We start from the raw sequence: 72,089 nt of genomic DNA, 5'->3' as shown, positions 1-72,089 counted from the left end.
GCTAGTAATCGAAAGGTGGCAAGTTCAAATCCCCAAGCTGACAAGGTACAAATCTGTCGTTCTGGCCCTGAACAAGGCAGGGGTGTGTTCCTAGGCCGTCATTGAAAATAAGAATTTGTTCTTAACTGACTTGCCTAGTTAAATAAAGGTTTTTTAAAAATGTGTGAAATGGGGGAGTTTTTTTGCTTTTTATTATAACATTCCAGTCCTGTTGTCCAAACGTATGGCACACGCTCTCTGTTTTCACAGGAACTGATGAGCCATAGGAAAGCCACTGAAATCTGCCTGAACCCAGCTTTTAATACACCCTTAAACCACCAGAACTGCTTCCAACTCGTACTCTTAGACAGACAGCCCACCTTCTACTAAACACATCACATCAAACTACTTTTCCCATAATCCCACTGTCATCGTACATGAGAAACATGGGGCTGAGGGAGGGCTTATCCTCGAGTGGCGCAGCGGTCTGAGGCACTGCATCTCCGTGCTAAAGGCATCACTACAGACCCTGGTTCGGTTTCAGGCTGTATCACAACCGGCCGTGATTGGGAGTTCTGTAGGGTGGCGCACAATTGGCTCAGCATCGTTCGGGTTAGGGTTAGGCCGTCATTGTAAATAACAATTTGTTCTTAACTGACTTGCCTAGTTAAATAATACACTGTATAGTGCTGAAGGGGTCCACTGTAACCACAACCCCTATAGCAAGCACATGTTGTGTAATAACATGCAAGGCAGGTTCAAGTTCACCTAAACCACACATCATAGTAGCAGTTACTGTAAATGTTAGTCTGGGTCTAGAAATGGGTTGCAGGATCTGGAGCCCATTTGTGATCTTCTTGGGAGCAGGATGTACTGTTTTTACACTTGGCTATTACAAAGTAGTGTTTGCTTCTACAGCCGTCTAGAGTAGGACCAATCAGAGCCGTCTAGAGTAGGACCGATGTGGTTTCTGCATTATGATGCATTTACATTCTTTGGCAGCCATGTTAGCTCTCAATTAACATTACATGAGGAATATGAAAAAATACTATAAAAATTAATAATGCTCATTCACCTAGTTCAAGCGAAAACAATCAAACACATAAAACCCACTGTGAATATCTCCATTGTTAGCAAATGACGGTAATTTATCAGTAAACACTTTCCCCTCATCAGTGAATGAGACACACAGGAGATTAAAACCAACTGCTCTGGATGGTTGACAAAGAGCCCTGATAGAGCCAGAGAAATGGGCTCTTCTTTCTTCTGTGTCATCTCCATTCATGAAAGAGAACATCCATCAAATCCTGCATAGGCTCCTTGTTCTGAGCATCCAAATAAAACTAGGCAGTGAAAACCAAAAATGGAGAGGGTTTAGCCCAGTCTTTGAGCAGGGCTACAGGTAGTGAGGCTGATATTAGCCCAGTCCCCTGTACAGACTGCCTGCAGTGGAGCTTTAACCGTGCCTGTGACCTGGCCTAGGGCTCTGGGTGTCACTCACAATGGAGAAACTCAGACAGCAGTCAGGCAGACAGGACAAATCCTTACCCCAAATGAGCATGATGTATTTGACATTTTAGCAGAGTGACTTACAGTAGTGAGAGCATACATTTTGTGTATTTTTCCCCCCGTATTAGTCCCCCGTGGGAGTCGAACACACAACCCTGGCGTAGCAAGGGCTTTCTCTACCAACTGAGCCACACGTTCTATGGCAGCCATGTACGCTCCCCATTTAACATTACATAGGGAATATTTAAACAATGCTATGTAACTGTAAATCTAGAATTAGTACAATATTCACATTTCTAAAAGTTGGCCTAACTCTCAGTATGGCTTTGGTGTTAGTGTTTCTTGTTCCCCTCTGTGTCTGACTGTGTCGTTGTGTTCAGTCCCAGGAGACTATGCTGGAGCCCTGGAGACAGGCTGGCATCACCTGCATGGCCCTTGTCTCAGACAAGGACGGGAACTACATCAAGGTAATTATAATGAAAATGGATTTATATAGCGCTTTTCCAGATGCTCAAAGCTCTTTGCATAGTAATTGTTCTTTACTGTAACTGTATATGATTCTAAGTCCTGGCTGGAATGCAGCACTTTGATACATTCTCTTGGCCAGCATCTGACTACGTAGTCTGAAATGTAATTTGCCTTTGTTGGCTACTTCTCCTACTTGTACAATAATTGGACTGCACCTGTGCTGTGAGCTTAGTGCATGTAAATGGTCTTGATATGAATTCCAAATGGTTTGATGTATACATTAGTTTGATATGAAAAATGGGAATTTAGAGTGAATGTTTTGTTTTGGAAGCAGGTCTGATTTCCCTTCCCTGTCCCCCGTGTGTCCCCAGGTCAAGTCCTTTGAGAAGGAAAGGCAGTCTGAGAAGAGGATTCCAGAGTCTGACCTTGTGGATCACATTGTTCAGAAATGTCGGACCAAATTCTTTGAGGAGAGAAATATCCGGTGACAACACGGTTTATTAACCCCACGCACAAACTCTGTAATAGACTTTCAGTGTTGTTGGGGAAAGAGACTCATACAGCTGTTTGTCTCCTCCAACAGGGAAACCTCTGAGACTGTCTCTTCAGAACACCAAGGGGTCACTCGTCAATGCCTCAGGTACAGTTGAACAGCCTTCTTCTCCACCCTGTATCCAGGGATGACCCTCCATTACCATTGACTTGGTTCTGGGTTGGATTTCATACGAGCTCCTGCATGGTGTTAGAGCTGTGTTGAATGGATAATTAAAGGGTGATGGTGAATATGTGAGCTGCAAGGTGATTTAATGACTGTGTTACATTTCACACCACCTCTAGCTCACGTGCACAGTATATGTGAACCTTAATGCAGCACAACGGCCGTATTAGTCTGGGTAACAATTATGGCTTCTCAGTCTACTGGTGTCTGGGTGATGGTGTGAGAAGCCTGACAGCTAAGTCAGAGAGGAGCTCAGCTCAGGCATATTCCCATGGTCTCCATTAGTTTGTGTGTGTGTGTGTGTACGTGCTGTGACTTGACAGGATCGTCAGAGCAGCACGGGAGCAGCGCCTCCAGTAACATCAATGTGTTACTTATCTCACCAGAGGTGTCCTCCAGCGCAAGACGGCGCTACGAGACCCAGGTCTGTCAATCAATCACGCCGGTCACTCATACCTGTCCCGAAGTGGACTTTTTAACAGATTGAGCTCAGCCCAGTCACGCAGCCGACCACGAGACAACTCTCCCTGGCTGTGGTTCCCAGCTCTGTCTCACTTTAGCACTGTGGCATCCGTCAAGGTCTGACAACACGACGGCTTTTACGCACGCGGCCAGCCCAGTTTTAAACGGCATTGGCTCACATGGAGCCCAACTGCATGTGAAGATGAAGTGGCTTTTGTTTCCCAGTTTCATTGTATTCATTGGAAAAATGACTTTTTACATTTTTTTCACCCTCTTCTTTTCAGATTCAAACCAGATTGCATTATCTTGCTAGCAATTTACAGAACAAGAGCAATGCCATCGAAGTTCTGGCTGTAAGTCATTTGCTGTTTCCCCCGCTTTACATGTTATCGGTTGAATCCATGTGTATAATAGTGGAATAAGCACAGAAGTTAGCTGATAGCTATAATAGCAAACATCGGCGTGCAGTGGGATTTAGAGTTCCCCTGGAGGTAGATGGCTACAAAGTGATTCCAGTTGCCACAGAACAATAAACAGAAAACAAAAGGAGAGGGCAAGTCATTTGGAGCTAAATTGCTACCATATTTCGTTTATTTGTGGTTTTGGAGTAAATTTGAAAGGAGGTATTCACTGAGTAAATTATACAGCGTAGTATTTACTGATACGACATACTCCAAATACATTTGTCATTCCATATGTTTGTGTCTGGTTCCCATCAGAGTTAGAGGCTAGATGCTGGAGCGTGAGGTATTGAATTTGAAACATTACAGACATAATCGCCTTGATGCCGGTATGTATTTACTCAGAGCTAGAAGTCTGCTTCCAGGTCACGTCATCAGTAATCCTACCTGTCTGTCATAGGTAATACCCCTAACTAAAGAGAAATGCAATTTTCTCAAAATATAAAGGCATAGAACCATCAGCTTATGTTCCATCTATGATTTCCTGCGAGGGACCTTTACAGTAGTGCCCTTAGTGGTGGTGAGAGCACCATGAATGAGGCAATGTTCTGCTCACAGACTAAATTGATGCAGCACAGTGTGCAAATTAACTTCATCACTTTTAGCTGAAGGAACTGAATCTTCTGTTTTTTGTTCCCACTGTGCAATGTGTCTTGATATTTATAGTTTACATTTGGTTGCTGTGGTTACATTTACTTCCTTTAGAAAACAGACAACATGCTATGTACAGTGTGGTCTGGGAGTACATGGTGAGATAACATCCATTGTCTTTGTGGAGTCTTAACGCACCTCCCTCTGTTGTTCCGTCCCAGGTGGACCTGCCGAAGGGAACTCTCATCAACTTCCTATCATTGGAGGTCTGTACCCAGCTCTGCTTATCATGACCTATCTGAAACAGTTAATTAAGGATATCTTGGCAGGATAGAGGAGGGAGGAAGTCCTGTTTCCTTCCTTGTCACCTTCACTCTGTCCTCCGCCAGCAGTCCTGCCAGGACCCTTTAGGTCACCTGCCCTGTCCCCCTCGCACAAACACCACGAGTTACCAGCTGGGACAAGGTGTAAACTAACATTCCAAACTCCTGACCGCAGGGCCTGCCAAACGAAACCAGGAATCCCCGGCTTTCATTTTTATTTTTAAATGAGAATATAAATGATATGGTGTTAAGAAACATGCTCTGAACACAAGCAGTGTTGCATAACTAAGCAGACGCTCGCGCCAAATAAATGGCGGTCCTATACAGTTCCCCTTTCACATCACACATGTGGATTTGTGAGTGTCAGAGAAAACACTTTCGCTATATAAAACAAATTACAATACACAGTGTGTGTGTGCCCAGACTCACAGGAAACCATGCATCACACGGACTAATTACCCCACAGAGCAGTGAGGGCCTGGGACTCGCAGATCTATCTTTTATATTTCCCACCATTTAACTGCAGATGGGGGAGTGAATGTATACACAGTCTCCGACACGGTAACTACAGAATACATAAACAGCCCTGTTTGTTTGATCGCAGCCGCTATGTTGAAAGTCTGATTGCTGGTTTCTCTCTCGCTCTCTCTTTCTGCCACTCTTCTCTCCAGTTTGATGGAGATGAGCAGTTCAACATCCGCGTTAAACGTCTGCTGTCACATCTCCCCAAGCAGCGCTACCTCAAGTCCATCTGTGAAGAGATCCACTGCTTCAAAATCCTAAAATGGTGTGTAGCTTTTTTTTCTTCTTTTCTTTCTTTTTTTCCCCAGGCCCTGTGTGTTCCAGGGCAGGCAAACCCAGGCCAGCCATAGTGTGAGAGCAGGGCAGTAGACCCCATGGCCTCGCCCCTGTGCGCTCCCAGGGTCTGACTCAGGCCTTGACTCACATTTTTTATTTAAAAAATCATGAAACCTGAGGAAAACGGTCGAGAGCATTAAAGGCCCTTTAAAAACCAGACTTCCTTTTATGACCAGCAAACACCAGAAAACCCCAGCCCACACTCCAGGTCCCCAGCCCACACTCCAGAAAACCCCAGCCCACACTCCAGGTCCCCAGCCCACACTCCAGGTACCCAGCCCACACTCCAGAAAACCCCAGCCCACACTCCAGGTCCCCAGCCCACACTCCAGAAAACCCCAGCCCACACTCCAGAAAACCCCAGCCCACACTCCAGAAAACCCCAGCCCACACTCCAGAAAACCCCAGCCCACACTCCAGAAAACCCCAGCCCACACTCCAGAAAACCCCAGCCCACACTCCAGAAAACCCCAGCCCACACTCCAGGTCCCCAGCCCACACTCCAGGTCCCCAGCCCACACTCCAGGTGTGTGGATGTCAGTCAACTCTTCAAACAGAGCAGGTCAGAGATAACTACAGTCTATAAAACACCAACTCCTCAGATGATCAGATTTCCATTTGGGGTAAGAATTTGTCCTGTATGTCTGAGTTTCTCCATTGTGAGTGACACCCAGAGCCCTAGGCCAGGTCTCAGGCACGGTTAAAGCTCCACTGCAGGCAGTCTGTACAGGGGACTGGGCTAATATCAGCCTCACTACCTGTAGCCCTGCTCAAAGACTGGGCTAAACCCTCTCCATTTTTGGTTTTCACTGCCTAGTTTTATTTGGATGCTCAGAACAAGGAGCCTATGCAGGATTTGATGGATGTTCTCTTTCATGAATGGAGATGACACAGAAGAAAGAAGAGCCCATTTCTCTGGCTCTATCAGGGCTCTTTGTCAACCATCCAGAGCAGTTGGTTTTAATCTCCTGTGTGTCTCATTCACTGATGAGGGGAAAGTGTTTACTGATAAATTGCCGTCATTTGCTAACAATGGAGATATTCACAGTGGGTTTTATGTGTTTGATTGTTTTCGCTTGAACTAGGTGACTGAGAGGGCCAGATTCTGTGCCTTGAGAAAGTATTCACACCCCTTGACTTATTCCACATTTTGTTGTTACAGCCTGAATTTAAAATGGATACCATTTAGATTTTTTGTCACTGGCCTACACACAATGTCGCATAATGTCAAAGTGGACTTATGTTTTTCAACATTTTTACAAAATAATAAAAAATGAAAAGCTGAAATGTCTTGAGTCAATAAGTATTCAACCCCTTTGTTATAGATATCCTAAATAAGTTCAGGAGTACAAATTTGCTTAACAAGTCACATAAGTTGCCATGGACTCACTCTGTGTGCAATAATAGTGTTTAACATGATTTTTGAATGACCACCTCATCTCTGTACCCCACAATTAACTTTTTGTCCTGAATACAAAGTGTTATGTTTGGTGCAAATCCAATACAACACATTACTGAGTACCACGACCCATGTTTTCAAGCATAGTGGTGGCTGCATCATGTTATGGGTATGTTTGTAATCGTTAAGGACTGAGCAGTTTTTCAGGATAAAAAATAAATGGAATGGAGTTTGGCACAGACAAAATCCTAGAGGAAAACCTTGTTCAGTCTGTTTTCCACCAGACAGTGGAAGATGAATTCACCTTTCAGCAGGACAATAATTGAAATGTTGCACAATCCAGGTGGGGAAAGCTCTTAGAGACTTACCCAGAAAGACGTACAGCTGTAATCGCTGCCAACAGTGCTTCTACAAAGTATTCACTCAGGGGTGTTTGCAAAAATGTCTAAAACATGTTTTCACTTTGTCATTGTGGGGTATTGTGTGTAGACGGGTGAGGGGGGGGGGAAATGTAATCAATTTTGAATTCAGGCTGTAACACAACAACATGTGGAATAAGTCAACGGGTAGGAATACTTTCTGAAGTCACTGAAAGTGGGCCAAAGGCCACAGTAGTAAACAGTCGCCTGGCTGCACTGTGCCTATATACTACTCTGCCCATATGGCCCCGCAGTCATTGAGCAGCAGCTACAGCCACTCTTTCATTTACTTCAAAACAGACTCCTAACTCGCTGCCCGCCAGATCATCTGAAATACCGTGTGAAAGAATGAAAATAAAGGGCCAATAATGATGGTGACAATGAAATAAGAATAGTCCAATTAGGCTGTTTTTCCACAATGAACCGGCCAGTTAAAACTTACCAAACCAACTTTACCTGGTGTGGTAGGCTTTCACAAGAAAGCAGTTATAGGTTATGTTGTTTGTCGTTGATGTCCATAGCAATTGTTATGCATTCCCTTTACATATGGAAACATATACACAGAGAGTACAAAACATTAAGAACACCTTCCTCAGAACAGCATCAATTCATCAGGGCAAGGACTCTGCAAGGTGTCAAAAGCGTTCCACAGGGATGCTGGCCCATGTTGAACACAATACTTCCCACAGTGGTCAAGTTGGCTGGATGTCCTTTGGGTGGTGGACCATTCTAGATACACACTGTTGAGCGTGAGAAACCCAGCAGTGTTGCAGTTCTTGACACAAACCGGTGCACCTGGCACCTACTATCATACCCCGTTCAAAGTCACTTAAATCTTTTGTCTTGCCCATTCACCTTCTGAATGGTACACATACACAATCCATGTCTCAAGGCTTGAAAATCCTTCTTTAACCTGTCACCTCCCCTTCATCTACACTGATTTGAAGGGGATTTAACAGGTGACATCATTAATAAGGGATCATAGCTTTCACCTGGTCATTCTGTCATGGAAAGAGCAGGTGTTTATAATAGTTTGTATGCTCAGTGTACTTCAACATAGCCTGCTAATGGCCACTTGCGGTTGTTTGGACAAACATTGCGTTATTGAGAAATGGGCTTTGGTATTGGGACTTAATGAGTGTGTTGTCTTTGCAGGGTTGCTGTGGTGGTTTTGTACAGCTACAAGGACGATTACTACAAGATTCTTCTGTAGCAGCTCCAAGCACAACAGGCTTCCTGTGGCGCTTTTCTATATAGAGAAACAGTATCTGTTTAGAAATATGACTTTCCTTTTGAGACTGTGAACCTAAAGGGAAAAGTGAACTTTTAGTGTTAAATTGTGATCCAGTTACAATCAGCTCTGAACCTCACTGCATTTTTTTGCTCCTCCCTACAACTAGGCAAAAAAATGGTTTCTAATCTTCTTACTGTACCTGCTTTAATGTGTAACGGTTAATGTACATTCTGAAGAGGAATGTTTTTTTGATTGCAGATTGTTGCTATATTTCCAAATAAATGGCCAATTCCATATTTTTAAAGTGACATGATGAGTAATGGCATTAAATCTCATATTTTCCCTCAGTTTGTGGTTCTCTTCTGTGAGATTGCAGCAGTCTGCGGGAACAAAGAATATAGTCATAAAACAAAGCAGCTCCCAACCATAGCTGAAGAACTTGATGAATAGCTATGGACTGTGGATATTCTATTACTGAGATATCTATGGGGTTTTTGACTGACTACTACGAATTTCCATTTTCCTGTTGAATGCGAACTCCGATGGTATGGAAAAACCATTATGCTGTAAGAAACTAACCTTTGGAAGAAAGGCACCTCAAATAGGTGATTGAGTTTTCAGAGCAGTCTTCAATTCCTCATGTTGAGGTTTATGAGCAAATGGTGACTGACACGTTGAAACAGAGGCACTGTCCACAGTGTGAATGCTTCAGGTTGTCCGTTCAAGCCTTCCTGGCCCAGTATTTTTCTGTCTGTCGTTTTATGAAGCCCTGACTGAGGTCTGGCCATTGCATTCCTCATCCATAGAGTCCTCTAAACCAGGGATCATCAACTAGATTCAGCCGCGGACTGATTATTCTTTTCTTGAGGATGGTCAGGGGGCCATAACGTAGACTGCAAATTGACAGCAAGAAGCCTAAACCAATATATTTGAGAAAAACATTTCAAACCTTGCTTACAGAGTGATGGAGTGCTGCATCAGATGACCTGGCCTCAACCCAATTGAGATGGTTTGGGATCAGTTGGACCGCAGAGTGAAGGAAAAGCAGCCAACAAGTGCTCAGCATATGTGGAAACTCCTTCAAGACTGTTGGAAAAGCATTCCAGGTGAAGTTGGTTGAGAGAATGCCAACAGTGTGCAAAGCTGTCATCAAGGCAAAGGGTGGCTAGTTTGAAGAATCTCAAATATATTTTGATTTGTTTAACACTTTTTTTTTTTTTTTGGTGACTACATGATTCCATATGTGTTATTTCAGTTTTAATGTCTTCACAATTATTCTACAATGTGGAAAATAGTAAAAATAAAGAAAAACCCTTGAATTAGTGGGTGTGTCCAAACTTTTGGCTGGTACTGTGTGTGTGTGTACACACTACCGTTCAAAGGTTTGAGGTCACTTAGAAATGTCCTTGTTTTTTAAAGAAAAGCAACAACAAAAAAATGTCCATTAACATAAAATTGATCCGAAATACAGTGTAGACATTGTTAATGTTGTAAATGACGATCGTAGCTGGAAACGTCAGATAAAAAAATGTAATATCTACATAGGCGTACATAGGCCCATTATCAGCAGCCATCACTCCTGTGTTCCAATGGCATGTTGTGTTAGCTAATCCAACTTTATCATTTTAAAAGGCTAATTGATCATTAGAAAACACTTCTGCAATTATGTTAGCACAGCTGAAAACTGTTGTGCTGATTTACAGAAGCAATAAAACTGGCCTTCTTTAGACTAGTTGAGTATCTGGAGCATCAGCATTTGTGGGTTCGATTACAGGCTCAAAATGGCCAGTAACAAACTCGTCAATCTATTCTTGTTCTGAGAAATGAAGGCTATTCCATGTGAGAAATTGCCAAGAAACTGAAGATCTCGTACAACGCTGTGTACTACTCCCTTCACAGAACAGCGCAAACTGGCTCTAACCAGAATGGAAAGAGGAGTGGGAGGCCCCGGTACACAACTGAGCAAGAGGACAAGTACATTAGAGGGTCTAGTTTGAGAAACAGACACCTCAAGTCATCAACTGGCAGCTTCTTTAAATAGTACCCGCAGAACACCAGTCTCAACAGTGAAGAGGCACCCCCGGGATGCTGGCCTTCTAAGCAGAGTTCCTCTATCCAGTGTCTGTTCTTTTGCCCATCTTTTATTTTTATTGGCCAGTCTGAGATATGGCTTTTTCTTTACAACTCTGTTGATGTTGAGACTAGTGTTTTGCGGGTACTATTTAATGAAGCTGCCAGTTGAGGATTTGTGAGGTGTCTGTTTTTAAAACTAGACACTAATGTACTTGTCCTCTTGCTCAGTTGTGCACCGGGGCCATCAATTTGATGTTATTTTAATGGACCACAAATTAGCTTTTCTTTCAAAAACAAGGACATTTCTAAGTGACCCCAAACTTTTGAACGGTTGTGTGTGTGTGTATGTGTGTGTGTGTATATACAGTGGGGAGAACAAGTATTTGATACACTGCCGATTTTGCAGGTTTTCCTACTTACAAAGCATGTAGAGGTCTGTCATTTTTATCATAGGTACACTTCAACTGTGAGAGACGGAATCTAAAACAAAAATCCAGAAAATCACATTGTATGATTTTTAAGTAATTCATTTGCATTTTATTGCATGACATAAGTATTTGATCACCTACCAACCAGTAAGAATTCCGGCTCTCACAGACCTGTTAGTTTTTCTTTAAGAAGCCCTCCTGTTCTCCACTCATTACCTGTATTAACTGCACCTGTTTGAACTCGTTACCTGTATAAAAGACACCTGTCCACACACTCAATCAAACAGACTCCAACCTCTCCACAATGGCCAAGACCAGAGAGCTGTGTAAGGACATCAGGGATAAAATTGTAGACCTGCACAAGGCTGGGATGGGCTACAGGACAATAGGCAAGCAGCTTGGTGAGAAGGCAACAACTGTTGGCGCAATTATTAGAAAATAGAAGAAAATAGAAGAAGTTCAAGATGATGGTCAATCACCCTCGGTCTGGGGCTCCATGCAAGATCTCACCTCGTGGGGCATCAATGATCATGAGGAAGGTGAGGGATCAGCCCAGAACTACACGGCAGGACCTGGTCAATGACCTGAAGAGAGCTGGGACCACAGTCTCAAAGAAAACCATTAGTAACACACTACGCCGTCATGGATTAAAATCCTGCAGCGCACACAAGGTCCCCCTGCTCAAGCAGGCTCATGTCCAGGCCCGTCTGAAGTTTGCCAATGACCATCTGGATGATCCAGAGGAGGAATGGGAGAAGGTCATGTGGTCTGATGATTCAAAAATAGAGCTTTTTGGTCTAAACTCCACTCGCCGTGTTTGGAGGAAGAAGAAGGATGAGTACAACCCCAAGAACACCATCCCAACCGTGAAGCATGGAGGTGGAAACATCATTCTTTGGGGATGCTTTTCTGCAAAGGGGACAGGACGACTGCACCGTATTGAGGGGAGGATGGATGGGGCCATGTATTGCGAGATCTTAGCCAACAACCTCCTTCCCTCAGTAAGAGCATTGATGATGGGTCGTGGCTGGGTCTTCCAGCATGACAACGACCCGAAACACACAGCCAGGGCAACTAAGGAGTGGCTCCGTAAGAAGTATCTCAAGGTCCTGGAGTGGCCTAGCCAGTCTCCAGACCTGAACCCAATAGAAAATCTTTGGAGGGAGCTGAAAGTCCGTATTGCCCAGCGACAGCCCCGAAACCTGAAGGATCTGGAGAAGGTCTGTATGGAGGAGTGGGCCAAAATCCCTGCTGCAGTGTGTGCAAACCTGGTCAAGAACTACAGGAAACGTATGATCTCTGTAATTGCAAACAAAGGATTCTGTACCAAATATTAAGTTCTGCTTTTCTGATGTATCAAATACTTATGTCATGCAATAAAATGCTAATTAATTACTTAAAAATCATACAATGCGGCCTCCCGGGTGGCGCAGTGGTCTAGAGCACTGCATCGCAGTGCTATGCTGCGCCACCAGAGTCTGGGTTCGCGCCCAGGCTCTGTCGCAGCCGGCCGCGACCGGGAGGTCCGTGGGGCGACGCACAATTGGCTTAGCGTCGTCCGGGTTAGGGAGGGTTTGGCCGGTAGGGATATCCTTGTCTCATCGCGCTCCAGCGACTCCTGTGGCGGGCCGGGCGCAGTGCGCGCTAACTGAGGGGGGCGGGTGCACGGTGTTTCCTCCGACACATTGGTGCGGCTGGCTTCCGGGTTGGAGGCGCGCTGTGTTAAGAAGCAGTGCGGCTTGGTTGGGTTGTGCTTCGGAGGACGCATGACTTTCGACCTTCGTCTCTCCCGAGCCCGTACGGGAGTTGTAGCGATGAGACAAGATAGTAATTACTAGCGATTGGATACCACGAAAATTGGGGAGAAAAGGGGGATAAAATAATAAAAAAAAAATAAAAAAATCATACAATGTGATTTTTGGGATTTTTGTTTTAGATTCCGTCTCTCACAGTTGAAGTGTACCTATGATAAAAATTACAGACCTCTACATGCTTTGTAAGTAGGAAAATCGGCAAAATCGGCAGTGTATCAAATACTTGTTCTCCCCACTGTATATATATACTATGTGTATATATATACACACACACACACACACACAGTATATATATACTATGTGTGTATATATAAATACACACACAGTATATTTATATATACACACATAGTATATATATACTGTGTGTATGTGTGTATATGTATGTATGTGTATATATATATATATATACATATATACACTGGTGCACTTCACAAAATAGATGGCATCATGAGGGAGGAAAATTATGTGGATATATTGAAGCAACATCTCAAAACATCAGTCAGGATGTTAAAGCTTGGTCGCAAATGGGTCTTCCAAATGGACAATGAAACTAAGCATACTTCCAAAGTTGTCAAAATTGCTTAATTGCAAAGTCAAGGTTTTGGAGTGGACATCACAAAGCCCTGACCTCAATCCTATAGATATTTGTGGGCAGAACTGAAAAAGCATATTTACATTTACATTTTACATTTAAGTCATTTAGCAGACGCTCTTATCCAGAGCGACTTACAAATTGGTGCATTCACCTTATGATATCCAGTGGAACAACCACTTTACAATAGTGCATCTAACTCTTTTAAGGGGGGGGGGGTTAGAAGGATTACTTTATCCTATCCTAGGTATTCCTTAAAGAGGTGGGGTTTCAGGTGTCTCCGGAAGGTGGTGATTGACTCCGCTGACCTGGCGTCGTGAGGGAGTTTGTTCCACCATTGGGGTGCCAGAGCAGCGAACAGTTTTGACTGGGCTGAGCGGGAACTGTACTTCCTCAGAGGTAGGGAGGCGAGCAGGCCAGAGGTGGATGAACGCAGTGCCCTTGTTTGGGTGTAGGGCCTGATCAGAGCCTGAAGGTACGGAGGTGCCGTTCCCCTCACAGCTCCGTAGGCAAGCACCATGGTCTTGTAGCGGATGCGAGCTTCAACTGGAAGCCAGTGGAGAGAGCGGAGGAGCGGGGTGACGTGAGAGAACTTGGGAAAGTTGAACACCAGACGGGCTGCGGCGTTCTGGATGAGTTGTAGGGGTTTAATGGCACAGGCAGGGAGCCCAGCCAACAGCGAGTTGCAGTAATCCAGACGGGAGATGACAAGTGCCTGGATTAGGACCTGCGCCGCTTCCTGCGTGAGGCAGGGTCGTACTCTGCGAATGTTGTAGAGCATGAACCTACAGGAACGGGTCACCGCCTTGATGTTAGTTGAGAACGACAGGGTGTTGTCCAGGATCACGCCAAGGTTCTTAGCACTCTGGGAGGAGGACACAATGGAGTTGTCAACCGTGATGGCGAGATCATGGAACGGGCAGTCCTTCCCCGGGAGGAAGAGCAGCTCCGTCTTGCCGAGGTTCAGCTTGAGGTGGTGATCCGTCATCCACACTGATATGTCTGCCAGACATGCAGAGATGCGATTCACCACCTGGTTATCAGAGGGGGGGAAAGTATGTGAGCAAGGAGGCCTACAAACCTGACTCAGTTACACCAGCTCTGTCAGGAGGAATGGGCATAAATTCACCACACCTTATTGTGGGAATTGTGAAAAACTGAGTTTGTATGTGTATATACACTGCTCAAAAAAATAAAGGGAACACTTAAACAACACAATGTAACTCCAAGTCAATCACACTTCTGTGAAATCAAACTGTCCACTTAGGAAGCAACACTGATTGACAATAAATGTCACATGCTGTTGTGCAAATGGAATAGACAAAAGGTGGAAATTATAGGCAATTAGCAAGACACCCCCAATAAAGGAGTGGTTCTGCAGGTGGTGACCACAGACCACTTCTCAGTTCCTATGCTTCCTGGCTGATGTTTTGGTCACTTTTGAATGCTGGCGGTGCTTTCACTCTAGTGGTAGCATGAGACGGAGTCTACAACCCACACAAGTGGCTCAGGTAGTGCAGCTCATCCAGGATGGCACATCAATGCGAGCTGTGGCAAGAAGGTTTGCTGTGTCTGTCAGCGTAGTGTCCAGAGCATGGAGGCGCTACCAGGAGACAGGCCAGTACATCAGGAGACGTGGAGGAGGCCGTAGGAGGGCAACAACCCAGCAGCAGGACCGCTACCTCCGCTACCTCAACTTATGGAATGTAAACTTCAGACCCACTGGAATTGTGATACAGTGAATAATAAGTGAAATAATCTGTCTGTAAACAATTGTTGGAAAAATTACTTGTGTCATGCACAAAGTAGATGTCCTAACCGACTTGACAAAACTATAGTTTGTTAACAAGAAATTTGTGGAGTGGTTGAAAAACGAGTTTTAATGACACCAACCTAAGTGTATGTAAACTTCCGACTTCAACTGTGTATATATATGATTTTCTTTTACTCTGAAAACTTGGGGTGCCAAATAAAACCTCCCGCGGGCCAGTTGGGGAACCCTGCTCTAGGCTTTAAGAAACACCACACACAGATCTCTGGCCAAATCCTGTAACACAACACAGATAAGCAGAGCAGAGAAAGTATGCTAAAGAGAAAAGGGAACATTAAAACCTTTGGCAAACTAAGGGAGAGGGAAAGCTGATCACCTTCGGCAGCACTGGGAAAGAGTAGTTAAAGGAACAGATGTCATATCTAACCATGTTACCTCTTTTGAACCCAACAAGCACAGCACACTTCCTCATTGCAAACATGATCTCACCATGGAAATGACACAAACACTGAAATGTCTTCCCAAAGTTAAAGGCAAAGTCATTTTTGTTCACACATTTTATTTTTTCAAAATAAGTGTAAATGTTACAGTTCAACATCTAAGAAAAATGTATTTACAGTTGGCAAAAGTAAAATAAATAAGCTTGAATAACAAAGCAGATAGAAATGGTAAATGGTTTACAATATCGAAAATGTACAGCAGCTTTGGCTACCAAGTTCATTTGCCAAAAACACATGTCAAACTATAGATTAGTATTAATAAATAAAACTATGTGAAAAAATAAATAAGGTACTCTTCTGTCCACTACTTTTATCTACCTTTTTTACACATAGGAAAAACAAATAACTGTAAGCTCTTACAAGTCGCATCTTCACTTCATTTAAAACACATGGTTGTGATTCAAACAGACCCAAATCTACAGAATTACTTTTACAACTCTTCAATAGAAATCTACATTTGTCTCCACCCAGTTTTGACATCACAATGGTCTTTGAATCGAGAGAGTGGCAATGTAATTATGAAATCATGCCCAAAGATTTCTTATTAAACCCCAGTCTGTTTTGTAAAGCTCCAAAGCACAGCTCTTTCACTAGATCGATCAGATTGTTAATAAGCCAAGACTGTGCTGCAACAGTATGTTAACTTGAGTGGTTTATCATTACGTGATAAATATGCCTATCAAATCCTTTATGCCTATCAAATCCTTTAAGCCTTTATCCCTCTAGGAATTCTCCCCCACAGCTTTTTAAAACACTGGATCCTTACAAAAGTGCTAATTTTCATGAACATGCTCTGATGTTGTAAAGTACTATTATTTACAGTTCATAGCAGTCTCCTTGAACCCCATGCCCTTGTTCACTGTAATACGTTATAAACTGGTGGAATGGGAAGACCTTCAGTCAGGTTACCTGGGTATGGAATACATAGCACATCAGTTGAACTCTTCAAAATGTACTGAATTGGGCTAGAATATGTTATTATAGGAGAAACAATGAAATATGATAAACATTTAAGGCTACTAATGCACATGTTAACATTCTCTGGAAACAGTAGCTCCTGTTTGCGCACGGCTGTAAATTAACTTATATAAGTGAGGCTTACTGTATATCGACATTACTCATGAGTCACTCCAGAAGGTCTGGCACTGCTTCTGTAGTTTCTTGTAACGAGTCGTCTTATCTGAAAGCTATAAAATAAGTCTGGATTCATGTTAATCCACTTCACCTTGAAGTCCATTGCCATTTCTATATGATGAAGTTCAGTCAATGGGATGATTCCTTCTGAAGGAAACCAGACTAAGAGTTATTGAGTAGAGAAGAATGAAGGACCATACTGTATTACAGACGGACACACTGGCTTCACGGCTGAGGCAGACTACATTCACTTGTACTGTATTTGTTCCCTCTCTCCAGGGTAGCTGGTTGTTTTCTGAATGGAATGACTTGGTCATCATCTTTGAGGCAGACAGGAACCACTACAGTAAGTGGGAAGAGAAGAGCATCCTTCCTCTGCGTTAATGGAGAAAGTTTAGTCTGGTGATTGCAATGTTTTAATCTTGCCACCACGGAGACCATCACAAAACCAAGAAATACACTACTAGTACACATAGAAATAGAAGGGTAAAAAAGAAGCTAAGATGGATACCAAACGTTCTAAAGCAGGAGTATGGGTCTATTTTCCCTGAGTCTGCTGGGTTCTGATGTTGCTCAGTCATTGACTGCGGAGAGGAGAGAGTCATGGATCTAGCCATATATCTGCTAATCCCTCCCATCCAATTTTGATTACAACTGGAAGACCAGTTAAATCTAAAACAATTGTTGATCAATTGAGTGCTGCGCTGCAGCACATGGAAACCAGCAGACTGGAGACCATCTAGTCTAGAACCCAAACTGCTGTCCTAAAGCTTTTATACTCCTATTAGCTTCATGTTCCAGCTCCAGAGGAGGCGAGAAGCAAAAATGATCATGTTCACAGTGCAGAGCTCTCTGGCTGAGTAGTAGCCTCTCTGGCTGTCTTTCTGTCTGGTGAACTGTATGGCAAAGTCCCAGAATGGCCACATCCTCCTGCCTCCCCTGTCTCTCCTCACCGCACCAGCAGCCAGGCCACAGTAAAGCTCCAAACGCAGGATATAGCAGTATGATAAAGCAACAGGAAGTTGCAATGTTTTGTGTTTCGTTGTGGATCATCAGTTTTACTGCCAGAGAGAGAGAGAGAGAGAGAAGGGGGGGAATCCCAGACATGTGTGTGGCTGTACAGTACAATATATAGTTTTGTGGATCGATCACCATGGAAATGTGTGAAAGAGAGAAGAGGAAGTACTGGGTAGCCCTGCGGGCGGTGTAGAGTTTGGGGGTCCGGTTAGGGGGTTGGTGGTCGGGGGCCTGTAGGGATCTAGCGCTGCCCCCTGCCCTGGCCCATACTCAGCTTCGCCCGGGGGATGCTCATTCTCTCCACACACGGTGAGCTCATCTCTGGGGAGAAGTTGATGCTGCAGTCATTCTTCACGCTCTGGAACTTGTTCTCCTTTGAAGGTTCCATGTACACCAACGAGTTCTTATTCACATGCTTCTTCAGGATCACAGTCTAAGAAAGAAGAAGAGAGAGGAAAGATTCCCTGGGTTTCAAATATCAATTCTCTTGCCAGTTATTGATTGGATCCTACTGCTTTGGGTTAGCGTGCACTGTGTCTAGTTCGGACGGGAGAGACTGTTCAGAAAGTATGTGACGATTTTCTGTGCCACTAGTCTTATTTCATGGGGGTGTTGTAAAACTATCACATTTGATGATAACTTGACACAGTTCAAAGTGCTCCTTCAGAATTAAGTCCTGGAAAAAGACATGAATCCCTACTTTATGACACCCTGAACACGGGTTGTAGCAGGAGCTGGAAGATCAAGAAAATCCACGACCCACCCACAGATTAAAACCCAAATCAACCGCCCGCCCCACTATGGTGCTATGATTTAGCACCACAGGGGTCTAAGTTTGGGCAGCAATGCTGGGTTGCAGCAGGTAGTTTAGCTGTTAAAAGTCTGTGCCCTTGAGCAAGGTACTTAACCCTAATTGCTCCTGAAGTCGCTCTGGTCTGCTCAAATGTAAATGTTGCAATTCATTGGTGAAACTGCGTTCAGTACAGTGCCTAATGAGCTGATTTACCCACAATGCCTCTCACCTTCTTGGGGGCACTGTAGCAGGACATCTGCACCCACTTCTTTTTCTTGTTGATGAGGAGCGCCACGATGAGGAAGATGATGATGGCCAGGAGTAGACCGGCCAGTATCCAGGCTGCTGATTGGTAGATGAGAGCCATCTCAGTTTGGCTGGGGAAGTTCTCTCCCAGGCTGTTCCCGTCTGCAAGGAGAATCAAACAGTATTAATATCAGCTCTCCCCCACAGACTAGACTACACACACTGCTGTCACATGGGCCAATATTGCCATTACATTATTCCCCTTCTAATCAATTGAAATTAAAAGCAGCTCGTGTCCTTGTTTAGTGTTTGGCAGTTTTCCCTGGCCAATACCTCAGATACAGTCTTCAGATGAATGGTCTCTGTCCCAGGACTCTTATGGGTTAGTATTGTTTTGGCCACATCGATTCATCATGTGTCACTGCATTTCTCATTTGACAAAGTATCCCTATATAATATATATATATATATTTTTTACCTTTATTTAACTAGGCAAGTCAGTTAAGAACAAATTCTTATTTACAATGATGGACGACGCTGGCCCAATTGCGCGCCGCCATATTGGACTCCCAATCACGGCCGGTTGTGATACAACCTGGATGACATGTCAAGTCACAGGGCTGAGCTGAGGCAGGTGTTACCACCTAGTCCCATATTATTCCTATTATTAGTTAACCATCGCTGTGGGCCATAGGATGAGTGAGTGAGTAAGTGAAAGAGAGGGAAAGACAGACAGACAGGCAGACAGACAGACAGACAGTGTTAGTGTTACCTGTAGCAGCAATGATAGGAGGTACGGTGGCAGTGGTGATCCAGACTGTGTTGTCCACTGTGGTAGTAACCCTGGTCTTGGGGTCCTTGGTCGACACCATCATTGGAACAGACGTTGTTGTCATTTCTGTAAATCAGAATATCACAACCATAACTCACATACCCATTCACTCATGTAATGTCAAACACACTTGAACCAAAAACAAATCCCCACATAAGTGAATGTAACAGAAGGTTATTGTTTGGATGAGTGTCTGTAGATCAGGTGTGTTTACAGCACGTGTTCTCTAAGCTTCCATGACCCTCCTTTGTCAAGTGCTGTTTTCCACCGTGCAAATAACCAAAACAAAGATGAAACGGCTAAAAATCACAGGGAACAATGCAGGCCTGTGCCAAGGTTTTCCTCTATAGGAAAAGCTGATGGAGCTTTGCCTTCTTGTGCCGCCATTGAGAGTGGCGGGCCGGCTCAGCCGGAGACAGGAAACACGTGTGAATGTGCGGATGCTTGGGGAATGTTTTTGGTCAGAGTGGGTTGTGTCACATGGAATGTTGCTGTGAGTAACCGTGTTTGCCCATGCAGCGCCAGCAAGACTGGCACTCAGGACGCGACTCACACATGCTTGCCTTATTCTAGCTAAAGACTTTTCCTCCCTTCCTACAAGTTTCACTTGAATAATAATTTTCTCAATAACAAGCTGTACCTTGTCCCAAAGGAACGACTTGTTTTAATGCATGCTTAATATAGGTTTCTCACAGTTTTCACAAGACAAGACATAAATACTGTATTCTACACACCAGAATTACAGTGGACATCATTAGAGAGGGTAACAAGCAGTGTGCTCTCACCCAGCTAGACTTTCACACACACACACACACACACACACACACACACACACACTTACCCAGACAGTGAGGGCAGCACTGGCCCTTGCGCAGGACGGGCACCCTGCAGTTGGCAGGCGGGCAGCGCTGGGAGAAACACTGAATGGTTCCGTTGTTGCAGGAACAACTGGTGCAGGCGTTGGCCTTCCAGGTGTCCCCAGCCAACAGCACGTCTCCCTCGCTGGAGATACAATACTCCTGCTGACTGGTGCTCACTGGGAGCAGGGGACCCTCTGTGAATGGAGGGATGGATGGAGAGAGAGGCACACCAAGGGTTAACTTTATCACAGATATTCCCCTGGCTCCCAGGCTAACACCGGCAGTATAACATCTCCCAGGCTAACACCGGCAGTATAACATCTCCCAGGCTAACACCGGCAGTATAACATCTCCCAGGCTAACACCGGCAGTATAACATCAATCCAGGCTAACACCGGCAGTATAACATCAACCCAGGCCAACACCGGCAGTATAACATCTCCCAGGCTAACACCGGCAGTATAACATCTCCCAGGCTAACACCGGCAGTATAACATCTCCCAGGCTAACACAGGCAGTATAACATCTCCCAGGCTAACACCGGCAGTATAACATCTCCCAGGCTAACACCGGCAGTATAACATCAACCCAGGCTAACACCGGCAGTATAACATCAACCCAGGCTAACACCGGCAGTATAACATGTTAATCCAGAGCAGTTATTGGAACTGTAGGTCTGTGTTTGCGATGAGATGATTTTAACTGTACAGTAAAAACTAGCAGGAGGCTAGCTAATGACTAGGGAACATATGGCTGCTGTGCTCTCTGTATGTTAAATCTCAGGCTTATCTCTGTGTCTCATTGCCCCCGGGCCCATAGATCAATGGCCTTCCTGTGATCAAAGCCTTAGTTAGATTGTACACATATCGGGAGTACTGTACGCATACTGTACATCATGGGGCCTGTCATTGAAATGTGCGTTATTCCCACATTCCTTAGAGCCAGGCTCATACATAAGGGCAAACTGCTTTTCTGGGGGGAGATGTGGTGATAACGCAGCTAGCCGAGCATTCCCCAGGAGGCTCTGTGGGTTTCAGGAGCAGTCATGCATTTTTTATTTGTGGGGCTCATGCTTGTGGGGCTGAGGGAGGAGTGAGGGGCGGGAGGAGGTGGTGGGGAGGGGTGAGGGTACTGAAATAGTGCAGATGGTCACCAAGTCTGTTCTTCTCAACAGGGGGTGAGGTCACGTGACCTGACCAGGAGAAACTAGTTATATAGGCTATAACTAGGGGCCAGAGTTTTTCCTAGTCATATCACATTGCCAGGAAAAACTCCCGGCCCTACAAATGACCAGTGGAAACAGACAGGGTTGTCCACATGTGTTCCTGTCTGGAGGATATATACCAATGTAAACCCAGCCAGTTTGGTCTGGTTTCTTTATAAGCCTGACATTAAACTGTCCGACAGCGTTTAACATGCACCCAGGAAGACAAGGCAAGGCTCCACAGTCCACAACCACATGCTGCTGATAATGGCTCCAGCTTAGATTTATCCCACTCTGACTGACCACAAACTGACATTTCTTTCTGGAGTTATTCCTGGATGTACTGTAAGGGCTTTTGATATTATCTGAAATTGCTCTTGTCAAGGCTAATATGATGATGGAGTTCTACATTTACAGAGAAGAAAATGGCTTGGCATTAGATGCTTCCTAGTAAAGCAGCCTATGACAGATGCAGGTGATGTAAGGTACTGTACCTGGGCAGACATGGCAACAGGTGTCCTTGTTCCTGGTTGGGGCCTGACACACAGCAGGGGGACACACTTCAGTGTCGCACAAGACGCGGCCCTTCCTGCAGGTGCAGCGTGTACAGTCGTCCAGGTTCCAGGTCTCTCCCTCCACATAGAGTTCCCCCCCAGGGGCCCGGCACACCACCAGGTCCCTGCCCTCCGGCTGACCACTTCCTGATTCATCTGGACAGATGATATATAGGTTAGGAAAGACAGATAACAGCAACACAACAACACACTCAAAGAGTGCAGAGTCTACAAAGAACAAGATTCCCAGCTTACTACAATTAGATGAGTGACATCATTGCTGAAAGACTAAAGCCTGGCAGTTACACAACTATGTGTGGTTGTGTAGGATTGATAGGATAGGATTGACATTTATAAGGAGTTAATGTCTTGTCTACTGACAAACGGGCGACTGAAAGTTGTAGACTTCTTTCACTCCTAAATATTTGAACAGTCCACGGAGTCACTCCCATATAAATATTCTGAGTGACTCTGGGAGAGGTGTGGATGAAGAGGGGTGGGTGTGTAACTGTGTATCAGTGTGTGTTGCTCCTTACAGAAACACAAAGTGTTCATGGAGCCTGAGGACTGGGTTGACTACTGGGGCAGTAAGTGGGCTCTTAGGAGAGTGAGATCCTAGGGGACTGTGATCTGCCAGACCTGTGTGTGTTGATAGACCAGGTGGCTCCAGACAAGACGTACCTTCACAAGTGGGGCAGCACTGGTCAGGCCTGACCACGGGGTTGGGACAACTGGGCACAGGGCAGGATATGAGCACACACATCTCTCTCCCAGTGTGGCAGTAGCAGTCTCGGCATCCGTCGTGCCAGCTCTCGCCCTCCTCATAGCGGTGCCCGTTGGAGGTCAGGCAGTAGCTGGGCATAGGGGTGGAGGCAGTGGTGCTTGGCAGGTGGCCACTCTCTGGAAAATAAACATGAACACAGACAAACAGACGTTAGGCAGGGAGGAAGGCTGGTGACTTGAACCTGTGAGAAACAGTCACCAGGGATGTTTCAGGGCATCAGAAATTCAAAGTGGAAATTTCATTAAGAAGAATTATTTACGGTTTATAGTAAAGGCAGCAAATGTTATTGTCTTGGCTCTGTTACAGTCCCTGGATCCTCTCAGCTCCACCTTCACCAAACACCAATATGTGACCTTCCTTTTAAAGTCCCTTTATTTCCCAATAATCCATTTACAACAGCACCACAAATAAATAAAGTTTATTCATTTCCCTGAGGTTTTTGGCACCGGTCCCAAAGCTGAGGTCCTGTGTTTCTTTTGAGGGATAGGTTTAGTTTATAAAACCCCACAAATGCCAATAACTGGCCTCCAATGTGTTTTAGAATAGACCCAGTGTGGCTGTTAAGTCCTGGGAGAACAGTGTTTTAAAATAGAACGTACTGCAGTAGTTCAGTGAATCGCACCATGTTTTCACATCCAGGGCGGATGTTTGTCTCTCTTCTCTCTTAACACACTGATATAACACACGGTTATACACACGGAAAAAGGTACAGCTCCCCAAAAGTTTCCTATCCATAAATACTTGAACAGTCCACTGAGTACCTGATCCAAGAGTATCAAAATAATGTCAACAACAGGACCGTGGAATAGACAGAAGTGTCTATGTGTGGGGAAATGGACCCACTGCACCGGCGTCTTGCTAAGCAAGAAACCAAAAATATATGCCAAGCTAAAATATTTATAATATTACTGAAAAAAGAAAATAAACACATCAAATAAAACTGGCAGTGTTTAAATAAGCTGTTTGCAAACTTTCTTTGACTTTTGTGGTTGGTGAATCTAATCAGACATGCACACACAGGCCTCAGAGAGAGTTAAATAAAAACAAGAGTCAAAACATCCATTCATAAGACCAGCTAAAGGTCCCAGCAAATCACATCTGCTACATAGTGGGAGAAAGTCAACACTTCAGAGAGACTCGTATCTCTCTAATTCACAGTATATCTCCTACTCCTCACCCTGAATCCATTTTACAGGACACAGACACGATCACTCTCACAATCACACACACATGGTCACACACAAGGTCACACAAAATGTCACAAACACACACGTACTGTATTTATTTATCTGTATATGTTATGTATGCTATGTATGTATGTATGTATGTATGTATGTATGTATGTATGTATGTACAGTTGAAGTCGGAAGTTTACATACACCTTAGCCAAATACATTTAAACTCAGTTTTTCACAACTCCTGACTTTTAATCCAAGTAAAAATTCCCTGTTTTAGGTCAGTTAGGATCACCACTTTATTTTTAGAATGTGAAATGTCAGAATAATAGTAGCGAGAATGATTTATTTCAGCTTTTATTTCTTTCATCACATTCCCAGTGGGTCAGAAGTTTACATACACTCAACTAGTATTTGGTAGCGTTGCCTTTTAAATTGTTTAACTTGGGTCAAACGTTTCGGGTAGCCTTCCACAAGCTTCCCACAATAAGTTGGGTGAATTTATGCCCATTCCTCCTGACAGAGCTGGTGTAACCGAGTCAGGTTTGTAGGCCTCCTTGCTCGCACACGCTTTTTCAGTTCTGCCCACAAATTTTCTATAGGGTTGAGGTCAGGGCTTTGTGATGGCCACTCCAATACCTTGACTTTTTTGTCCTTAAGCCATTTTGACACAACTTTGGAAGTGTGCTTGGGGTCATTGTCCATTTGGAAGACCCATTTGCAACCAAGCTTTAACTTAATGACTGATGTCTTGAGATGTTGCTTCAATATATCCACATAATTTTCCTCCCTCATGATGCCATCTATTTTGTGAAGTGCACCAGTCCCTAATGCAGCAAAGCACCCCCACAACATGATGCTGCCACCTCCGTGCTTCACGGTTGGGATGGTGTTCTTTGGCTTGCAAGCTTCACCCTTTTTCCTCCAAACATAACGATGGTGATTATGGCCAAACAGTTATATTTTTGTTTCATCAGACCAGAGGACATTTCTCCAAAAAGTATGATCTTTGTCCCCATGTGCAGTTGCAAACCGTAGGCTGGCTTTTTTATGGTGGTTTTGGAGTGGTGGCTTCTTCCTTGCTGAGCGGCCTTTCAGGTTGTGTTGATATAGGACTTGTTTTACTGTGGACATAGATACTTTTGTACCATCTTCACAAGGTCCTTTGCTGTTGTTCTGGGATTGATTTGCACTTTTTGCACCAAAGTATGCTCATCTCTAGGAGACAGAACGCGTCTCCTTCCTGAGCGGTATGACGGCTGCGTAGTCCCATGGTGTTTATACTTGCGTACTATTGTTTGTACAGATGAACGTGGTACCTTCAGACATTTGGAAATTGCTCCCAAGGATGAACCAGACTCGTGGAGGTCTACAATTTTTTTCTGAGGTCTTGGCTGATTTCTTTTGATTTCCCATGATGCCAAGCAGAGAGGCACTTCAAGGTAGGCCTTGAAATACATCCACAGGTACACCTCCAATTGACTCAAATGATGTCAATTAGCCTATCAGAAGCTTCTAAAGCCATGACATAATTTTCTGGAATTTTCCAAGCTGTTTAAAGGCACTGTCAACTTAGTGTATGTAAACTTCTGACTCACTGGAATTTGAATACAGTGAATTATAAGTGAAATTATCTGTATGTTAACAATCGTTGGAAAAATTAAGTAGATGTCCTAACCGACTTGCCAAAACTATAGTTTGTTAACAAGAAATTTGTGAAGTGGTTGAAAAACGGGTTTTATTGACTCCAACATAAGTGTATGTAAACTTCTGACTTCAACTGTATGTACAGTATGTGTATATATACTGTGTGTATGTATGTATGTATATTATTGTACTGCTCTAGGGATGTCATTTACTATCATGTATTGATTTGGACCTTTTTCAGATTCTTTTCCACTCTTTATGCGATGCAGAGAACACCGGAAGAAGAGTGATCATTTAATTACCATAGTGAATTATTGTAATATTTGTTTGTGTCAATTAATCCCATAAGGGATGGTTTGCCGATTTGACCCAAAATAAAATGTAATTCACTCACTCACTCTCACACACACACACACACACACACACACACACACACACACACACACACACACACACACACACACACACACACACACACACACACACACACACACACACACACACACACACACACACACACACACACACACACACTTAAACACACACGCTCACTCACACACAGACATGGTCACACACACACACACACACTACTTTTGTTGTTATGGAAGTGTAGTCGTGTGACCGGCTGACCCAGAGGGATGAATATTGATGCGGACCAGATGAGACAGACAGACAGATGAGCACCATACCTTTGCACATGCAGATGGAGCAGCCCTTCCTGTTCTGCCGGTAGCCATCGCTGCAGTGCTTGTCACAGGTGAAGGGGGCACACTTGACACAGCGACACATCTCACAGCCGTGCTTATTCCTCCTGTGGGATAGATAGAACACACAGATGTCTTTATCAGATATGTCATGTGAGAGGGCAAGATAAGAAGGCTGTCTTTACAGCTCAAATGGTGCATGTTTCAGTGAAAGCTCAATAGCCAGTAGTCTTGTGAGCGGTCTGGTGGAATGCTGCCGTGGAGCCAGATGGTCAGGTATGGTATAATAGATACATGGTTCTGTTATCCCCTGGTATATTAGTTGCCTTTGAAGAGGCCAGATAAAAGCAGCACCCTGGAACACGTGAGAGCCCCATGGTGCACAGCGCAAACACCATATCAATGCTAGAGTCTAGGGCACTGGGTTTAAAGCCAATTCGGATGCTTTCCATTTGATTCAACCTATTCAGATAGTTACTGTATTGCTACCAAAGCCTTTGGCTGATATGTGAGGCCCAGAGCAGGGCCAGATGATATTAATGCAGCCAGGTTGATTAAGGGACATAAGTACTGAGAGGCCCTGCTCTCTATTAACTATGAGCTCATCATCATGGTTGATTTGTAAACAGAGCAGGGAGTTAAATGCTGTAGAGAGCAGATACAGACCTAGACACAGGGATGAGTTAGTACCAGAGGAAAAACAAACCCTGAGGAGTTTGAGAGACGATCTACATGGGGACTGAAATGAAACTAAACCCCCACTAAATGTCCTAAAGCTATGGAGGATACAAACAGAGAGAAAACAGCCTGTAATTTAGCTAGGAACAGACGCAGATCATGTGACCTAGTTGGATCCAGCTATGGATGTCATAAAACGCACACTGAGCGTACAAAACATTAAGAACACCTTCCTGGCCTCCCGAGTGGCGCAGCGGTCTAAGGCACTGCATTGCAGGCTTTACTTGGCTCATCGCACTCTAGCGACTCCTTGTGGCCGGGCACCTGCAGGCTGACTTCGGTCGGCAGTTGAACGGTGTTTCCTCCGACACATTGGTGCAGCTGGCTTCCGGGGTTACACGAGCGGGTGTTAAGAAGCTCGGTTAGGCGGGTCATGTTTTAGGGGACGCATGACTCGACCTTCGCCTCTCCTGAGCCCGTTGCGGAGTTGCAGCAATGAGACAAGATCGTAAACATGAAAATTGGGGTGAAGGGGTAAAAAATTACATTTAAAAAAAAAAAATGAAACCTTCCTAATATTGAGTTGCACCCCCCCTTTTGCCCTCAGAACAGCCTCAATTTGTTGGGGCATGGACTCTACAAGGAAAGTGTTCCATAGGGATTCTGGCCCATGTTGACCCCAATGCTTCCCACAGTTGTGTCAAGTTGGCTGCATGTCCTTTGAGTGGTAGACCATTCTTGATACACACGGGAAACTGTTGAGAGTGAAAAACCCAGCAGGGTTGCAGTTCTTAACACAAACCAGGGCACCTGGCACCTACTACCATACCCCGTTCAAAGGCACTTAAATATTTTCTCGCCCATTCACCGTCTGAATGGCACACATACACAATCCATGTCTCAAATGTCTCAAGGCTTAAAAATCCTTCTTTAATCTGTCTCCTCCCTTTCATCTACACTGATTTAAGTGGATTTAAGAAGTGACATCAATAAGGGATCATAGCTGTCGTGTCTTTGGCTATGCCGGATTAAGTGATATGACATGCTATTCTATAAAATCCTTTTGCTGTAATTAATATTACCTGATTAAGCTAATCATGTAAATGTAATTAACTAGAAAGCCGGGGCACCACGAAAGAGTGTTTATAGAGCTGTTATCTTCTGAATAAACTCTGAAAGACCTAGTAATATTTTACATCAATAGCAGTCAATATTAATCGTCACCTTATTTCAGTCTCATCTGAAAGTTGTAAATTCTTGGTTATCTTCACGAACCCTGGCTAACAAGTGTAATCAGCAATACAAAATTGGGTTTAATTATTTATTTACTAAATACCTAACTAATCACACAGAATTACACATACACAGAATGAATCATACCTTGATTACAAATGATGTCATAAAGGAAAACGCCCCTAGCGGACGGAACAGATATGACAGCTGGTTACACAAAGAACGGGGGTTGGGTTTGAGTGAAAGAGCCGGAAGACTTGAGGAACAAAGGGAGAAGCTATGTCTCTATCGGCCGTAGGCAGCTACTCTATCGTAAATACAAAATCTTATGCATTCTAAATTACCGCCCATTTGGAAAAGGAAAATGCAATAAATATTTACTCTGAGCTGCACTTCAATAGGTTGGTGGTAGATGGAAGGCCGTGTTGCCCAACAGAGTCCTTTGTCCTTTGAAGAGTGTCTCTGGTGGTAAACAGAATACGTTGTAGTCTCGTCGTTGTGTGGTAGATGGGATACTCTGTCCGTCCTTTCCTAGCCCACGTTTACAGCGGCTGCTGCTAACTCAACGGCTAGGAGGTATCACTTCTGTAGCGAATAAGAGTTCAAAGTTCATACCATTCGCAACCAAAGCTCACGCTGAGGTTGGCTTCGTTCTGTAGTTATTATCTGAATCCTTCTGACATCGGACCGTCGTCCTATTGTACCCGGAACAGGAGGTTACATTTTCATCAAGGGCTTATATAGTGGAGGGAGAGAAGGGTGTGTTTCATAGTTTATAACCCATGTCTCTTCACAGGGGCGGGCCACTGATTGAGCAGAGCTCTATTCTTATGAAAACCCAATTATCTCATTTGGAAGCTAAAATTACATTTAATCTTTTCACAAATAGTTTCATTTAACTTCTCTGGGATATGTGGGACGGTAGCGTCCCACTTGGCCAAAAGCCAAATTTAAATATATTACTATAAAAATCAATCTTTCATGAAATCACACATGAAAGACACCAAATTAAAGCTACACATGTTGTGAATTCAGCCAACATGTCTGATTTCAAAAAGGATTTACGGCGAAAGCACACCAAACGATTATGTTAGCTCAGTACATAGCCACAGAAAAACACAGCCATTTTCCCAGCAAAAGATAGTAGTCACAAAAAGCAGAAATAGAGATAAAATTAATCACTAACCTTTGATGATCTTCATCAGATGACACTCATAGGACATCATGTTACACAATACATTTATGTTTTGTTCGATAATGTGCATATTTATATCCACAAATCTCGGTTTACATTGGCGCCATGTTCAGAAAGGCCTCCAAAATATCCGGAGAAATTGCAGAGAGCCACGTCAAATAACAGAAATACTCATCATAAACTTTGATGAAAGATACATGTTTTACATAGAATTAAAGATACACTTGTTCTTAATGCAACCGCTGTATCAGATTTAAAAAAAACTTTACGTAAAAAGCACACCATGCAATAATCTGAGACGGCGCTCAAAAATAACAAAATTTCTCCGCCATGTTGGAGTCAACAGAAATACGAAATTACATCATAAATATTCCCTTACCTTTGATCATCTTCATCAGAATGCACTCCCAGGAATCCTAGTTCCACAATAAATTGTTGTTTTGTTCGATAATGTCCATAACTTATGTCTAAGTAGCTACTTTTGCTAGCATGTTTAGTGCACATGCCCAAACGCTCGCGCAGATGCAGGCGAACTCGGACGAAAACTTCAAAAAGTTATATAACAGGTCGAATAAACTGGTCAAACTAAGTAGAGAATCAATCTTCAGGATGTTGTTATCATAACTATCCAATAACGTTCCAACCGGAGAATTCCTTTGTGTCTCTAGAAGTTATGGAAAGCAAGACGATATCGTTTGGAACACGCGTGACCAGGAACTGGCATTCTGCCAGACCACTGACTGAAACACCTCCCATCCGACTCAACATCACAGTATAAGCTTCATTCCACGTTCTACAGACTGTTGACATCTAGTGGAAGGCGTAGGAAGTGCAAACAGATCCATATCTTACAGGGAATTGAATAGGCGATGAGTTGAACATTGACCAGTCTCAGAATTCTCACTTCCTGTTTGGATTTTTTCTCAGGTTTTTGCCTGCCATATGAGTTCTGTTATACTCACAGACATCATTCAAACAGTTTTAGAAACTTCAGAGTGTTTTATATCCAATAGTAATAATTAGCATCTGGGATAGAGTAGGAGGCAGTTCACTATGGGCACGCAATTCATCCAAAAGTGCAAATGCTGCCCCCTATCATAAAGAAGTTAAATGCATTTAAATTGCACAACAATTCCATGTGAATCTGATAACTATAATGTGTAGACTTTCCCAGATACAGTTTATGTTGTCCTGTCATCAGTCATAATGTCTCAGATGACAACCGAATTGACATCATATTCATTAAGTACCAACGCACATTTTCAACTGGTTCTTTTACCGAAATAGGGTTCCTTTCCCTCCACTTGTTTGATGTTCCAAGACTCTCTATGTTTAACAAAGGCTATTCAAGAGTCCCTCAGTAGAGTCAAGAGAGAGGGAAGGGAGAAAGGTATTTATGGGGGGGGGTTCATAAACATTACCCACAGGCCAACGTCATGACATAGCTTTCACCTGGATTCACCTGGTAAGTCTGTTTCATGGAAAAAGCAGGTGTTCCTAATGTTTTGTACACTCAGTGTAGATGAGCAGCAGGTTGAGAAATTATGTTGATCAGATGGGCTCATCTATTACATCACTCCAGCCTCTCTTTCTATTTGTGTCTCCCACGCTCTCTCTTTTTCTGGAATAAGTAACCCATCTTTTCAATTAAACATTGAGCTCGTTAGGTGGGATTAATTATACTATTAGTCTCTGTCGGCCACATAAATAAAACAGGAGATTAACCCTGTGTCCCACAGCAGCCGATCCACTAGCAGAGGGCACATCTCTGCTGAAACGGCAGTAAAGGCAGTATGGAGAGGCCAGGCTGAGCTCTGAGCTGGCTGGGCCCTCCGTGTACAAACACAGAGACAGAAAGTCTGGCCACCTTGGGAGCTGGGCTTTGTTAAAAGGTGGTGTGTGGAATTTTGTGCACCATGCTTGGCTCTGGGGCTGCTGTCTCTGTGCCGGCCCGGGCAGCAGGAGAATGCCGTGCACGTCCTATCAGATCCGATGATGATTTAGACCCATTGAGGAGGGGAAACGCTTTAAGTCCTCCTTTGTGTCCTGCCCAAGGCGCTCAACTGTGCCAAATGTCAATGTAAACACACCTTTAGGGCTCTGACCCACTCTGACAGCCCACTGCTCAGTGGTCACGCTTTCCCCCCTCTACATTGTTGAGATAAGAAAACTGGACTGTTCAAAGCAAGTATAGTTTATGAGGTTTGTATTAATTGTGGTTTAGTCACATACGCCACAAATTATATAGTTGATGATATACTCTAGAGTTCTCTGCAGAGGTCATAAATGCAGCCTATTTATACAAAGCCGTCTCTGTGTCTTTTCACTGGTCCATTTTAGAAGCACCACTCTGCTAGAAAAGTGATGCATTACTTAGCTCATCGAGGATTCAGACTTCTGAAGCCAGTCCTGAACCGATGCTTATGAGTGATGAAGCCACCGCTTCCTGCTCCTCTTCCCCCTTGGGTTGCCTCTTTGCTGGAATCCTGTGCAGACATATCAGGCCCATCTTGAGCGGAGGCTCCAGAGAGCATGGTTCAGATACAAGAAGAATCTCATTGTATACAATTCATAAAGGCCGCTTTTGTGCAGATGCGTTTTTTAGCGTTGTTTTGAGACGGAAAAATGATTTATGAAATGTGTTTTTCCAGCTAAAGAGAGAGTGGATTGTATGTCAGGGCCCATGTCAATAATAAACCACACAAATCACCATTCCTTCAGGCTTTGGCCTTTCAGTCGTGACCAGTGGGTCTGTAACAGCCTTTGAGCTGCGTGGAAAATAAGGGGTGAATAATGAGCAGTGCTTAACTTGAAGATGTGTAGACCCTTCAGAGGACTTACACATATCCGTAGGGGCAGGTCTTGCTGCAGGTCAGGGGTCGGCACTTGGGCATTGGAGAGCTGCACTCACACACCTCGCAGCCAAAGTCATCCTTCTCGTATCCCACAGGGCATTGCAGCGAGCAGTATTTCCCCAGGTCAGGGCAGGAGTAATCTGAAACAGTTCACATGGAGGTCACCTTACCATAGGCTGGCTCATCCATCAACACCATGTTAGTTTTCTATAGGGCTTTTCATTAGCGAATTCCAATGACAAAAAAACTGCAAATACCATGCAGCCATGGTAACAAATGAGGTGCGACAGATATTTGCTTTATGTTTCTGTATTGGAGATAATGTGCCAGGGATTTGACATTTGGAACAAGTTCCAGCATGTCTGTGTTTATGGTATGTGTGTGTGTTCATGTGTGTTCGTGTTTGTGTGTTTATGTATCTGTGTTTAACTCTTTGCGTCTGGTGTGAGACTCACGGTTGAGGCACTGGCAGAGCAGGCAGCCGTTGTTGTCCTGCTGGAAGCCGTAGGGGCAGTCCTTCCCTGAGAAAGAGCAGTTCTCCAGACGAGGACACAGCATAGGGCTCACCGTCTCATACGAAGGCTCTGTGGGACAGAAAAGCAGGTTATAACCTTCATATGATGCTGCTATAACTCTCTATGACATGTCATACTATACCTGCCTCTGTGAAGCCTATAACACTCACAGACATGTCATACTATTCTCAAATTAGGCTTTTATGAGAGCAAAGAGTAAAGAGCAGTACACTTAGACACACAATGTTACACATCCATCTCCATGCCAACAGAAATGGTTCAGTGTTCACGTTGCTGCCATCTGAGAGAGAGCGCTGTGATTAGAGATAAACGCAGGGCCATTACACCAGATATAGGTGCTCTCTATCAGAGGGCTTTGATGAATGAGCACCTCACATGTTGTCTAAACGACCTGGAGGAGTGCAGGAGCACGGCTTGGCTCAAGCACAAACAGAGAAGCCCGTGTGTGGGAGTCTGGTGAGTCAGAGGCTGGCACTGGACAGACCCAGAGGGCCACATCATCACTGGAGCCCACCAGGGATGAGGTGTAATGCTGGCCTGAGTCACACATGTACAAGCCACAACCAGGGGAAGCTAGGTGGGGGTTTAGTTGGGGGGGGGGGCTCTCCATTATCTTGCTACATTCGGAGGGAGGAGCACCAAACGAGCTGTAACTAATTACGCTCACAAAGAAACAGTGATCCACTCCAATTAAGCTTGATCTGGCAATGCAGTCCGGAGGCTCTGTACGGTAGGTGTGACGTGATTGCGGAGCCTCAGGAGGCTTGCGGAGGCCAAATCAAGCTCTCTACCGCATCACCGTGAGCCTCACAAATTTTGTAACAATGCGGAGAGCTCTGTATAGCTCCGCACTGACATGATTGGTTGAAGGTAGGTTGGGGCGGTACGTCCTGTATAAACACAAACTCACTTCCTTGACAACATCCTTCACAACAGCTACGCTCTGCTCCGTGAAGCACAGGAAATATGAATGCCCTGACTTCTGCAGAGGCCGCATCGCAGTAAATGCTGTGTGGCCAATACAGACACCGGAATGACCATAAATCGGATTTAACCCCTCAGTCTAAGCCACGCCTCATGCAGGTGGGTCTCATATTGCGGGCTGGGCCAATAAAAAATCACAAAGGAGCCTGCAGCTGAAGAATGCTCCGTGGCCTCCCCTTTAATGAGCGGCCAACATGGCCTCCACATAGCTTCAGGGGGAGAGACTATCCTACAGTCCAGTTCCACCAGTCAGGTTCCGAGCTCAAACTGACTGTACAGCGCAGTAGGAACAGTTCCATTTACCGATGAGGACGTTAATTGCCATGTAGCTACGGATGTAGCTACATTGACATGTTATACATCGGATGTAGCTACATTGACATGTTATACATCGGATGTAGCTACATTGACATGTTATACATCGGATGTAGCTACATTGACATGTTATACATCGGATGTAGCTACATTGACATGTTATACATCGGATGTAGCTACATTGACATGTTATACATCGGATGTAGCTACATTGACATGTGAGGGGGTGACCATTAATGGGGGTGAATTCCTGAAAATAAGCTGGCGAGTTGCAAGTTGTTTATGATATCAGTTTTGACAGATACACTATGTTGGCTATATCAAGAGCTCAATGGAATGCCAGATGCAATTGGTGGTGGTGCCCCTGACCCTTACACAATACATCAGAAACATTTCAATTAGACAATGTAATTAGATTAAAAACTGTGAGTTCATGTAACGCTCTTTCCTGCCCTATTAGGCTAGTTGAACTGAAAATTCAATCTTCCATCAAAACGTTTGGTATGTCCATTGTCTGTAAATGCAATATAAGGCTACTTCAGAAGAAGTGCAACGTGAGATATTTCCTTGTGAGGAAATTGACTGCTTATGACTATGTGGGCTATGTCTAGAACATATTTAGCATTACATTTGACCTGTTCCTTGCTAGTTTCAGACTTAAATCTCCAACTACTTCAACACTAGCCAATCGTTTTTTCTCAGTTGTATGTTTAAGGCAGTTATAAGTCAGCTGTAGTCCCTGCTACAGGCTGTATGTGATCAAGTACAGTATGTGCATACAGATATTATTGTGTATGTGTCTCTACACGAACCCTCGCAGAAGGGGCAGCATTCTCCAGGGATCTTGACTGGGTTCTGACAGCTCTGTTTGCAGGCCATGGCGGTACAGTGGGGCTCTCCATCCACACACTGACAGAAGGTGCAGTCATCCTCCTTCCACTGCTCCTCGTGGCCACGCAGCTTGTTGTTCACCCAGCAGCTGGCCTCTGTGCTGTCCATAGACAGGAGCTCCACATCTGGACACACAGAGAGGGAGACAGACAGAGGCTGGGATCAGAAGGAGAGAAGCGTGGGAACTATACTGTGCTGTTTGGTATGCCGTCCTTACTTGTAAATGCTGTGTGGTACATATGCCTTATGACACACACTCTACTTCCTAACAGATTCAATAAAATCATCATCATAGTCATCATCAATGCCGTTGTCATCATCAACTACAGTGGAATTAGACACATTCATACAACGCCTATGAATGTGGGAACGCGTCATAGCCACGTAATTGAGTTAACAAAGGACATGGTGGAATCAGAGGTGAGGGAAGCAGGATATTCCTGGAGGGACCAGGAGAAACTGGCCAACCACCAAGACCGGTGGATGAACCCTCAAGAGTCAGGAGTCAGAGAGTGGATGTAAAGCAAATGTACTGGGATCTAATGTACGTAAGTAGAGCTGGATGGAAGAGCATGTCATATTGGAGAAAGATTAGTTAATTAAAAACACAGCGAGACATACATATCTCATTTCCTGTCTCTGCAGTGTCTTTCCCCATAAGAGGAGTTAACCTCAGCCATGTGCATGTCACACAGATACAGTTTCATCCGTGCCCCCAAAGGCCAAAGAACAGTTCAGGGTTCAGTGCCATAAATTTCACTCCAAAGCAAAAAATCCCATTTAAGAGCATTACAGTGCATTCAGAAAGTATTCACAACTCTTGACTTTTTCCACATTCTGTTGTGTTACAGCCTCAATTTGAAATGGATTAAATAGAGATTTTTTTTGTCACCGGTCTACACACAATACCCCATAATGTCAAAGTGAAATTATGTTTTTAGAGAAGAAAAATCAAATGAATTACAAATGAAAAGCTGAAATGTCTTGAGTCAATAAGTATTCAACCCTGTTGTTATGGCAAGCCTAAATATGTTAAGGAGTAAAAATGTGCTTAAAACTTCTTAAGTATAGGGGGCAGTATTTTCGTTTTTGGCTAAAAAACGTACCCATTTGAAACTGCCTATTCCTCAGCCCCCGAAACTAGAATATGCATATAATTGTCAGATTAGGATAGAAAACACTCTAAAGTTTCCAAAACTGTCAAAATATTGTCTGTGATTTTAACAGAACTGATATTGCAGGCGAAAACCTGAGGAAAATCCAATCAGGAAGTGAAACCTCTCTGTTCTTATATATGCCTATCATCCATTTAAAGGGATATCAACCAGATTCCTTTTTCTATGGCTTCCCTAAGGTGTCAACAGTCTTTAGACATAGTTTCAGGCTTTTATTTTGAAAAATTAGCGAGAACGATCACATTGCGTAAGTGGATAGGTGGGGGCTCTCAGAGTGAGTTTTGCGCAACAGAGAAAGGCGGCCATTGTTACTCCCGGTCCTATTGAAAAACCAACACTCCCGGTTTATATATTATCGAATATATATTTGAAAAACAACCTGAGGATTGATTATAAAAAACGTTTGACATGTTTCTGTGGACATTATGGATATTATTTGGAATTTCCGTCTGCGTTGTCGTGACCGCTCTTCCCTGTGGATTTCTGAGGATAACGCGCCAAACGAACGGAGGTATTTGGATATAAAAATAATCTTTATGGAACAAAAGGAACATTTGTTGTCTAACTGGGAGTCTCGTGAGTGAAAACATCTGAAGATCATCAAAGGTAAACGATTAATTTGATTGCTTTTCTGATTTTCGTGACCAGGTAACCTGATGCTAAGTGTACTTAATGTTTTGTCGAGCGATCGATAAACTTACACAAACGCTTGTATTACTTTCGCTGTAAAGCATAATTTCAAAATCTGAGACGACAGGTGGATTAACAAAAGGCTAAGCTGTGTTTTGCAATATTGCACTTGTGATTTCATGAATATGAATATTTTTTAGTAATATTATTTGACTGTGGCGCTATGCTATTCAGCGTTGCTGATGACAATTATCCCGATACCGGGATGGGTAGATCAGAAAGGTTAACAAGTCAAATAATAAGTTGCATGGACTCACTCTGTGTGCAATAATAGTGTTTAACATGATTTTTGAATGACCACCTCATCTCTATACCCCTACTCATGTAATTGTCTGTAAGGTCCGTCAGTCGAGCAGTGAATTTCAAACAGATATTCAACCACAAAGACCAGGGAGGTTTTCCAATGCCTCGCAAAGAAGGGCACCTATTGGTAAAAAATAAGACATTGAATATCCCTTTGAGCATGGTGAAGTTATTAATTACACTTTGGATGGTGTAGAAATACACCCAGTCACTACAAAGATACAGGCATCATTCCTAACTCAGTTGCTGGAGAGGAAGGAAACCGCTCAGGGATTTCACCATGAGGCCAATGGTGACTTTAAAACAGTTACAGAGTTTAATGGTTGTGATAGCAGAAAACTGAGGATGTAACAACAACATTATAGTTACTCCACAAGACTAACCTCATTAACAGAGTGAAAAGAAGGAAGCCTGTACAGAATAAAAATATTCCAAAACATGCATCTTGTTTGCAACAAGGCACAAATTGATGTAGTTCTGTCCTTGAGCTGTTCCTGTCTATTAGTGTTCTGTATTATGTCATGATTCATGTTTTGTGTGGACTCCAGGAAGAGTGGGGATACTAATAAAATACCAATACCAAAGTAACACTGCAAAGAAATGTGGCAAAGCAATTAACTTTTTGTCCTGAATACAAAGTGTTATGTTTGAGGCAAATCCAATACAACACATTACTGAGTAGCACTCCATATTTGCAAGCATAGCGTCGGCTGCATCAAGTTATGGGTATGCCTGCAATTGTTACGGACCGGGGAGTTTTTCAGGATAAAAAAATAAATGGAATGGAGCTAAGCACAGGCAAAATGCTAGAGGAAAACCTAGTTCAGTCTGCTTTCCACCAGACACTGGGAGATTAATTCACCTTTCAGCAGGACAATAACCAAAAACACAAGACCAAATCTACACTGGAGTTGCTTGCCAAGAAGACAGTGAATGTTCCTGAGTGGCCGAGTTACAGTACCAGTCAAAAGTTTGGACACACCTACTCATTCAAGGGTTTTTCTTTATTTTTACTATTTTCTACATTGTAGAATAATAGTGAAGACATCAGAACTGTGAAATAACACATGGAATCATGTAGTAACCAAAAAAGTGTTAAACAAACCAAGATTTATAAAAAAAATTGTAGATTCTTCAAAGTAGCCACCCTTTGCCTTGATGACAGCTTTGCACACTCTTGGCATGCTATCAATCAGCTTCACCTGGAATGCTTTTCCAACAGTCTTGAAGGAGTTCCCACATATTCTGAGCACTTGTTGGCTGCTTTTCCTTCACTCTGCGGTCCAACTCATCCCAAACCATCTCAATTGGGTTGATGTCAGGTGATTGTGGAGGCCAGGTCATCTGATGAAGCACTCCATCACTCTCCTTCTTGGTCAAATAGCCCCTACACAGCCTGGAGGTGTGTTGGGTCATTGTCCTGTTGAAAAACAAATGATAGCCCCACTAAGCGCAAACCAGATAGGATGGCATATCGCTGCAGAATGCTGTGGTAGCTAGTTAAGTGTGCCTTGATTTCTAAATAAATCACTGAAAGTGTCACCAGCAAAGCACCCCCACATCATCACACCTCCTCCTCCATTATTCATGGTGGGAACCACACATGCGGAGATCATCCATTCACCTACTCTGCGTCTCACAAAGACACGGCAGTTGGAACCAAAAATCTCAAATTTGGAAATTTGGACCAAAGGACAGATTTCCACCGGTCGAATGTCCATTGCTCGTGTTTCTTGGCCCAAGCAAGTCTCTTCTTCTTATTGGTGTCCTTTAGTAGTGGTTTCTTTGCAGCAATTCGACCATGAAGGCCTGATTCACGCAGTCTCCTCTGAACATGTTGAGATTACTTGAACTCTGAATAATTTATTTGGGCTGCAATTTGAGGTGCAGTTAACTCTAATGAACTTATCCTCTGCAGCAGAGGTAACTCTGGGTCTTCCTTTCCTATGGCGGTCCTCATGAGAGCCAGTTTCATCATAGAGTTTGATGGTTTTTGCAACTGCACTTGAAGACATTTTCAAAGTTCATGAAATCTTCCGCATTGACTGACCTTCATGCCTTAAAGTAATGATGGACTATTGTTTCTCTTTGCTTATTTGATCTGTTCTTGCCATAATATGGACTTGGTCTTTTACCAAATAGGGCTATCTTCTGTATACCAACCCTACCTTGTCACAACACAACTGATTGGCTCAAACACATTAAGAAGGAAAAGATTCCACAAATTAACTTTTAACAAGGTACACCTGTTAATTGTAATGCATTCCAGGTGACTCATGACCTCATGAAGCTGGTTGAGAGAATGCTAAGAGTGTTTAAAGCTGTCATTAAGGCAAAGGGGGGTTACTTTGAAGAAGCTCAAATATAATATATATTTTGATTTGTTTAACACTTTTTTTGGTTACTACATGATTCCATATGTGTTATTTCATCGTTTTGATGTCTTCACTGTTATTAGACAATGTACAAAATATGAAAAAATATGAGTAGGTGTGTCCAAACTTCTGATTGGTACTATAAATCTACATGAAAATCTATGGCAAGACCTGAAAATGGTTGTCTAGCAATGATCAACAATACAATCTGACAAAGCTTGAAGAATTTTGAAAATAATAATCTGCAAATGTTGCACAATCCAGATGTGGAAAGCTCTTAGAGACTTACCCAGCAAGACTCACAGCTGTAATCACTGCCAAAAGGTGCTTCTACAAGTTATTGACTTAGGGGTGTGAATACTTATGTCAATGAGGTTTTACCCATTTGTTTGAAGTCTAGGACCACAACATAATGAAGCCTGTTTGAGAGGCAACCCAGAAAACACATGGAGCTCCATTTGAGGTGATGTATGCCCTCTGAATTCTGGGAATCTATTTTGATGACTTAAAAGTTTACCATAAATGATCATGATTGTTTTTATTCAACAATTTATTGTTAAGAGAGGCAGGCCATTACCACGGCAGCGCTGTGAGGTGGAGTTGGAAGGTGGTCTGAGGGTGGTCCGAGGGTAGTGCACTGAACCTGTGTGTGTGTGTGTGTGTGTGTGTGTGTGTGTGTGTGTGTGTGTGTGTGTGTGTGTGTGTGTGTGTGTGTGTGTGTGTGTGTGTGTGTGTGTGTGTGTGTGTGTGTGTGTGTGTGTGTGTGTGGTGAAGGAGTGGGTCTCCCTAAAGACGGAGTCCTATTTGCCCGATTTGATTCCAGCAGAGATTTGGCTGCTGTGACTCCTCCATCTGTGTGTGATTATACTGAATATGAAGCAGTTCTGCTTTCCTCTCAATCTCTTTATTTCTCTCTCTATCCATCTCTCACACTATCAATAGCAAGCCTAAAAATACAAACTACAATACCTTCACACACAGCCGTGAAGCACTTTTAGGGCTGTAGGTGACTTGACCTGTCTACAAATAGATTAGAACAGGTGTGCAGCTTGGGTTGCTCTTAATAACGACGACAAACCAAATACCACCCCCAGCTTAGAACAGTAACACTGACAATGGCTTCATCAATGACTGGAGATTTCCATGGACAAGCAGGGACACAAGATGAAAGCATTCCCCAAAATCTCAGGGGCTGAACATCCTAGATGTACCTCCAACACTGACCTCCAATAACCTCCCTCAGTCTCCCTCCCTCTCATGTGTCTGATCAAAAACACTGGCAGCCAAATCTGTCCACCACCACTATGCTTCACGAGACCGTCATTTGTTGGCCATATGCGCTGCCGAAACCCAAGCCTTTTAACAGCTCCAACCGCAGGTACCAGTGTTTTTACTTGCCTCTGAGGGCATGTGTTTTAGTGTCGAGGACAGGTACAAAAGGGGTCTCCCTCCATTAAGGCAACCAGATATAATGAAGCCAAAGCACTCACTCAAAGGAGGTTTATGTTCCTGACCTCCTACCCATTGCTCATTCTTTTGACCGGTCCTTGTATGTGAAGCATGTTAATGACTGCTGAGTCCAGCTGAATGTAAACGGAAGCCATTAAGGTAAGGATATTGTACAGCGTGTTGGGAGCCCTGGGGGAGTGTATTACAGCCCTGTCTGCTCCGTACGTCTGCATGCCTCCCTACTAGCCTCCCTGTCTGTCTGGCCACACTCAGAGCAACACTAATGACAAACGGCCTCCCGGACTGTGCCAGCTCACCTCCACCAATCAAACAAAATCTCACATATCTATAAAACTATCTGTAATAGATACTGTTGTATAACTTTAAAATGATGTGTGTACCTATGCATACAGGGCAGCATTCTCCCTCTGGGATGTAGAAGTTCTCACAGTCCAGTTCCGCACATTCCGCTTTGGAGCAGAAGGATATCCCTCCTCGACACTGGCAGAGCCAGCAAGGGTCCATACGGTACACCTCCCCCTCGGAAAACTCCTTCCCGTTGTGGACACACTTGGGGGAAACTGGGAAAGTGGAAGGGGAAACAGACGCTGTCAACCTGAACGACATGTGGGGCTCTTGATGGCTAACATACATTCACGGCTGATGAATGAACATACTATGCTAAACCATCCCATTTGGTATGTATTAAATAGCTTATCCACCCCAGGCCAGAATGAGTTTGTTGCTTCTGTAACCGTGCATTAACTCAGATGCAATAATTACAGTGTAGCTAGCTGTGGATGGAACAGAAGTGTATTTGTGTAAAGTCGTGCTGAGCTATGCACTTGAGCCGAGAGCCCTGGGGACTGGGCTCCAACAGCATTAGACAATGAAGCCAGCTCCATTGGGTGGAACTTAGCAGAGATCTGTGGAGTCTTGGTGTAGGTGGCGCACGCAGCGTAGCTCAGCTCAGCCCAGTGCTGGGTAAAAGAAAACAGCAGCGGGCTGGGCTGGCACAGTGTGGTCTGGAGTGCTGGGCTGCAGACAGCGACAGGCCATGTAAAGCCAGCGTAAGTACCGGAAACCTCCACTGTCTGTCTCCAAGCGCCGGCCCACAGAACAATGACTACTGTACGGATCATTAGAGACCCTTAACAAGCCCTGAGCAGCCGCCTCGCAGACACTACCGTCCAGCCACTGCCCACGATGCTCCTGGAACACCCCGAGGAGTGGGTGTTTGTATTTGTGTGAGAAAGAGAGTGGTAAAGGAAAAGCACTCTCTTTATTTAGTATTTCATTCATCAGAGACAGCTTTTATCGCCATAAAGTTCTATAATTTCAGTGATTGCCATATGTCATTTTATTGGATTACCAGATAAACCATTTGTCTATGACACTGTCATTGGCTATGACTATGACTCAGTGACTCAGGGCCTTGAAAGACCACATTAACTTCTCATTAAAACCATGACCATTAAGTTACTGCAGGAGAATGGTTACGTAAGTAGACCCTGGTCATTGTCTAATAAATGATGGAGTGGAGGGACAGGTACCAGCACCACACACAGGAGAAGTCTGCCTGTGGCATTCAAGGGTGCCCAGATGCTAACAAATGTAGCTAGCCCTATTAAGGTTTCCATGGGGGGAGGCAGCATCTGTATACCATACCCTGGTAGAGTGCTGTTCTGACCCCTCACCTTTCTCCCTGCTTCCTGGACCAGCCCTGCACTCTAATACAAAGCAGGTGGGCCAACTGAGTTGAAAGTAAAGTGAGGATTTGCTCTCTCTCTCTCTCTCTCTCTCTCTCTCTCTCTCTCTCTCTCTCTCTCTCTCTCTCTCTCTCTCTCTCTCTCTCTCTCTCTCTCTCTCTCTCTCTCTCTCTCTCTCTCTCTCTCTCTCTCTCTCTCTCTCTCTCTCTCTCTCTCTCTCTCTCTCTCTCTCTCTCTCTCTCTCTCTCTCTCTCTCTCTCTCTCTCTCTCTCTCTCTCTCTCTCTCTCTCTCTCTCTCTCTCTCTCTCTCTCTCTCTCTCTCTCTCTCTCTCTCTCTCTCTCTCTCTCTCTCTCTCTCTCTCTCTCTCTCTCTCTCTCTCTCTCTGCCTGCCTGCCTGCCTGCCTGCCTGCCTGCCTGCCTGCCTGCCTGCCTGCCTGCCTGCCTGCCTGCCTGCCTGCCTGCCTGCCTTGCGTGCAGCATAACCAAGCAGACAAAATGCAATAAGTACCTTGCCGGGCAGAAATCAAAAGGCATGGCAACATTTTTAACGCTTGGGAAACAATAGGAAGTCACATGACAGGATGTTCACATGTGATTTCCGCAGTATTTGTTAATGCTAATCCCTAAAACAAACTAGCGGCAGAGACACTAAATTCCATTCATGCATTCTGATTTCCAGTCCAATCCATATTGAGGATAGGATAGTGGCCGGGGCTGAAGGTATCATAAAACCCTGACCCTGGCCAACCCTAAAACATTAATGACAAACTGACATGGTGTGACTTGTCTTTCCCAGCTAACAAAAATGCAAAACCCAAATGATAAACAATAAATCTTTATTTTTATTCATTTTTACCCCGTTTTCTCCCCAATTTCATCGTATCCAATTGGTAGTTACAGTCTTGTTTCATCGCTGCAACACCCATACGGAGGCGAAGGTCAAGAGCTGTGCGTCCTCCGAAACACAACCCAACCAAGCCGCACTGCTTCTTGACACAATGCCCACTTAACACGGAAGCCAGCCGCACCAATGTGTCAGAGGAAACACAGTGCACTGTACCCGGCCCACCACAGGAGTCACTAGTGCACGATGGGACAAGGACATCCCTGCTGGCCAAACCCTCCCCTAACCCGGACGACGCTGGGCCAATTGTGCACCGCCCCATGGGTCTCCTGGTCGCGGCTTGCTGCGACAGAGCCTGGACTCGAACCCAGAATCTCTAGTGGCACAGCTAGCACTGTGATGCAGTGATTTAGACCACTGGGCAACTTGGGAGGCCATGATAAACAAGAATTCTGAGGAGATTTTTCTCAGTTTACGGCTTTAAAGTTCTTGGAAAGCATGTACCATACTAGTCTACATCAAGTGTCCTGTCCTGACTTAAATCCATGCTACATGCGACTCCAGACTGTTTGCTCATCTAAGGGTTGATAAACAGTACGCTGCTGTAGCATGGCCATTTGGGACCATCTGTAATGTCAGATAACATCAGGTCAGAAAGACCATGCCAGCTCCTGTCCAGTCACCCAAACTCATTCTTCAGCCAGAGCTGGAAACGGTCTCTCGTCAAACATGGGCAAAACACAAGGGGTCCATTGTCATATTAGTCTGTACACTGACCAAAAAACCACCAAAAGCCAACCTCTGGTCTGTAACATCATGTGCTCAATGCCTAAGGTCGCTGGCAGCTGGGTACTATTATGTGTTTCACAGAGAAATATTATAGGACGCCCAAACTTTGTTAATAATAGTGTGTTTTGTGGATGGGGCTTGGTGTTTGTGAGTGACCCAACATATGTGGGATGTTTCTTTTCTGAGGAGGTCTTTGGGTAGACTGGGGGGGATACTAGGGGGTAGGTGCCATGTCTTCATCCCCAGTCTCTCTCTGTGTGATTTCTGATGTGGGCGCAGTCATGCAGGGCTAACCGCCAGTAGGGCAGGCACAAAGGGCGTCAAGTCCGGACCCAAAGAGCAGCAGACACTTGTTATCAAAACACTGATCCCCTAGCCTCTGCAGCCGCCATTCAGCCCTCACCGGCCTGCCTGACTCGATTACACTCCCCCTGGCAGACTGGAGCACATAAAAAGCATTCCCATCAATGAACTGTTGAACCTTTTCCTTTTGGACGTGAGACCAGACAGGAACTCTTTGACACTGCACTTCTGTTGAGCATATTGGTAGCCTAAGCACTTTTCTGGTCACTGCACTCATTAAGTCCATTCATTCCGGGACACGGCACACATTTATGGACGCAGAGGGGCCAGAATGGGAATTTGTTCTGTTGGTAAAACAGCAAATATTTGCTGGGAGGGCAGAGTAAACAGCCAGGTTCAGGTCCCCTCCCTCCCTGCCTAACTCCCTCTCTCCCTGACTCTGTGCCTCCCTGACTGGCTGGCTGGCTGATTGGCTAGCTGCTGTGAATGTGAAATCTAACTCTGGGCTGTTGGAGGAGAGTGACTTGGCTGCACTACCAACATCTGCTCTCTCTCTCTCTCTCTCTCTCTCTCTCTCTCTCTCTCTCTCTCTCTCTCTCTCTCTCTCTCTCTCTCTCTCTCTCTCTCTCTCTCTCTCTCTCTCTCTCTCTCTCTCTCTCTCTCTCTCTCTCTCTCTCTCTCTCTCTCTCTCTCTCTCTCTCTCTCTCTCTCTCTCTCTCTCTCTCTCTCTCTCTCTCACACACACACACACACACACACACGTACACACATACACAAACACACACATACACACAAACACACATACACAAACACACACACACACATACACACACACACAAAGGGCGAGAACACCAGTTGTGAACACAATCTGCCTAACGAGACTCATTATGATTAATATGCCTAGAGGCGTTGAGATTATTTGCGGATATACACCTGAAAAAATTATATGAACCGTCGTCACACTCTGCAGTGGCGGAGAGACTGATAAACAACCCAACCGTAATTACCATCTCATTACTGACTGTCCTTTTCATCACAGGACATTTAGTCAACTGGGATTTTGGGGGGAAATTGTTTTCTGATTAAAATAATTACCTCCACAAAGGCATAACATTTCACACCAGCACCACTTCTCTCAGCAAGAAAACAAAGAAGACTACACCAATTCTTGGCCTGCTAGGTTTATATAAACTACCTTTCACGCATTCGAACACGTCGCAGCAGTCCTCTGGCTTGCCGGTGGCCTGGCTGAGTGGTACAGTCTTCTGGCCGGAGGGGCACCGGGGCTTGTGGCACGCGCGGAAGTCACAGGTGCACTGGGAGGGCACAGTGGGGCAGCAGCCAGCAGGGGGAGTGTAGCTCTTGGTCAGAACCGAGCCCTCAGGGCAGGAGGTTATGGACAGAGCAGGGCATGTGATCCCGACACACTTCATCTCCTCTGAAATATAGATACACACACACACCGAGTCAGTCACATACAATAACAACCCTCAGTGAGGCATACTGTAACACCACCTTCCACCCGGCTCCAGGCTACAACAGTGCCCACACTGTTCGCAGGGCGGCAGGGGAAAAGGGGGGAGAGGAGTGGGTCTCCCTGGCCTGCATGCTAGTGTTAGTGGAACAGTGTAGAACAGTGGTGCTCATGTTGCAGGCTTGGGGCTGAGTTCACAGCTCAGTACAGTCATCAGATCCCCTTCACTCCGTGGCAGCTTTACAGCATCCTGTTAGGACGGAGAGTAAGAGCTACGCTAGGCTCCAAACACGACAACCTCCCAGCACATCCTGTCTAATGCCTGCCCTGATCTCTGCCTAACCACTGGATCCAGCTCTCACCCCAAACAGCCTCTCCATCTCACCACCCATTAATACAAGGCCATGTTCAACACTGGCCTTTTTCTCCTGCCCTGAGCCTTATTTTAGAAATCACACTACACTTAGCATAGCAGGAAGCCAGAGCCAACATAATGGTCCTGATACCCTGGTTAGGGGGTGCAGGGGGCTGAGGGGTATACTTTGGACACCATTCAGGAAAAGTAAAGTAGACTGGAGTGCCCCTCTGTACTCATATTGTAGAAGAACAGTAGCTACCTTACAAAGCTTGGCTTACCCAATCCTTAACCACTGTTTATTTTTGGTTCTACCATGTCACTGTAATATATACAGAGTCGAGGGATTGGGTGCTGCAGACTTACATCCTGTCCAATAATTGTCAATGTCTAAGTCATTTCACAGATCTGCTACTAGGACTAGGCTAGAGTGTAGATCTATGGCTTTTACGGAGGACTAGGGAAGAGAGAGTGGAATGGTGGAATAAAGCAGTGTATGATGATGACTGTGGAGAAAATTGGTAATTATGTTTCTATTTCATGTATTCCCTTGGGCCTTTACGAAAGGGAACGCCATGAAGCTGATAAAGTACTATTAGCCTCATAAGAGAGGGAAATTTAATGGCTATGATTGCGTATGAGAGGAGTACTTCAATCTCTGCATGCATTCTGGTTTTGGTGGAGAGAGAATACAATGGGTTGAAAAAGCTTGGGGTTAGTGGATCGTCCAAAAGCTGGTTTGTTGATGTCCTTCCCAGACTTTCGGCGGTTCCCTGGTGCAACACGACTCTAGCAGAGGATGTGTCTTATCCCTAACATTTGAGCACCTGTAAGAGGATCCCTGAGGCTTTTCCCACCAGATGGGAAACTGAAATGACAAATGGAGGGACTGGAGCCCAGGGTTCTGACTGTTGCCCCACTGACAGACAGTCCAACTCCACATACAGCCAATGACTCTAGTATTACTTTCAGTGGTAAAACCCTCCGAGGTTGAACATATCGGTCTGACCCAATGCTCGCCAGGCATGTTAATTGTCTGGTTAAGAAGTCATTTGAAGTTTGCCTGACCCAGAAAAGATGAAATGTTAAGCTGTGACTTGAGCAGGAGAATCATATTTGGGGTGGGGGAATATCTGACAGATGAAATAAAGGATAAAGGTGTGGGATTCTTCCTTCCCTGAATAAATAGTGCAGGAGTGGGAGGTAGCGGTCTTCACAGGTCCACCCAAACCGAATACCCCAGACCCGAACCAAGACCTGAGCCGTCCAGGTCCAAAATTCTAGCTTTTCCAGCAGGTTGGGTCCTGTTTGACTGTCATCGGGTCTTGGGTCTATGTAACTACAGCTGATAGACCCGAGTGGACCTGAATGGATCCGACCAAGGATCTGCATAGCCTACAGCATATTTATTGTACGCTAATAAGGGGAATATAATGACAATAATATAAACGCTACATGCAACATTTCTTCTGAGTTACAGTTCATATAAGGAAATCAGTCAGTTGAAATAAGTCCATTAAGCCCTAATCTATGGATTTCACATGACTGGGCAGGGGTGCAGCCATGGGTGGGCCTGGGAGGGCATAGGCCCACTTGGGAACCATGTCCACCCACTGGGGAGAGGCCCAGCCAATCACAATGAGTTTTTCCCCACAAAAGGGCTTTAATACAGACAGAAATACTCTTCAGTTTCATCAGCTGTCCGGATGGCTGGTCTCAGACTATCCCGCAGGTAAAGAAGCCAGATATGGAGGTCCTGGGCTTTCGTGGTTACACGTAGTCTGCGTTTGTGAGTCCGGTTGGACGTACTGCTCAATTCTCTAAAACAACGTTGGAGGCGGCTTATGGTAGAGAAATAAAGATTCAATTCTCTGGCAACAGTAATGGTGGACATTCCTGCAGTCAGCATGCCACTTGCATGCTCCCTCAAAACTTGAGACCTCTGTGTCATTATGTTGTGTGACAAAACTGCACATTTTAGAGTGGCCTTTTATTGTCCCCATCACAATGTGCACCTGTGTAATGATCCTGCTGTTTAATCAGCTTCTTAATATGCCACACCTGTCTGGTGGATGGATTATCTTTGCAAAGGAGAAATGCTCACAAACAAGAATGTAAACAAATTTGTGCACAAAATTTGAGAGAAATAAGCTTTTTGTGCGTATGTGTAACGATTGTCGGGAGAAAGAGAAGAGGACCAAGGTGCAGCGTGGTAAGTGTCCATATTATAATTTAATCAAAACTGAACACTAAACAAAATAACAACGAGGAAAAAACGAAAACGAAACAGTTCTGCAAGGTGACATACACTAAACAGAAAACAACCACCCACAAACACAGGTGGGAACAGGCTACCTAAGTATGATTCTCAATCAGAGACAACGATAGACAGCTGCCTCTGATTGAGAACCATACCAGGCCAAGCACACAGAAATACAAAACAAGGACAACATAGAACACCAGACATAGAATGCCCACCCAAACTCACGCCCTGACCAACCAAAATAGAGACATAAAAAGGACAGTACCCCCCCCAAGGGTGCGGACTCCGGCCGCAAAACCTGAACCTATAGGGGAGGGTCTGGGTGGGCATTTCACCGCGGTGGCGGCTCTGGTGCGGGACGTGGACCCCACGTCCACCTTAGTCTTGGCTCCACCTTAGTCTTGGCCCACTTAGGTGGCGCCTCTGGAGCGGGGACCCTTACCGCCGACCACGGACCGGGGACCCTCGCAGCGGGCCCCGGACAGGAGGGCGACTCTGGCTGCTCCGGACAGGAGGGCGACTCTGGCTGCTCCGGACAGGAGGGCGACTCTGGCTGCTCCGGACAGGAAGGAGACTCTGGCTGCTCCGGACAGGAGGGAGACTCTGGCTGCTCCGGACAGGAGGGAGACTCTGGCTGCTCCTGACTGAAGCCCGCCGCTGGAGGCTCCGGACTAGAGGGCGTCGCTGGAGGCCTCGTGCCATAACTCCTCACTGGAGGTTTCGTGCCATGGATCCTCACTGGAGGCTTCGTGCCATGGATCATCACTGGAGGCTTCGTGCCATGGATCATCACTGGAGGCTTCGTGCCATGGATCATCACTGGAGGCTTCGTGCCATGGATCATCACAGGAGGCTTCGTGCCATGGATCATCACAGGAGGCTTCGTGCCATGGATCATCACAGGAGGCTTCGTCCCATGGATCATCACTGGAGGCTTCTTGCCATGGATCATCACTGGAGGCTTCGTGCCATGGATCATCACTGGAGGCTTTGTGCCATGGATCATCACTGGAGGCTTCGTGCCATGGATCATCACTGGAGGCTTCGTGCCATGGATCATCACTGGAGGCTTCGTGCCATGGATCATCACTGGAGGCTTCGTGCCATGGATCATCACTGGAGGCTTCGTGCCATGGATCATCACTGGAGGCTTTGTGCCATGGATCATCACTGGAGGCTTGACTCTGGGAGAACGCACATGACTCACCAGGCTGGGGAGACATGCAGGAGGATTAGGGCTTAGCACAGGCACAGGACTCACCAGGCTGGGGAGACATGCAGGAGGCCTCGTCCTTGGCCGAGGAACCGGATACACTGGGTCGTGGAGGCGCACTGGAGGTCTCGAGAAAAAAGCCTGCACAACCCGTCCTGGCTGTATGGTGACTTTGGCCCTGCACCTGCGGGGCGCAAGCACAGGACGCACTGGGCTGTGCAGACGCACTGGAGACACAGTGCGCAAAGCTGGCGAAGGATAACCCGGGCCGAGGACACGCACTGGAGACCAGATGCGCTGAGCCGGCATCATCCCTCCTGGCTCGATGCCCACTCTAGCCAGGCAGATGCGAGGAGCTGCGATGTAGCGCACCGGGCTATGAACACGTACTGGAGACACCGTGCGCTCCACCGCAGGGCACGGTGCCTGACCAGTACGACACTCGCCACGGTAAGCACGGAGAGTTAGCTCAGGTCTCCTACCTGACTCCGCCAATCTCCCCGTGTGCCCCCCACAAAACATTTCTGGGGCTGCCTCTCGTGCACTTCTCCGCGAGCCAACTCCTCATAGCGTCGCCGCTCCGCTTTAACTGCCTCCAGCTCCTTTTTCGGACGGCGATACTCTCCCGGCTGTGCCCATGGTCCTTTGCCGTCCAGAATCTCCTCCCATGTCCAGGAGTCCATGTTCCCACGCTGCTTGGTCCTTTGTTGGTGGGTGGTTCTGTAACGATTGTCGTCGGGAGAAAGAGAAGAGGACCAAGGTGCAGCGTGGTAAGTGTCCATATTAATATATATATTTTTTTTTTACCCCCTTTTTTCTCCCCAATCTCGTGGTATCCAATTGTTAGTAATCACTATCTTGTCTCATCGCTACAACTCCCGTACGGGCTCGGGAGAGACGAAGGTCGAAAGCCATGCGTCCTCCGAAACACAACCCAACCAAGCCGCACTGCTTCTTAACACAGCGCGCCTCCAACCCGGAAGCCAGCCGCACCAATGTGTCGGAGGAAACACTGTGCACCTGGCTACCAGGCTAGCGCGCACTGCGCCCGGTCCGCCACAGGAGTCGCTGGTGCGCAATGAGACAAGGATATCCCTAACGGCCAAACCCTCCCTAACCCAGACGACGCTAGGCCAATTGTGCGTCGCCCCACGGACCTCCTGGTCGCGGCCGGCTGCGACAGAGCCTGGGCGCGAACCCAGTCTCTGGTGGCACAGCTAGCGCTGCGATGCAGTGCTCTAGACCACTGCGCCACCCGGGAGGTACTCCATATTAATAATTTAATCAAAACTGAACACTAAACAAAATAACAACGAGGAAAAAACGAAAACGAAACAGTTCTGCAAGGTGACATACACTAAACAGAAAACAACCACCCACAAACACAGGTGGGAACAGGCTACCTAAGTATGATTCTCAATCAGAGACAACGATAGACAGCTGCCTCTGATTGAGAACCATACCAGTTCAAACACACAGAAATACAAAACAAGGACAACATAGAACACCAGACATAGAATGCCCACCCAAACTCACGCCCTGACCAACCAAAATAGAGACATAAAAAGGATCTCTACGGTCAGGGCGTGACAGTATGGAACATTTCTGGGATTTTTATTTCCACTACATGTTGCGTTTATATATTTTTTCAGTGTATAAGGCCTAGCCAACATATTAAGATATATTTCTTAACCAAAAGAGCAACTTCGCTGATAAACATAACAATTGTCACTCGGGTCCAATTGAAACGGACCGGTTAAGTTACGGGTTGGGTCTAGGTCTGGTTAATGTTGGGTCCATTCGGGTTTGGTTCTGATTGTTTTCGTGGCCGGGTCCCCCTTTCAGGGCCGAGTGGCGCATCTCAGTGCTAGAGGCGTCACTACAGACCCTGGTTCGATTCCAGGCTGTATCACAACCGATCGTGATTGGGAAACCCATAGGGCGGTGCACAATTGGCCCAGTGCCGTCCTGGTTAGGGTTTGGCCGGGGTAGGTCGTCATTGTAAATAAGAATTTGTTCTTAACTGACTTGCCTAGTTAAATGTTAAATAAATAAAATAAATACAAATATTGGGTCCATTCGGATCTGGGTCTGATTGTCCTCGGGCTCATTTGGATCCGGGTCTGGTGGTCCTCAGGTACATTTGGGTTCGAATCCAACTTTTTGGATCCAAAAAGACCTTTAGTGTGAGGTATCTGTACTGTACGGTTTGCTCTAGGAAACTGTGAACAGTCGGGGCTGGCACAAAGCTCGCATTGATAAACTTTGTTACTGAATAGTGTCATAGAGAAGGGGGAAAATTCCCCTGAATTAAGTCGAGCAACAACCCTTTTAACGGTTTTTGGCCTAATTCCTGCATTTGAGTTAAATAAACTTCAGTTAGATAGAAATAATACCTCTGAAATCAGCCTAACAGCAGTAAGTCAGTATCAAATCAAATCAAATGGTATTTGTCACATACGCCGAATACAACAGGTGTAGACCTTACCGTGAAATGCTTACTTTTCCAACAATGCAGTGTTCAAAGTAAGAAAGATTAGCCCCCCCAGAAAAAGGAAATTGTAACACAGTAAAATAACAATAATGAGGCTATATACAAGGAGTACCGGTACCGAGTCAATGTGCAGGGGTACGAGGTAGTTGAGGTAATTGTAGGTAGGGGTAAAAGTGACTAGGCAATCAGGAAAGATAATAAACAGAGTAGCAGCAGCGTATGTCCCGTGGTCCCGTGTGGCTCAGTTGGTAGAGCATGGCGCTTGCAACGCCAGGGTTGTGGGTTCATTCCCCACGGGGGGACCAGGATGAATATGTATGAACTTTCCAATTTGTAAGTCGCTCTGGATAAGAGCGTCAGCTAAATGACTTAAATGTAATGTAAATGTATGTGAAGAGTGTGTCTATGTGCGAGTGTGTGTACGTGTGCTGCTGTCCAATAGAGTGATTTGCATATGAAGACTTTTTAAACCATGAATTAAACGTTGTGCAATGTTTGCATTGAATAAACTTTCAGTGTATTGTATGTGCCCCAGTCAAAGAAAACAGATTTCTCATTCACTTCTAACAATGGGCGGACTGGAGCACGCTTGGAGACAAGCTGGCAGACATACTATTGTCATTCAAATGAATGACATTGTAGCCATTTGTGGAAATGCTCCAAACCAAGGAGGTCCAATTAATATAATTTTCAAAAATATACATTTATGAGCACAACAGGCATGGAAACAGCATGGTAAACTCAGTGGAAGATAGATTTCAGCACATGTTTGTGTTCTATTTGGAAGCAACAATGGGGTAATTAGAGAGTCAGTGGTCAATAGAGCAATTTCTGTATCACAATGGTTGCTATTCTCTAGCTCAAAACAAAAACACAAAGTCCTAATTTGGCATGCTTGATAAATTCAGTCTGTAGAATGGCCAAAATATTCTCTTGTTGGGGTGGTGAGATAGTATGGAAAACCTAGCAACACTTAATACACACATGTACAAACAAATACACGCACGCACGCACGCACGCACGCACGCACGCACGCACGCACGCACGCACGCACGCACGCACGCACGCACGCACGCACGCACGCACGCACGCACGCACGCACGCACGCACGCACGCACGCACGCACGCACGCACGCACACACACACACACACACACACACACACACACACACACACACACACTCACATTCACATGCACATGCACACACACCCACGCAACCTGAAGCCGGGCTTGAGGTGGAATCTGAAAATTGGTTTATTACCACAGAATGGGCTATTGTAAACAATGCATATTTCTGGCATCTCAGAGCTCATTCAAGAAAAAAAAGCTCTTTGTAAATGAGATTTTTTCTACAGAGGGCACAGATGCACAGTATTTGTCTGACTAGAGCAGCTCTGGTAGGCAGAGGAGGCTGTGTTGACAGCCTGAGTTTACTCATGGAAAAAGCGCACAATGTGAGTTCTGTTCAGTGACTGACTTTGGAAGCAAGTCAGCAGAGAACAAAGCTGTCTTAGTACAGCTGCCCTCCGTGGGCTTCTGGTCTGTCCTCAGGTTTTATACAGTTTGTCTGCAAAGGGACCCATCAGGCCTGTCTCTCTCTCACAAAAGCTGTGGAGGTCTGGCAATGTGCCCACTGGCAGTTGGGGCTGAAAACGTCTGCATTGTTCTCTATAATAAAGAACTAAGTCTGAGAGGTGGCAAAAGCCACAGGGTCACAGGAGAGAGAAACATAGACTTCTGAACCTCACACTCTAGTTAGAACAGTCAGGAGAGAGAGCAGCAGCAGCCCACCGTCCACACTCAAAAACACACACAGACCTCACAGCTCCTCGCTCTCTCACTCTCAGGCGAAATATTTGTGGCTGAAAAACGGGATCCTGGTGACTCAGGCAGCAGAGCTGCAGCTGCGGGTCGAGTGTTCTCTTCTCTCAGAGTAGCTCAACACACCCTTCCCCATATTGTCAGATCTCCAATGAGATTGGCCCAGGGAAAGTGAGTGAGAGAGGCTGAGCTTTTATGATGCTGAAAGGGCTGAACAATGTCTGAGAAAAGGGGACTGATTCTTTTCAATGGGCCATTGTCTACAACAGAGCTGGCGCAGAATGCATGGGAGTGGAAGGATGGCACAACTATGGTCCAAGTTGTATGAAACAGGAACAAACGGGCCATAAGGGGAGCTTCAAACAGAGTTAACGGTCTCTGGATCAGCCTTAGAAGACACTGAACAAAAAAGATGATTTGGGCTGCCACGCTCTGCAGCTGCCCAGTTTGTGGCAGTTAAGGCTGTTGAGTTACGCAACAGTGTTGGCCATCTGCTCGTGTTTACTTACCGACGACCAGGAAAAGCAGAGGCTGGTGATATGATCTGTGGCCAGGCTAGAGCTGGAGAGCTGGGGCAAGGGCTGGAGGGCAGAGATGGATCTGAGGCTGGCGGCAAGGGCTGGGGCTTGGGTTGGGGAAGGACTTGAGGGCCGGAGCACGGCAGGGCTCAAAGGGTTGAGGCTGGGGCTTGGGAAGAGTTGTGGTGTCTGGTGATCAGGGCTATAAGCTGACTGAGAGCAGTGAGACGACTGACAGGCTGAGACAGTGATCCCAACTCACCTAGTGGAGACGCTCTTTGCCTGAACCACCACACAAGCTGTGTTTTGTTTCCCCTCTGAAATGAATGCCATGAGACACACACACACACCCGCACACACACACGCACCCACACACAAACAACACACACACTTGGACATGAGCAGGCTCGCTGCGCGCGACAGGGGCCGTAGTTTCCGCAAATGACACACAAACACAGAGCGAGGAGAAATGTAGCACCCCTGCCAGCTACTGGCAGTCTGGAATGGCGAGTAATAGCAATACCACAAAGAGGCTGCAGCCAAGTAGAACTAATGATGCTTTCAGGAGAAGGACCCGGGCGGGAGGGAGTGTGGTGCTACAGGTGGGCCAACTCCGTAGTACCGAGCTTCATTTGTACCATGGCATCATGGTGGGCACGGCTCCCGTGTCTGACCCGCATCAACTCCACTTTCTCTCTTTTTCCTCCCTCCACTTTCTCCCTTTTAAAAAGTACTCACACGATTATACACTGCTCAAAAAAATAAAGGGAACACTTAAACAACACGATGTAACTCCAAGTCAATCACACTTCTGTGAAATCAAACTGTCCACTTAGGAAGCAACACTGATTGACAATAAATTTCACATGCTGTTGTGCAAATGGAATAGACAACAGGTGGAAATTATAGACAATTAGCAAGACACCCCCAATAAAGGAGTGGTTCTGCAGGTGGTGACCACAGACCACTTCTCAGTTCCTATGCTTCCTGGCTGATGTTTTGGTCACTTTTGAATGCTGGCGGTGCTTTCACTCTAGTGGTAGCATGAGACGGAGTCTACAACCCACACAAGTGGCTCAGGTAGTGCAGCTCATCCAGGATGGCACATCAATGCGAGCTGTGGCAAGAAGGTTTGCTGTGTCTGTCAGCGTAGTGTCCAGAGCATGGAGGCGCTACCAGGAGACAGGCCAGTACATCAGGAGATGTGGAGGAGGCCGTAGGAGGGCAACAACCCAGCAGCAGGACCGCTACCTCCGCCTTTGTGCAAGGAGGAGCAGGAGGAGCACTGCCAGAGCCCTGCAAAATGACCTCCAGCAGGCCACAAATGTGCATGTGTCTGCTCAAACGGTCAGAAACAGACTCCATGAGGGTGGTATGAGGGCCCGACGTCCACAGGTGGGGGTTGTGCTTACAGCCCAACACCGTGCAGGACGTTTGGCATTTGCCATAGAACACCAAGATTGACAAATTCGCCACTGGCGCCCTGTGCTCTTCACAGATGAAAGCAGGTTCACACTGAGCACATGTGACAGACGTGACAGAGTCTGGAGACGCCGTGGAGAACGTTCTGCTGCCTGCAACATCCTCCAGCATGACCGGTTTGGCGGTGGGTCAGTCATGGTGTGGGGTGGCATTTCTTTGGGGGGCCGCACAGCCCTCCATGTGCTCGCCAGAGGTAGCCTGACTGCTATTAGGTACCGAGATGAGATCCTCAGACCCCTTGTGAGACCATATGCTGGTGCGGTTGGCCCTGGGTTCCTCCTAATGCAAGACAATGCTAGACCTCATGTGGCTGGAGTGTGTCAGCAGTTCCTGCAAGAGGAAGGCATTGATGCTATGGACTGGCACGCCCGTTCCCCAGACCTGAATCCAATTGAGCACATCTGGGACATCATGTCTCACTCCATCTACCACGCCACGTTGCACCACAGACTGTCCAGGAGTTGGCGGATGCTTTAGTCCAGGTCTGGGAGGAGATCCCTCAGGAGACCATCCGCCACCTCATCAGGAGCATGCCCAGGCGTTGTAGGGAGGTCATACAGGCACGTGGAGGCCACACACACTACTGAGCCTCATTTTGACTTGTTTTAAGGACATTACATCAAAGTTGGATCAGCCTGTAGTGTGGTTTTCCACTTTAATTTTGAGTGTGACTCCAAATCCAGACCTCCATGGGTTGATAAATTTGATTTCCATTGATAATCTTTGTGTGATTTTGTTGTCAGCACATTCAACTATGTAAAGAAAAAAGTATTTAATAAGAATATTTCATTCATTCAGATCTAGGATGTGTTATTTTAGTGTTCCCTTTATTTTTTTGAGCAGTGTACTAAACGTCAATACTGCCCCATTTTACAAATGATGTATTCAAACACTAGGAGCAGTTCCATACGAATGGAATTCTACAGTATTACATTGCATGTATTTAAGTATTTTGTTGGTGCAGTGGGGACAGTAACATTAGTACTCTCGAAAAATGATACTTTAAGGAAAATGGCTTTATATATTTATTTATTTTTATGTTTAGCTCACATAATATAATTTAAACTTATGAATTTCAGTGTCTGTATTATAATAAATGTGGCAATGTAGACATTAATAAATGCATTTCTATAGCTTCCAAAATACCAACATGGAGGAACGGTGGCTTCAAAACAGTGTGTCACCTAGTATATACAGTACCAGTCAAAAGTTTGGACACACCTGCTCAGTCAAGGGTTTTTCTACATTGTAGAATAACAGTGAAGACATCAAAACTATGAAATAACACATATGGAATCATGTAGTAACCAAAAAAGTGTTAAACAAATCAAAATATATGTTACATTTGAGATTCTTCAATGTAGCCACCCTTTGCCTTGTTGACAGCTTTGCACACTCTTGACATTCTCTCAACCAGCTTCATGAGGTAGTCACCTGGAATGCATTTCAATTAACAGGTGTGCCTTTGTGGAATTTGTGGAATTTCTTTCCTTCTTAATGTGTTTGAACCAATCAGTTGTGTTGTGACAAGGTAAGGTTGGTATTAGGAAAATAAACCTATTCTGTAAAAGACCAAGTCCATATTATGGCAAGAACAGCTCAAATAAGCAAAGCGAAACGACAGTCCATCATTATTCAAGACATGAAGGTCAGTCAATACGGAAAATTTCAAGAACTTTGAAACTTTCTTCAAGTGCAGTTGCAAAAACCATCAAGCGCTATGATGAAACTGGCTCTCATGAGGACCTCCACAGGAAAGGATTACCCAGAGTTACCTCTGCTGCAGAGGATAAGCTCATTAGAGTTACCAGCCTCAGATTGCAGCCCAAATAAATGCTTCACAGAGTTCAAGTAACAGACATCTCAACATCAACTGTTCAGAGGAGGCTGCGTGAATCAGGCCTTCGTGGTCGAATTGCTGCAAAGAAACCACTACTAAAGGACACCAATAATAAGAAGAGACTTGCTTGGGCCAAGAAACACGAGCAATGGACATTAGACCGGTGGAAATCTGTACTTGGTCTGATGGGTCCAAATTTGAGATTTTGGTTTCCAACCGTTGTGTCTTTGTGAGACGCAGAGTAGGTGAACAGATGACCTCCACATGTGTGGTTCTCACCATGAAGAATGGAGTAGGAGGTGTGATGATGTGGGGTGTGCTTTGCTGGGGACACTGTCAGTGATTAATTTAGAATTCAAGGCACACTTAACCAGCATTGCTATCACAGCATTCTGCAGCGATACGCCATCCCATCTGGTTTGCGCTTAGTGGGACTATCATTTGTTTTCCAACAAGACAATGACCCAACACACCTCCAGGCTGCGTAAGGGCTATTTAACCAAGAAGGAGAGGGATGGAGTGCTGCATCAGATGACCTGGCCTCCACAATCACCACTGATCTCAACCCAATTGAGATGGTTTGGGATGAGTTGGACCGCAGAGTGAAGGAAAAGCAGCCAACAAGTGCTCAGCATATGTGGGAACTCCTTCAAGACTGTTGGAAAATTATTCCAGCTGAAGCTGGTTGAGAGAATGCCAAGAGTGTGCAAAGCTGTCATCAAGGCAAAGGGTGGCTACTTTGAAGAATCTAAAATCTAAAATATATTTATCTAAAATATATTTAGATTTGTTTAACACTTTTTTGTTTACTACATGATTCCACATGTGTTATTTCATAGTTTTGATGTTTTTACTATTATTCTGCAATGTAGAAAATAGTAAAAATAAAGAAAAACCCTTGAATGAGCAGGTGTGTCCAAACCTTGGACTGGTAGAGTATATAACTGCATTTCACCCATATTAACCTTCTGAGGTTAGCCATGAGGACCAGCCCATGGTTGGGAGTTTAAAGTTTAAAGTACATTGATGTAACGTGATATACAGTAGTTGTGCAAAACAACCCAACGGATTACATCCACCTTCCGTTTTCCCAGATCTGCTCTCTGTAGGCCATTACAATATTACGTCATATGAGCAACATGAATCAAATCAAAGTATTAGTAGCTACAGAACAAGTCCCTCTTCTGAAGGCCACATCGGGAAACTCCTTGTGCACAGCAGCTTAAAGCCTTATCATTAATCAAAGTCATAAAAGCACACACCGGGCCGGAGAACTAAGCAGAGATCCCAGGCCATTTTATGCACTTGACACAAATAACTTGTTAAGATGGCTTCCCAGACTACCCCTAGCCAGCTTCCTAGCTGGCTCCCTGGCCTGGCCTCCTTCTTTTCCACTAATCTGATCAATCCTCAGAGATTCTGTCTAATACTTCCTCCTTAGTGACACATGGTGCCTGTGTCAATGTCACCTCACAGCACCTATCATGACATTGACCGCCTTTTGAAGTCCAACAACGTGTGTCATTATGCGGAAAGTACATATATAGAGAACCTTTACAGATACTAAGAGATGGCTGTTGGTGATCAAGCGCTGCAGACAGTGAAGTAGCAAATTACGTTTGCGCCCCAAGTCTTCAAACAAACAGTAAACAGGAACAGCAGTCAGGACGGTCGGCCCGCCTCAGAAGGCTACTCTACAATCTGAACATGAAGAGCCAGTCCCAAACCACTACCATATGTAAATGTACAGACAGAGGATGTAGTGTTCAAATACAGGGCTGAAAAAGTGCTTAATGTACTGGCAATAATTTTGCTTTCTTCTTCAACTGCGTGTGAAGAGGGGTCGAAATCACTGTAAATCTCATGCAGCAAAACCAGAGCTTATATTATATTTAGACATCACACGCTAACGGACACATTCATACCGAGCTAAAGCACTACTTGGTGAGATGGGTAGGCCCACGACCCCTCTAAAGTCCCTGCCACTATGCTAGCAGGAGCACTGCAACCAGGGTTATTCATTAAAAAAAAAGCACTGACGACAGACAGCAAGATCTCCACCAAGCCAGTCAGACAAAACAAGTTAATTATGACTGCCTTGAACACACACACACGAACACACACACACACAAACACACACAAACACACACACACACACACACACACACACACACACACACACACACACACACACACACACACACACACACACACACACACACACACACACACACACACACACACACACACACACACACACACACACACACACACACATAAACCCGTTACTTAATGAGCGGCTGTTGGAAGGGTGTGTGAGGAGTGGTGAAAACCCATAGGCTGCTAAAAAATGTTGTTTACTGTTTTCAGTGTTGTCATTTCACGCTGTCGTCCTCTCTTGGCCGCCCTTGACGACGGGAAGTTGCGAAATGCAGCAGTCGACTAGTGTATATTTTTCATAGTGACACAGGAGAAGCTAATGACACTCTCTCTCAACAATACAATGTGAGCACAGTTTCCCACATGTCTAGAGGGATTTACTGATCAAATTTGGCTTAGGAGAAATATCCAAATACACAGCCAAGGGACTGTAAATGCTCTGTAACAACCCCAACATTTCTTTGTAGATCTAATAACCTCAGATAGGCCTCTATGGCACGTCGCCAGCTACAGTACTACAGCTACACTGGCTGCTCTACCCCATACATCATTATATTATCAGGAATTATACCGATTTGCAACAACAGATTTTCGCCATTTCCCAACTGAATGATCCAATAAAAAAAAAGAATGAAAGTACAAACATAATCTGATGTGGCAAATCTAAAACAAACTTTTTAGTTCTGGATCTAGTCAAATCAAATCAAATTGTATTTGTCACATGCGATGAATACAACAGGTGTAGACTTTACCGTGAAATGTTTGCTTACGAGCCCTTCCCAACGATGCAGAGTTAAAAAACTATAATAAAAATATGAATAAAAAACTTGGAATTGGGCCTCCTAAGCTGTAGAAATGTGCTCAGTATACTGACGTGAGTCCAGCCTTCTGGCACAATGTGGCTGTATAGTATTATAAAGCAACTAATGATAACTAACACAGCGAGACAGAGAGAGTCTCTGAGTTCACTCACTGGCACTTTTTCAATGAGACCAATGTTCTTCATACGTACAGAGAGAGCTGCCATATTGGCTTTATGATTCTCTCTCACAGTTCTGTCAAAGGGGCGAAATAGAACCCACCTTAATAACAATTCTCACTTAGAAGTACCAGTCAGAGAGTCAGCTACATGGATACTTACACTTGGCCTCTCTATGAACCACATTTAAACAAACAGCCCATAATAGTCACTCTGGTACCTGAGCTCTGTGGAGTTCCATCTTCCTCCTCACTCAGGGCTTTAACCCTGGACAGGGACAGCATTCAGCCAGCACACTATACTGTTACACTTTACAGCCTGAACACTGTGTAAGCAGATTTATAACACTTCATATTTCCACAGTGCATTCTCCTCATAATATAACTTCTCTCTGCCTTTCTGTCTGTCTCAGTGTTGGCATGGAAATGACTTTGAAATAGACTGACTGGTTGTCTACTACACCTCTGTGATTTTTCACAGGTTGTGCTGACTCGCTGTACTCTATGAGTCAGGTAGCACATGACTCTACGTAAATATTAGGGTACATGCCTATCACTATTACCACATATGCTTAATAAGCTGAGATCAACTCAAATAGAGATTGTGTAAAACAGCAATACAAGGATTTTGTAGGATAAAAAAGGTCAGATCTGTTTTTGAATCTGCATCTACATTTTGTTCACTGTATCAGCCCACTTTCTGCAATATGACTTGAGCAGTTGTTGGTTAGTTTTGGGTTAGTTTTAGGTTAGTTCAAGGTTACCTGCGGCCTCCTGGCACTGGCTGCGGTTGATGTAGGTGAAGTGGTGGTGGCAGCTCTGGGACTCACACACACAGCCCTGTCCTGTCAGGTTGCACCCAGAAAACATGCAGGCTGGGTTGGAGGGGCCCACAAACTTCTCCCTGTGCCTGTCCCGGTGCTCATGTCTACGGCTCTCTAAAAGAAAGAGAAGAGGGGACAGGACATAGTCAGTCATCATGAGTCACTGACAATAGCACCACACAGATCCACGCTGGGGCACCCTCATGCAAAGCCTGAGCTTGTGTGTCATCACTAAGATATGTTCCTAGCGTTAGTCACCAGCGTTCAACATCTGATACGGATTAGCAACGTTCAAAGGATTGCATTCTTTGCTCCTGACTGCTAGTTGTGGGAGACTCACCTGTCTTGCCGGCCCTCATGCAGGATTCCATGTCAGGGTAGGAGAAGGAGCCCAGGCAGGATTGACGAGCGTCACACACACACATGGCCCCCGCTCTGTCACAGCCCGTCTGCAGGGGGCAGCGCTCATCCTCCAACCCAGCCTCCGGGCTGTCAGGCAGAACTGTGGAGAAGAGGAAACGTGATATTAGAGGAGAGGAGAGAACAAGAAGAGAAGCATCATCAGAGCGATCCAGCACAGCATAGTGGGGCCTGGGCTGCATCAGAGCGACCCAGCGCAGCATAGTGGGGCCTGGGCTGCATCAGAGCGACCCAGCGCAGCATAGTGGGGCCTGGGCTGCATCAGAGCGACCCAGCGCAGCATAGTGGGGCCTGGGCTGCATCAGAGCGACCCAGCGCAGCATAGTGGGGCCTGGGCTGCATCAGAGCGACCCAGCGCAGCATAGTGGGGCCTGGGCTGCATCAGAGCGACCCAGCGCAGCATAGTGGGGCCTGGGCTGCATCAGAGCGACCCAGCGCAGCATAGTGGGGCCTGGGCTGCATCAGAGCGACCCAGCGCAGCATAGTGGGGCCTGGGCTGCATCAGAGCGACCCAGCGCAGCATAGTGGGGCCTGGGCTGCATCAGAGCGACCCAGCCCAGCATAATGGGGCCTGGGCTGCATCAGCCATCCCTCCCTGATCTGTTCCTGCCCTGCATATCGTGCCATAACACCGCTGTTGAGCTGATGTGTTTGCTTTTGTTCCACAGCGAAGGGCCCTCCCAGGGTTCCCCTCTGCTGGCTGTCCTGATTCCTCCTCTGCTCTCTGTGTGCCACCACCATGGCCCATGCCAAACCATGTGATTAGTGTTTCATTTTAAGGTAAAAAAAAAAGTGCCTGTCCCTCATTTTAAGGTGAACCCTGTTATGTGAACTGAACTCTTATTTTAATACGGTGATACTATTATTTTTTATTATTATTTATTACATTAGAAACATTGAACATATGATTGTCAAATCATGGTGTAAAAGCAGGTGAGCTGGTTCTATTCTTTTTAGCCATTTTCTGGTGTTTTGTTACCCATAGATAGACAGGCTAGAAATGTAATATATATATTTTTTAAATGCCCCTCCCTGTTGCACACAACAAGCTTCCATTCCCCCCGTCACAAGGGGATTTATGGATGATTTAAGATGAAATCGCCAACCCTGTTAAGGTCAACCCTGTTACGGTCAACCATGTATTACGGTCAACCCTGTTACTTTATTTGACAGTTAATAGTCACTTACAGTAGTATTTTATTTATTTAACCTCTTGAGATGGGGAAAACATGTTTTTATTAAGGTGAACATGTGCTCATCATGACAGAATGTTACAATTATGTGAAATGAATAATTCACTAACCAAAAGGGACTGATTTCGTGGAATGACCCAGCTCCTCCAGGCTGAGCTCTACACAAACACATCTAATGACAATGGTGGGTGGAGGGTGGAGGGGAGACAGGGCCCCTCTCACCATGTGGCTTAATTACCACCAAACCCCTGGGATCAGAAGACCCACCACGTCAGCTGCCGGGGCGAGCCCCCCTTTCTGCTCCTCAGGGACCCCCACAGGGTGGCTCTGTTCATGCCTGATGCAGTGCTGCCTGCCACAGAGTAAACAGGCTCAAACAGAACACGCCACAGCACAGTGCTCTGCTCTGCTCCTCTCCTCTCCCTCCAACGGCTTAGCCCCTGGGCCTCAATCAACAACGTAAAGACTTGATTACTGCTTATCAAAATATGCTGGCTTGTCTCACAGACACATTTAGAACTGTTGTAGAAAATGAGTGCCTGAGCGGTGCCATGGGTATACTTTTCATTGAGGTGCGATGGGTATACTTTTCATTATTTTCTTTCAGAAAGGGAGGCCTTGCTTTCATACTGTCCTATGGGCCAAGAGACAATGCATTGATGATTCATTAAATATGATGGTGTATGAATGAAATGTCTTGGCTGGCTTTTTAGAAAATACTTAAGAAAAATCACGTTGTTAATTTATTAATAAGAAACATAGAATTGTGTTATTAGATGTTGAGGGAAAACAGGGATGAACTTCTATTCCTTTCAGAAGTGGTCCTTGAAGTGGAGCTCTCTGTATGTAGCCTATAGTGGTCACCCAGACTAACCCATGGCTCTCTCTGAGGTGTTAATTCTGCAGCTCGAAATGTGAATATGGCCAAACAGAATATTTTTCAGAGACTCTAAAAGTGATTATTTCCAGAGTTAAATATTGGGTGGCAGACAGTCATGGTCCCTATGAGCTATACCAGCTGAGACATTGGGGAGAGTAGAGGGGGGAGGAAGAGGTACCCACTACCCATATTAACTTTGGCTTGGCCTTGAAATGTCATCTCATAGAAAACTCCTCTGTCTATCAGGCAGCCTGGGTAGACCAGCCAGCTGGTAGAGAGAAAGGACAAGCATGCTTTCAAACAGACCTCTACTGCCTCGCCAAAACTCTTCCTCATTTTCTGTCACTTTTAAATGATCCGCACCTCCAACTTTTTTCTATCTCTGGGCTTTTCTGTGCCTAGGAGAGTATTTGTACGCGGCAGTCATTGACGCTGGGGGTCTGAGTCTGTGGGATGCTTCAGGAGTTGGAGGCAGGAGGTAGACAAAGCATAATGAGAGGATGGGGGGGAGTGAACCTTTAATTACTGTAGCTAATGATTAGGTTGACCCCCTGGCTGTGATATGACCCCACTTAGCTGGCCTGGCCTGGTCCTGCTCTGACTCTGGCCAGGGCTTGGATCACAGCTGGGTCTCTGGGGGAGTCCTCTCAGCCATGGAGACTGCTTGTCTTGGCATCTGGAGCTGCGATGGGAAAGTTGACCTCTGAGACCCTGTGGCTGATAGCGGGCTAAAAAGGAAGTGTTTGAAATATTAGAAAATGCTAGAGGAAGAGGGAAGTGGACAGCATGTGAAGAAGTACTGGTCAAGACGCAGTGTCCAGTCTGTGCTCTTGAGGACAGACATTCTGTGAGGTGGTATGTAAATGCTCTGGAGAAGGTGGGAGCTTTGAAGAGAGAAGAGGGGGCACTAACACAGTGAGACAGCTAAAACAAAAACACCCTGGCCAAACATTGATATCACTCAAGTGGTGCAATACCCTTTGGGGGTGAAGTTAGTTATCTACGTGTTTGGATTCACAGGCAACTTTCCCTAATCACAGCTGTCATAACAATAAACAACCACTTTATTGTTAAATGTGCAACCAGAGGAAAAAAAACTCTAGACCACCTTTACTCCACACACAGAGATGCATACAAAGCCCTCCCTCGCCCTCCATTTGGCAAATCTGACCATAACTCTATACTACTGATTCCTGCTTACAAGCAAAAACTAAAGCAGGAAGCACCAGTGACTCGCTCAATAAGGAAGTTGTCAGATGACACGGATGTTAAGCTACAGGACTGCTTTGCTAGCACAGACTGGAATATGTTCGGGGATTCTTCCGATGGCATTGAGGAGTACACCACATCAGTCACTGGCTTCATCAATAAGTGCATCGATGACATCGTCCCCACAGTGACGGTACGTACATACCCCAACCAGAAGTCATGGATTACAGGCAACATCCGCACTGAGCTAAAGGGCAGAGCTGCCGCTTTCAAAGAGCGGGACTCTAACCCGGATCCCGCTATGCCCTCTGACGAACCATCAAACAGGCAAAGCGACAATACAGGACTAAGATTGAATCGTACTACACCGGTTCCAACGCTCGTTGGATGTGGCAGGGCTTGCAAACCATTACGGACTACAAAGGGAAGCCCAGCCGCGAGCTGCTCAGTGACACAAGTCTACCAGACGAGCTAAATAACTTCTATGCTCGCTTTGAGGCAAGCAACACTGAAGCATGCATGAGAGCATCAGCTGTTCCGGATGACTGTGTGATTACGCTCTCCATAGCCGATCTGAGTAAGACCTTTAAACAGGTCAACATTCACAAAGCTACAGGACCAGACGGATTACCAGGATGTGTACTCCGAGCATGCGCTGACCAACTGGCAAGTGTCTTCACTGACATTTTCAACCTGTCCCTCGCGAGTCTGTAATACCAACATGTTTCAAGCAGACCACCATAGTCCCTGTGCCCAAGAACAACAAGGTAACCTGCCTAAATGACTACAGACCCGTAGCACTCACATCCGTAGCCATGAAGTGCTTTGAAAAGCGGGTCAAGTCTCACATCAACACCATTATCCCAGAAACCCTAGACCCACTCCAATTTGCATACCGACCCCAACAGATCCACAGATGATGCAATCTCTATTGCACTCCACACTGCCCTTTCCCACCTGGACAAAAGGAACACCTATGTGAGAATGCTATTCATTGAGTACAGCTCAGCGCCCTCAAAGCTCATCACTAAGCTAAGGACCCTGGGACTAAACATCTCCCTCTGCAACTGGATCCTGGACTTCCTGACGGGCCGCCCCCAGTTGGTAAGGGTAGGTAACAACACATCTGCCACGCTGATCCTCAACACGGGGGCCCCTCAGTGGTGCGTCCTTAGTCCCCTCCTGTACTCCCTGTTCACCCATGACTGCATGGCAAAGCACGACTCTAACACCATCATTAAGTTTGCCGACGACACAACAGTGGTAGGCCTGATCACCAACAGTGATGAGACATCCTATAGGGAGGAGGTCAGAGAACTGGCAGTGTGGTGCCAGGATAACAACCTCTCTCTCAACGTGATCAAAACAAAGGAGATGATTGTGGACTATAGGAAAAGGAGGACCGAGCACGCCCCCATTCTCATCGACGGGGCTGTAGTGGAGCAGGTTGAAAGCTTCAAGTTCCTTGGTGTCCACATAACCAACAAATTATCATGGTCCAAACACACCAAGACAGTCGTGAAGAGGGCACGACAATACCTATTCCCCCTCAGGAGACTGAAAAGATTTGGCATGGGTCCTCAGATCCTCAAAAATGATACATCTGCACCATTGAGAGCATCCTGACTGGTTGCATCACTGCCTGGTATGGCAACTGCTCGGCATCCGACCGTAACGGACTACAGAGGGTTGTGCGTGTGGCCCAGTACATCACTGGGGCCAAGCTTCGTGCCATCCAGGACCTGTATACCAGGCGGTGTCAGAGGAAGGCCCTAAAAATTGACAAAGACTCCAGCCACCCTAGTCATAGACTGTTCTCTCTGCTACCGCACGGCAAGCGGTACCGCAGTGCCAAGTCTAGGTCCAAAAGGCTTCTTAACAGCTTCTACCTCCAAACCAGAAGTATCCTGAACAGCTAGTGAAATGGCTACCTAGACTATTTGCATTGTCCCCCCATCCCACCCCCATTTTTACGCCGCTGCTACTCTCTGTTTATTATCCTTGCATAGTCACTTTACCTCTACCTACATGTACATTATTACCTCAATTACCTCGACTAACCGGTGCCCCACACATTGACTCTGTACCGTTACCCCCTGTATATAGCCTCGTTACTGTTATTTTATTGTTGCTCCTTAATTATTAGCTATTTTTCTATTTTTCATCTTCATTATTAGAATTTTTTTAACTTCAGTTTATTTCAGTAATTACTTTCTTAAAACTGCAAAACTGCAAGCATTTCACTGTACCTGTTGTATTCGGTGCATGTGACAAATACAATTTGATTTGATTTGATTTGAAGGTGAAAACTGTCCTTCAAATGACTGCACTTAATATACAGTATGCAAATCCAGTCCAAAAGTCGTCATAAGCTTACACTTACTGGATATTTTGCATTCTGTTCAATATCAATTGTACCAAATATTTTCTCATTGAATGTACACGTTTGTCTACTACAGACATCACATGAATACTTGGTCTACTTCCTTCGACCTCTATCACTCTTCCATATTGACCACCCAGAACAAGGAGCAGAGAGAGAAGCAGGGATCAGAAAGCGGAAACATTTACCCCCTACTCCTGATTGCGACCCAACACTACAAGTTTATAATTGGCTCATTCATCCCCCTCCTCTCCCCTGTAACTATTCCCCAGGTCGTTGCTGCAAATGAGAACGTGTTCTCAGTCAACTTACCTGGTAAAATAACGGTAAAATAAAAAAAAAATTAAAAAAAATTGCGACCCAACCACTTTAATACCCTACCCCTGGCATGGGAGGGAAATCCCGGATCAACCTGGGCCCTGTGAGGTGTTTATTTACCTGCACCCAGCCAACTCTGCTGGGGGGCCACGTGCATGTGCTGGGGCCCACCGCTAAGGGACCAGAGGCACGACTCAATCATGGAAGCCATTCACATGGACCCATTCAAAGTTGTTAATTTGACAGAGGAAGTAACTGGGGGTATGAAAGGGGATTAAGGCCTCTGAGCACAACCTTAAATAAAGCCCAATCAGGGACACTGTCTCCTGGGACACCCTGCTGTCGGAGACCTCCGGACCTCCAGACCCCACAACGTGATGATGGAGGGCAGGGTCATGTAGATCCGGCCCCAACGTGGGACTGCTTTCTCTCACCTCTGGTATTGTCAGTCCCATGCAATCCCTTTATTTCAGTCTGGATAGAGACCAGGTGAGGGACTGACTGGCAGGGTGTTTGAAGTGATCCTGACCATGCCCCATGCCCACCTCTCTCAGGGGGAAACTCCTGTTCTCCCTCACCAACTGTGTGAAGAGCTAATCTTGGCTAGAACACATGCACGCCTGCACGCACGCAAGCACGCACGCACGCACACACACACACACACAATGGTGATGGATGGGTAGCCTAGAGGCCCTATAAGAGATTTAGAGAGCCAGCCTCTGGAGTATAATCTTCCTGGGAGCCAGGGATATCATGTGCACAACAGCTTTATAGACTGTTAGTATACAACTGGTATAGGACATGGGTCTGATAGGAGGGAAGGCAGGGACACTACAGTGTGATTCATGGTAAGGTCATTCAGATAAATCTGCCAATGGCCTTTGCAATTTTGCCTTGACCCCAAGGGAGCCCTCAGAGCCACATCACAGGCCCACTGATTGTGCAGCCACATCACAGCAAAACACTTTCTACAAGGACAGCCAATCTGTTTCAGGATCAAATTAAGACAGAGTACTTGAAGTGTACATGCACAGTTACAGTCAACACATTTCCCATTGTTAAGCCGCACATGCTTTTTAAATATACATTTTTGTTTAATCTCAATTCAATTACTTTTTAGAGATGTCAGGTTGGGCTCTGGCAGTAAAGTCTGCACTCTAATAAGACTGACGTGGAGGCATGCTGCCAAAGCTGTTGCCAAACCTATTGTCATGCCTGCAAGCGAAGAGAGCTGGAGTTTAAATGGGGAAAGTGAACAGTCTATCTAACATGAGACGTCCTCTGTTGGCAGTCAAGAGCTACTTAAACCTTGAAATCTGGTCCAACCAACCCACTGAGAAGAGAGACAATGTCAACACAGCACAGTCAATGGAATCATGAACTGGCTGGCACACTGTAGTGTAGCCAAGCCAAATGACAATAATCACTTACTACGGAGATGAAACTTTTATGCCCTGAGCTGAGAGTGATCTTGATGAACAATCGTGTTGTTGGAACCTCAAAGCCAAACCTCCTATTCTTCCATCAATCAATAAGAAATTATTTCCTAGTAGCCTTACTGTAAAATTAAGATATGTTTTGCCACTCTAGGTTATGCTCACATTTCAGAATGGGAAACAATACCAACATTTAATTGGGACTACTTTATTCATAAAGTGATGCAAGTCTTATTTTAGACATAGGCTACGCACCTTTACAAACTCCTATATCAGGGAGCGTTACAGCTCCCGTTTGGCTGACAGCCGCGCAGGTTAGTCCTAAGGCGCAGTAGCCCAGTTCCCAGTCCTTGCCGCCGCACGGCTCCCACTCCAGCCGGCTACACTGGTCGCAGCATCCGCACGGGTCCTTGGCTAGAGTCCGGCCACTATCGCAGGCTTTCGGCGGACACGTCCGGATATCACAGGGCTTACATTCATGGGCCATCAACACACGCACCAGAATTGAGAAATGCACGAATGTGACCAAACACTTACTGAACATATTTCAAAGCTGATGATGAGTTCAACAAGTTCGGTATGTTAAAAATGTAAGCAGACTATTTTCTTCTGTCAAGTGAATCGCCACATGAAATCCGCGAGGTCCGTTGTTCCAAAATGTAAAAGTTACCGTTGAAAAATGTATTTAAAAAGTTGTTGGTGCCTTGCGCTGTCAGTACCTTCACTACAACAGACTAGGCAGCATATAGCCGTCTACAATAGCCTACCGTGGAAAAGTGAACGGATGCTCCTGTTCTGGTCTCTCCGGTAGGAGAGATGCCAGTAGGTATGTGTACTTTCAGTGTCGTTTCAATTAAAATAATATTATGCTACTCTCACGCCGCGTCCTACGACATCCACTGTGTGCGTATGTCTGTCTTCTGCGTTAGGAGAAGAGTGAGGATGCCCTAACACCAAAACACAGGGATGCAATCTGAGACCCAAATTGACATTACAGGCACATAGAAATTAGCAGCACCCCTTCCTCTTGACTGACATGGACGCCACCCAGTCACAAGTAGCGAACGGAGGGAGAATTTGAATTTAGATATCCCCTAATCGTTCGGCTGGTCCTCTCATTTTGTTACGCAATAGGTATGCATTCTCAATATAACCTTGACAGTCCCGTTGAACATAATGTTCTTTCCACTTTTACTTTTCTTTTAAACTTTTTAACTTAATGACAAATGCATAGTTAAATTTTTTTAATCACATTTTCATTTAAAACATGCTGTTTTCTATTTTAATATATTTTCAATTCAATTGAGGATTATGGTAAATGCTCATTGTAACTGATTTTGAAATATCAAATTGATTATTACGCTTATATCTGCACACTGGACCATTCAATCCCAATAACTCCAGTTGATGGCCCATGTCAAAGTATAATTAGCCTATCCAATAGCCCTTGTCCACTTCAGAGAGCTGTTAAGCAAGGCTCAGCCACATCTTGAGTTCTCTCTGCCCAAGACAGTGCAGTGACCAGTGGAGACCTAAAGTAGTGGTGCCAATGACCAGTGGACACCTTGGTCAGGTCTATATGAGGTACGTCATATTGTGCCATTTACAATACCGTTTACAAAGTAGCCTACAACATCCCCTGTTAGCTGTTTAGCTCGCCACTATTAAGACATGTTGGCTATAGGCCCTAGTCATGTGTATTGTCTTGAGATGTTCAGCAAAACTTAGCTACCGTTAAAGATAACTCCTTAAGACTGGACATTAGGTGCTTTTTTGAAACATGGTGGGTCTCTTGAGAGTCCACTGCTGTAGCTCAGAGCTCAGAGTGGGGTCCCTGATGGCCGATGGGTGCCCCGGCTTCATGTCATACAGTCAGGGTACTGGACTCAATGATTCTCACACAGAGGACAGGCCGCTTTCAGTTAGCTACAGTTGTTTTTATTCACGTTGTTT

At 45.3% G+C, this 72,089-nt stretch overlaps 1 protein-coding gene and 1 pseudogene across 2 annotated transcripts; one reads left to right on the top strand and one right to left on the bottom strand.

Moving 5' to 3' along the window:
* Positions 1-9,743, top strand: part of LOC139530998 (eIF-2-alpha kinase GCN2-like) — a 25,015-nt pseudogene extending 15,272 nt beyond the window's left edge.
* Positions 9,744-15,638: 5,895 nt separating this feature from the next.
* On the bottom strand, positions 15,639-71,111 carry LOC139530795 (cysteine-rich motor neuron 1 protein-like). Of its 2 annotated transcripts, XM_071327495.1 has the most exons (15): positions 70,392-71,111; positions 62,638-62,799; positions 62,238-62,411; positions 46,070-46,312; positions 41,630-41,809; positions 35,158-35,361; positions 32,966-33,094; positions 32,497-32,650; positions 26,535-26,656; positions 22,921-23,139; positions 22,180-22,395; positions 20,463-20,675; positions 19,562-19,687; positions 18,773-18,951; positions 15,639-18,183 (listed from the first exon to the last, which is right to left on the bottom strand). In XM_071327495.1, exons 1-15 carry the CDS (start codon positions 70,678-70,680, stop codon positions 17,992-17,994), a joined length of 2,802 nt encoding a protein of 933 aa, XP_071183596.1. In that variant the 5' UTR covers positions 70,681-71,111; the 3' UTR covers positions 15,639-17,991. The 2 variants fall into 2 exon arrangements, with proteins under 2 accessions (XP_071183596.1, XP_071183597.1); XM_071327496.1 differs by lacking the exon at positions 41,630-41,809.
* Positions 71,112-72,089: the final 978 nt, after the last annotated feature.

The sequence above is a fragment of the Salvelinus alpinus genome, chromosome 9, assembly GCF_045679555.1.
Source record: "Salvelinus alpinus chromosome 9, SLU_Salpinus.1, whole genome shotgun sequence".
Taxonomy (NCBI): domain Eukaryota; kingdom Metazoa; phylum Chordata; class Actinopteri; order Salmoniformes; family Salmonidae; genus Salvelinus; species Salvelinus alpinus.
This window is presented reverse-complemented; position numbering and strand designations above follow the sequence as displayed.

Coding starts and splice junctions, on each gene's coding strand:
- LOC139530795 (XM_071327495.1), bottom strand. CDS start 70,680: ATGTTCAGTAAGTGTTTGGTCACATTCGTGCATTTCTCAATTCTGGTG. Junction 46,313..62,237: donor CCAGTGCCAGGAGGCCGCAG/GTAACCTTGAAC, acceptor TCTATATTTCAG/AGGAGATGAAGTGTGTCGGG. Junction 32,651..32,965: donor GCTCTGCCAGTGCCTCAACC/GTGAGTCTCACA, acceptor GAACTGTTTCAG/ATTACTCCTGCCCTGACCTG.